The 72,089-nt window shown below is 40.6% G+C and overlaps 1 protein-coding gene across 1 annotated transcript; it reads left to right on the forward strand.

Moving 5' to 3' along the window:
• Positions 1 to 13,725: 13,725 nt before the first annotated feature.
• LOC142139802 (polyunsaturated fatty acid lipoxygenase ALOX15B-like) lies at positions 13,726 to 39,081 on the forward strand. The gene is made up of 13 exons (XM_075197672.1): positions 13,726 to 13,843; positions 14,203 to 14,284; positions 16,837 to 16,959; positions 24,120 to 24,223; positions 24,715 to 24,887; positions 25,048 to 25,194; positions 26,074 to 26,277; positions 27,024 to 27,110; positions 27,305 to 27,474; positions 27,759 to 27,880; positions 28,656 to 28,756; positions 38,484 to 38,654; positions 38,902 to 39,081. Exons 1-13 carry the CDS (start codon positions 13,726 to 13,728, stop codon positions 39,079 to 39,081), a joined length of 1,782 nt encoding a protein of 593 aa, XP_075053773.1.
• The last annotated feature ends 33,008 nt before the right edge of the window (positions 39,082 to 72,089 follow it).

The raw sequence follows: 72,089 nt of genomic DNA on the forward strand, positions 1-72,089 counted from the left end.
TTCCGGTAGACTTGCCACGTGGTTAAACAATCTTTTTGATAGTTATTGTACATGTATAGTATAATTACTTGTGAAAGCCTCTGAGATATTATTTCTGTTGTTGGGAATTCTTTTATTTTCTGCGCAGAAAAGGTGTATGTCGTGTGATTTGTTGACTTTAAATACACTAAGGTTTATCTATTGCAAAATAGAGTGTCAGTTGCTGTTTGACGAGACAGGTGCCCAACTGGTGTACGGTATACAAGGCAGGTATACCGGGGGGGCGGAAACTGAATAAGTTTTCACGACGTGCACCCAATGGGTAATCGCATCGCTTACAGACTAGCTTTAAGCGTTGCGATTGCACCGCACGGCAAGGAAAGCCGTGATTGCGACTTGGGGGTAACGGGGAGGAATTACGTTGGTAAGGCTGGTAATTGACTTTACCGGATGCTACCAGTTGTAATAAACTCAACAGATTTTGTTGGAGAGTCAGGGGTAATCGAGGAGCTGATAACCCTTCAGTCCGCATTGATATTTCTGTATTAGGGGTCCTTGTTTAATACAAGAGGAAGCGAGTGGACGCGACTTGTAGCAAATACGTCCACAGGCCAGTAAAATATCTCTAGCGGTAGTGTTGAAAATTAGTGGCTGAATATTGTGTTATTTCTGGAAGCCTTTGTGGCAGGATATTGTGATTTTTCTGGGACCCTATTGTTCAATATGGGTGCTAAGCAAACGCTAGAGAAGGCCAAGGTACTGCCTAAGGAAGGTCCTATTGGTTCAGCGAGATTTCTTATGTGTAAGAAATATGGTGCATACGCAACTGCGTATTGCGACACGTGGGTCAAGATGACCAAAGGTTGTGATAGGCCTTTCCCAACATTAGGGAGTTTTAATGCAGAGGTATTAAATACTGTAACAGATAAAGTATGGTTGATTACCTCAACGAAAGTGAGGAATAAACATAATGATTGTTTAAAATTATGGCAAATGGAAGGTAACACGTGGCACAGCAGCGAATGCAAAGCGGAAGTAGGCGTGGCTAAAAGCGCGCGCACAACGGAAGTAACCATCGAGAAACGTGGCGAACTCAGCGCAAGCGCGCCCCCGCCACTTTATGTGGCGGGAGGGGTAAGTACAGCCGTTGTTAAAACTGAAAATAGAAAAATTGCTAAGTTGTATCCTGTTTTAAGCCAGTTTAAATCAAGTGTATCTGAGAATGAAGATGAACCCACTGTGATTTCGGCCATTGCCCATGCCGTTAGTGTACTAGAGGCTCAGCGCAAGTATGAGAAAATGGCTGAGATAGGTGAGAGTAGCGTGATCACTAGGAGTGAAAGCGTTCTAAATCTAGAACCAGCAAATCCTGTAGTGTCCCCTGAAGTCAATGTACCAGAGGGTGCGTTCCCAGTCCGCACAATATCAGTTCCCAATGTGAAACCGGATAAGGATAGTGTAGTTCCTTTAAGAAATGTTACAATGCATTGTCCCTGGACTAGATCAGAATTACGTTCCATTATGACTGAATTCCCAGATCCTAGAAAGGAGTTAGCTAAATGTCAGAAATTTCTTAAAGACTTAGGAAATGCCCACAAACCAACCAATAAGGATTGGCGTGTAGTGTTGAGGGCGTGTCTTCCTCCCAATACTAACATACAAAAATTTATTGAAGATTGTTTGTTGGAGGAAGATGACACCTTGACTGATGAGATTAACCAAAAGAATATAGAAAGAATTGTCAAACACTTAGCTATATATTTTCCAGTAGTGGTAAATTGGAGTAAGATTTTCACCATAAAACAAAAAGACAGTGAAACTGCAGCGGATTATTTTGGTAGAGCTCTTGCATCAATGACACAGTTTACGGGGATATCAGATATAAGGGAGAACCCACATCATAGGGAAGTAGCGGTAACAGTACTGATGGATGGTTTAAAGGAAAATCTAAAAACTAGAGTACAAACCTCAACCCCTGGTTGGAGAGGCAGCACGGTAGATTCTCTTAGAGAAGTTGCTGTGGAACACGACAAAAATATCTTTAGGAAAAGGGAAGAGAAGAGTGACAAGTTGATGACGGTGAGTATACAGGCATTAGGGGGAATGCATACACGACCACCAGCATATAACCCACATAACGGGAAACGCAGAATGTTCAGATGTTACAATTGCAAAGAAGAAGGACATATGAGAAAAGATTGTACAAAGGGAAGGTATAATCCTAATGAAGGGTCACATAGATATCCTCCAAGGAGGGATTCACATAGACTAGAAGACTCACATTTACCCGCGCTTATTACAGCAGCAAATGCTGCGCGGGAAATCAATGGTCAGCGCTAGGGGTCAGGTCATACCTGTAGTCTACAGCCAGTGAGGTTAACTGAGAGTCAGAGTGAAGAACCAACAATGATAGTTGACATAGCTGGTAGGAAACAAACCTTTCTTGTAGATACAGGGGCGGCCCAATCTGTGATAACCTCTCCTTTCAATCTACAGGTGACCAGCAAAACTATTCCAGCTATGGGGGTAACGGGAAAAGTGTTACATTATCCTCTAGCTAAATCCGCCGAAGTTACTATCGGGCCTCTGCATACTAAGCATTCGTTTCTCTTAGCTGCAGCGGCTCCTACTAACTTGCTAGGGAGAGACTTGTTATGTAAAATGGGATGTGTCATATACTGTACGTCTGATGGTGTGTTCTTAGATATACCGGAGAAGGTCGCACATGAGATACAGGATATATTGGACACCCCTCAAAGGTTAATGTTACACTCTCCTGTTATAGAACAAAGTCCATCTCAAGTAGAGGGGATGTTGCTGGAAATACCAGGTTCCCTATTGACCAGAGATGGAATGGACACTGGACTGATGGCAAAAGTGGTAGGATAGCTCCAAAAATCCCACAGTATCGATTAAAACCGGAGGTGGAACTAGGGGTATATCCTGTTATTGAGAGGCTGTTACAACAAGGGATTTTAATTCGTACAGCTAGTACAGCAAATAGTCCCATTTTCCCTGTGAAGAAGAATTGGGGGATGGGCTATAGATTAGTCCAGGACTTAAGGGGAATTAACAAAGTTGTTGAGAGCCAATTCCCCGTAGTGCCGAATCCAGCTGTCATCCTCATGCAGATTCCACCGTCTGCCAGTCATTTTACTGTCATTGATCTATGTTCTGCTTTCTTCTCAGTCCCTCTTCACCCTGACTGCCAATACCTTTTTGCATTCTCCTACAGGGGAGTGCAATACACATGGACCAGACTACCCCAGGGGTTCATTGACAGCCCCAGTATTTTCTCCCAAGCCTTACATGACTGTTTGCAATCCTTTCATCCCCACAATGGGTCTGTTCTAATTCAATATGTGGACGATTTGTTGTTGTGCTCTGATTCTTTTATGTCATGTTTACATGATACTAAATTGTTGTTGCTTCATCTTTCACAAACAGGGCACAAGGTGGCAAAGGATAAATTACAGCCATGTCAGACTAAGGTCAAATACTTAGGACACTGCCTCACTAAGGGGCTAAGACACCTGACAACCGACAGAATTGAGGCCATACAACACATGACGCTGCCGCAGAGACAGAAGCAGATTCGTACTTTCTTAGGGATGTGTGGATACTGTAGATCCTGGATCCCAGGTTTTTCTATTCTGGCATTACCATTGCAGGAGCTAGTCTCTTCCTCAAAACCAGAACGTGTTGTACACACAGAAGAGTCAGAGCAAGCGTTCTTTAATCTTAAAGATAGTCTGACTAGAGCACCTGCATTGGGAATACCTGATTATGAAAAGCCTTTTGAGCTATTTTATACAGAAGCTGATGGTTGTGCAGCAGGTGTCCTCGCACAGAAACATGGTGACGCTAGCAGACCGGTAGCATACTACAGTGCACAATTAGACAATGTGGCAAGATCACTCCCAAAATGTCTCAGAAATGTAGCATCAACGGCTCTTCTGGTGAGTAAGGGCGAGGACGTAGTATTAGGACATAATTCAACTATCTATACACCCCATGCTGTATCAGCTCTGTTAAATTCAGCCCAAACCAGACATGTTTCTTCAGCTAGATTCACAAAGTGGGAACTAGCCCTGATGGCACCCTCAAACATCACCATCAAACGATGTAGCACCTTAAATCCAGCTACATACCTTCCATATGTGTCTCAAGAGACACAAAGGGTGGGAGGTGAGGAGACCCTGGTTGATGATGAGTTAGGCAAGAATACTGACACGCATGACTGTATGGAACACTTGAATCAGACCTTTACTGCAAGGCCCGACATACGTGACACCCCCTTAGAAAATGTAGATTTTACGTTTTATACAGACGGAAGTTGCCATAGACAAACAGAGACAGGAGAGCTATGTACTGGTTACGCTGTTGTAGACGATCAGGATGTGGTAGAAGCTGAACCCCTTGGTCCACCTCACTCAGCCCAGGTGGCGGAACTAGTAGCACTAAGGAGAGCGTGTGAATTGGCAGAGGGTAAATCAGCCAATATATATACTGACTCTAGGTACGCCTTCGGGATAGTGCACGATTTTGGGGCCCTTTGGCGTCTTAGAAACTGTACGACAGCAGCAGGTACACCAGTGGGACACTCACAACACATAAAAGGACTTCTGACAGCGATACAGTTACCCAGAACAGTAGCCGTCATAAAGTGCAAAGCCCATACCTTTGAAGAAGACCCAGTGTCATTGGGCAACAACAGGGCAGACGAAGCTGCTAAATGGGCAGCAGGGCAACCTATGACTGTATCGACCGAGACTATGATGGTTTTTCAGACATTAGACATGCAGAAATTAATTGAAATGCAAGATTTGTGTTCCCTGCAGGAAAAGGCGGTCTGGAAGGCGAAGGGATGTGGTCAAGAGTCCTCAGGACTCTGGAGGGATGGACAAGGTAAGCCTGTAGCTCCCCGAACATACTATCCAAGCCTGGCTGAAGCAGCACACGGCCTGACTCACCTGGGTAAAGAAGGTATGTGCAAACTGGTGAGAGCATACTGGTGTGCTCCCGGATTTTCCTCTCAGGCTGGTAAGAAAGCAATGTCATGTCTTACTTCTTTGAGGAAAAATGTTGGGAAAACTATTCCAACTGAGCCATCCCACATCCCTCCTACAGACGGACCTTTTCAGGTAATACAAATTGACTATATCCAATTACCACTGTGCAGGAATCTAAAGTATGTGTTAGTGTGTATTGATGTGTTTTCCGGTTGGGTAGAAGCATATCCGGCAGCCACTAATACTGCTGTGTTCACTGCAAAGAAAATTGTACAAGACTTTGTGTGTAGGTGCGGTATCCCTAGAATCATTAAAAGTGATAGGGGTACCCATTTTACTGGTGATATCTTCCAAAATATGTGTAAACTCATGGGAATCAGTAGCAGACTTCACACCCCATACCGACCACAAGCCAGTGGTAAGGTGGAGAGAGTAAACGGTACTATCAAGAACAAACTGGGTAAGATAATGGCTGAAACTGGGTTGGCATGGCCTGAGGCTTTGCCGTTGGTCCTCCATAGCATTCGAACCACTCCTAGACCTCCTCTTAATCTGTCCCCCTTTGAGATACTGTTCGGACGACAACCTCATTTGATCGTGAGTCCACAAGACGACTTAAAGTGTAATAATGAAGTGACTGTACAATATCTTATAAGAATGAGTAGACAGCTGAAACAACAACAACAAAAACTAAAAATGCTGTCACCTGGTATGCCAGAGACGAACTGTCATGATGTTGAACCTGGAGACTATGTTATGATCCGCAATTTCTTACGTTCAGGTTGTTTAACAGACCGTTGGGAAGGCCCGTACCAAGTGCTGCTGACCAGTACTACATCACTGAAGGTTGCAGAGAGAGACACTTGGGTCCATTCCACCCACTGCAGGAGAGTCCATAATCCGGAGAAAGTGCAAGACAAAACTCAGACCGACGACATAGAGCTGTCACTTGTGAGCCTGTTCCGGGAGACCTTAAGCCTGCAGTTGAGACACCTGAACCAGAGACGTTGCCTCAGAACTATCTTTCCAGCGATGGAGTGGCGGGTTTTGTTTTTCTTTTGTTCCAGGATTTTCCTTGTTTTTACTTTTTCTAGGACATTCTATTTTTCTGAAGGAGGATGGAGGACGGAGGACAGTTCTGGGAGTGATACGGATGAAATGGAGGCTGAAGAAAAGTTAATAGGATACTGTGAGCAGCCCATTATCAAACCTGGTCCAGGGGTTATGAAAAGGTCTGCTAGCTCAGGAACTCGGAGGCAGTGTGAGGGGCTATTGTCTGATGAGTATTGTATCTGCAAGTTCTGCGACTCCCTAGTTGAAGAGAGATGCATCCAACGATGCCAGTCCCCCAGTACTCTGAATATAGGCGGGCATCCTTTGGAGGATTATCACTCCCTGGTGGGTAAGGTGCTAAACCAAACTGAGTTTTGGGTGTGCTCTCACGAGCCTCAAGGGCAGCATAATATAGGACTAGTGCCATTCCCTCTAAACATATCTGAAGTACTCGAATTGAGGGGTGGGAGGCCCATAGAAGGGAGGTACAATAACACTAGGTCCCCTAGTCTGACGCTTTCACAATACTCCATAGGCAGATCTTTGCTGTGCCTAAACATATCTCATGCAAAGCGCCTGGAGAATTGGGAGGCTGACCTATCAGATCAGACAATGGCTCGCCACACTCATTTTAGAGGGAGACTCACAAGGTCACTACTAGGCAGTAATGTTGATGGAAGTCACAAATTAGGGCGTATAACCAAACATAAGAAGGTATCTATTGGAAAAGTCTCTACAGATAAATGTGAAAATGTCATTAATGCCGACACGTGTCTAGAGCAGATGGAGACACTAGGCATGGGTAGTTTTATCAAAACTCTGTGTGATATAATTCATGGGCATACTGTTCCTTATGTTCTCCCTGAGGATGTGTATTTTGTTTGTGGAAGAAAAGCTTATTCCTGGGTGACTCCGAGTTCCAAGGGTTTGTGTTTCTTAGCTAAACTGGTTCCTGAAATCATGACTGTTACTCATGAAGAAATGGTTGGTATTCACATGACTACATCACCACCATACATACACACACAGTATGAACACCGTGGCAAGAGAAATATGATTCCTGGTGAGGAACCCATAGCTACAAAACTGATTAGTGAAACTGCTGGTTTCCAAGTTATGGTTGCTCTAGAACTCACCAGGACCGCTCGGGGAACATTAAACTTTAAATATATCCAAGACCTAGCCAAATTAATAGATAATATCACCGAGATGTATGATGACACTTTCAGGTATACTGGAAGGGAACTACAAGCGTACAAGAAGGAGTTGGTGCAACATAGACTGGTACTAAATTATCTCACCTCTATTACTGGTGGATACTGTGTGACACTGGCCACCCAGTTCGGTGTCAAATGTTGCACATACATTACTAATAATACTGATGACCCTAAAGAGGTTATAGACCGGAAGATGGATGAAATTCTGCAGCTGAAATGGGAATTTCGAAAGAGTCACAATTCTACGTTATATGAGGTCGGGGAAAAGGTGGCGGGTTGGTTCTCGTGGTTGAACCCTGTGCAATGGTTCTCCGGTCTGGGGGAGTGGGTACAGGAAATGATTGCGAGTGTAGGTAAGCTCCTTCTCCTTATACTGGGTGTCATCTTAGCAATTGGTTTAGTTGTCAAATGTGTTCCTACTGTGTTGAAGTGTGGAAAATGGTCTCATAGGAGTAACACTGAGAGAGAGACTGAAAGGGTTGTACCAGATACCGAGATCATGGTTTGTGAAGAAGTATTGTATAATCCTGAACTTGAAACGATGATTGGGTGATAGTTTATTACACTATCAAAGGGTGGAACTGTTGAAGTCAGCAAATTGGATAAAGTCATTGCAATTAAAGTCTAGCAAAACTTGGTTGTCTTTGTCTGAAAAGATGCGTACGGTACGCTACGACGTACAAGGGCACGCTACGGCGTGAAAGGGCGTATGCATCCACTACACGTGGCAGCAACAGTAATTGGTCTTTTACCATACATTCGCACAAACACGCATACTTATAAAATAGTACACATTAATGGTAGTTGCAACACATAGTCAGATATGTCGAAATATAGTGGTATTTATATGTTATATCAGAGTTACATGCATATTAATGAAATACACAGAACGGGTTGAAGGAATAACATCATGAGTGGTATCATAATGAACCTCGTTACATATCCTACTGTTTGGTTCACTCTGCGAGGGAATCGCATACACAAGTTATGAATGATAGGGAATTATGAACTACTTAAGACTAAGGAATCTTGGCGGGATAAGAAGAGCATACCCCCTGCTGAGATGACCCCCTCCTTTGGATTCCTTTGTGTGAACTGGCCAATGATGACGACCCCTTGGACCTTCCTGAGACCTGGACCAATAGATGCAAGCTATTCCATCTTCATTGTATTACTGTATGTGATTGTGTATGTAAGCAGCAGCTTGTGATCCAGAGTGCAGACATCTTGTCCCCAGACTTCAGGATTGAATGACTGCACTGGATCCAGAGCGCCTGCGATTAGTAACGGCTGTATTTACTATTACTTCGCTTGAGCATATTATTCTACTTATTGCGAATAAATCTTTGTGCTTTGGAAACACAAATCGAGGTTCGACAATCGTTATTGGTTAGCGACAATACGCACATAACAATTTCTATTAGGTTGATCCTAAAATTGACCTTGAGAGGAAGCTTATGACATGTATGGCTTCTGGTCTTTAAATATTCTGTTATTGGGTCAAAATTTAGAGCAATAACTTTTAATGCATAGGCTGTAATCCAGATACCTAAATATTTAAACCTGTCGGTCCACAGAAGTGATTGACAGTACACAGCAACTGGCCACCCCATCGGAAAAACAACAGATTTGTCCCAGTTGATTTTGTCCTGCATATAAACCAAAGTCCTCAACCACCTCTAAAAGGTGAGATAAAGACCTATCAGGTTCCTCAAGGAAGACCAACATGTCATCCGTGTAAAGTGCTATGCTGTCAGTGATTCCTCCCATCTTTATTCCTCTAATGTGCTCATGGGAGCGGATTAAACAGGCCAGGGACTCAATCGCTAAAGCAAACAGGGCAGGGGATACAGTGCAGCCCTGTCGAGATCCCTGACCCAGACCAAACAGGGCTGTCGTGAATCCATTAACACTCATTGTTGCCGCTGTGCAGAATATAGTAGCCTAACAAGACTAATAAACCTGGGTCCTAAGCCAAACTGCTCCAGCACATGCCAGAGATAGTCCCGCTCAACCGAGTCAAAGGCCTTAGCCGCATCCAAGGCCTCGACCACTGCCCTCTCCCCAGTCGACCGGATCCTCTGAATATGTCTAACCTTAGTAAGCGTAGATTTGCCAGGCATAAACTTTGCCTGATCTGGATGGACAATCTCATGAATGAACCTATTAAGCTGTATGGATAGAATTTTGGCATCTGTGGTAATCAGGGAGATAGGGTGATATGAACCCGGATACAAAGTGCTACGTGCCGGTCTCCCGCGGCACCTAGCCTGGAGGCGGCGCACTCACCTGTCTCCTCAGTGCTCCGTCTCCCTCAATGGTGTCTCCATCAGCAGCTCACGCGCAGGCCTCCTGCACCCTCTCTTCAGGAACGGGTGCACTCACCGCCGCTGAGTCCCCGCCGGCTGCCGCTGTCCATCAGACATTTCTGAGCATGTGCAGAATCGTCTGCCTCTTCTTAGCTTCCTCCTCATCCTATTGCTGGAATATTCTGACAGTCTTATAATAGACTCCTTGTGTCTCTTCTCAGCGCTGGTTCTTTGAGTCTGCTCTATCCTCTGTGCTGGAAGCAGCTCCCTGGGCTACGGCATTACTGCTCTCTACTGATTCCTGTTTTCTCCTGGCTTCCTGTGTGTCAGTGCTCTGGTGATCCTGCGCACTCTGTGAGGCTGCCAGCATTTCCACTCCTTAGCGGTTACTCTGAAGTTCTTCGCTACCTTCCATTCATTAGTGGTGACACGGCAGATCATCGCTACATTCCCCTCATTAGTGATAACACAGCAGATCATCGCTACATTCCACTCATTAGTGGTAACACCGCAGATCATCGCTACATTCCACTCCTTAGTGGTTACTCTGAAGTTCATCGCTACATTTCACTCCTTAGTGGTTACTCTGAAGTTCATCATTACATTCCACTCCTTAGTGGTAACACCACAGATATCGCTACACTCCATTCATCAGTGGTAACGGCTACAAACATCCAGTTCTCCTACCTCTTCTACATCCCTCCGTAGGGCTACTACCTGTCAATCCTTCGCTCCCTCTCTCACGGTTCATTGGGAACTTCTCTAGGGGGCCGTGACCTGCAAGTGGAAGCTGCAAAGTCCAAATTCCCTTGCGGGAATCTCTGGTGAACACCAGGCAGCTGGTTTGGGTGACAGGAGAAAGAATGATGTTGTCAAATAAGAGGGAGATATTGGGAGGGATAATGACAACCAACCCCAGACAAATATTAATGCTCATAACTGTAGTCCCATGAACAGTATTGAATTTGAATTTTGCCACACTGAGCAGCCATCTGACAAACCAATCAATCAATGCTGCTACAAGGGTAAAGTCAAATTGGGTGCAAACAGGTTCAACATGATCTTATTCTTATCCATCATTTTGACAGGCTTTTAACTAGTATCAATATAACCACTAATGTGACTTAAGGAAAGTTTTGCACATTTTTTTGAGGTTGGGTGGGGGGACTTTTAATTTCTTCAACCAAGTCATCATTCTTTATAAAGTAACCAACAGTCATTACAATATGATAAGGGCTTTTAAAAGGGCTTTAATTTGAGGGGTTGAACAGACTTTTTTGAACCAGTTAGTATGTTGAAAAAAAATACCTAATTTTAGATGCCGATGTATTGCCTGGGTATTTGTACATTTAATTAACTAATTGCACTAATGAAAAATGGAGAATAACAATATTTTTTTGCTTCAGCCACTGCATTGTTAAAAATAAACCAGTTGGCATAACATAGCCTGCATATCTAAACACATATATTATATGGGTTATGGTGCTTATAGCCAGTTACATAACTTTACTAACTCAAATGCTTCCTAACAGGGGTTTTACTGGTTAACTGACTAAATGTGCACTGACAATGAATGATAACAGTTGCTCCTGTAATCTCACACCTAACAGATATGATTACAGTGTAAAATGTACTACAGTGCAATTAATATACGTTGTATTACTTTACACTCAATATAGGTTTCCTGTTGTATGATTTTTCATTATATGTATTTTAAGCCCTATGTATTCTCGTCTCTCTCTCTCTCTCTATATATATATATATATATATATATATACACATCTCAAATACCTGTATTAGGTTTTGTATGCCATATTGAGCACTAACATTGAATCGCAATGTTCTTCCATTGGGAACTGAGATGTAAAAAGGGAGTCGTCTTCACTGACACTTTGACATAAAAAGGACCCACAGATGCACCGATTCATACAGACACTCACACGTGCTGTATCTAGTATACATTATTTTGGTCAATCATTTCTTCTTTCATGGTATAACTTTAATGTATTTTGTACACAGGACTTTCTCCATTAACAGAAGACACATTTTAGAGCAACAGAAGACACCCTTATTACGTGAGTATGGGTTTAATTGATTTCTATGCTGAGAAAAATCATTGAGAGTTCAAGCTTTGGCTTTCTAGCTCATCAGATACAGATTATGGTGTAGAGAAGTGGTGGGCAAACTCAGTCCTCAAGGGCTACCACCAGTTCATGTTTTTAGGATTTCTTTAATCATGCACAGCTGAGTTAATCTATTTGGCTGGGTCAGTAATTATCCCAGCTGTTTCTACAGACAGGAATCCTAAAAACATGAACTGTTGGTAGCCCTTGAGGAATGAGTTTGCCCCCCACTGGTGTAGAGCAAATAAGAACATTGTTACAGTTGGTGAAGAAATTGAGAAGTTTTTCAATGGAAATTCTAATAATTTGTACATGGAGGAGTGAGATATTTTGTATGGTATAAGAGAGGGGTGTGTATCAGTGTTCCCTCTAAGCTGAGCAATCTGGACATGATAGAGTTAAACCTGTATCTTACTAGGAAACATCCTTTAGATTTTGAATACAAATCTTTAGGGTGGAGCCCTCATTAAAGTGACCTTTTACCTCTTTCCTTTCCAGATTGCTCAGTTTAGAGGGAACACTGGTGTGTATGCTAGTCTAAAACATTGCTGACTTTTCTAGTTTCCTACAGTGCTTCTCTCACAAGGTCACTGGCTCAGACATGGGGATCTACAAGCTGAAATTTGCAACAGGGAAGGACCTGTGTGCTGGGACCTCTGATCAAGTTTCCATTGTTCTTGTGGGGGTCCAAGGTGAAAGTGCTAAACATCAACTGCCCCATAAGTGGAATAACTTCAAACCTGGAGCAGTGAGTATCTTATAAGAGTCGCAATATGGGAATAATGTTACACTACAAATAAATAGAATTAAATAAGGATTTCACTCAAACTAAAACATATTTACAGATGATGCTCTATAAGCTTATTGCTTGGCCTCTTTTAAACAGGCGAATAGTAAATTCACAGTGGTCACTGACCCAAGCTTGGCCTGCTTGAAGCAGGCCTAGCGGTAAGAGGAGATAGCAGTAGACATGGAACCATTACAGCCAATGGGAACCCCAGTGGATCCAGAAAATCCAAAGTTTGTTCTTGTTTCATTTTCTATAGAGTCAGATCACCATGTTACATTTTCAAGGATCGGAAACCAGAGAGAGTTTATAATAAGGAAACATCTTATTTAAAGTAAAATAGCAATATGTGTGGGACCGACAGTAATAAATCTTCAGAACAGTGTCTGCAACAAAAGATAAAATATTACTCCAGAGGGGGCAAGTCATTGTTACATTTTCAAAACTAAAACTCATATATACCATGTTACAAATATGAATTTTTTTTGCATAATAGCCTTTAAAAAAAAAAACATCTTGTTAGTTACAATCCCATTTAAAAATGAATGTAAATATACTGAATATTTAGTTGCCCCCTACAGTGTATATCTGTCATAAGCATTTTTTGTATATAGGGAAGTAGAAGATTATATATGTTAATTATTGTGTACATTTTTAAAGGTCTCATAAACAAATATGCTGCTCAGTGGATAGACCCCAGAAGGGCTACTGTTCTTGTATATAACTGAAATAAGTCTAGCCTAACCCTTCAACCATTCTGTATACAATAAAATAAGAAACAATTCATAAAAACACAGGTTTGTATCTGAGGAAAAGTAAAAACTACATATATTCTATTGGCATTCTACCCATGTATACAACTTGTCATGAAGAAATGTTAGAATGTTTTATATTTGGTTCTTTAATTGATTCATATAATGGATTACCCTGATATTTACATGTTAAACATATAAATCAAGAAGTCTGCAAAATATGCAATTTTCTAGAAAAATGGCAGTACCATTGTTATATACTTGTCTATGTCCACAAAGTCCCTGAACTCTATTGAAAAAAAACGTCACATCTCCTTGTATAAATGGGACACTCATGGTCTATCCTAATGAGAATTCTAGACATATTCCATACCAAGTTTTTTAAGGCTCTACTCTGCTTTTCAAGGTAACTGACTTTGATGTTAACATTGAGGAAGATCTGGGAGAGCTCCTGCTGGTTCGGCTGTCAACAGAGCACTACAAGAAATTTAATATGGATGCCTGGTACTGCCTGTATGTTGAGGTGACCTGCCCCAATGGTCAACTCTACCAGTTCCCTTTCTATCGGTGGATCCCCGCCTTTACTACTGTGGAGATCCCAGAGGGGACGGGTGAGTTGGAATTTATTGCAGGACTTGGATACAAATAGGAACTCTTAACCAACTTATACTTGCATTTAATAAATGCATCATAAAATCACTAATATAAGTCTCTCCAGTTGAATGTTAGTGCACAGGACTAGATATTACAGAGCTGAGAAGACTGGCTCTATGTAGAATGGTACATGCCACACTATAATTGTGAAGGTTTACATGTGGGGACCATCTTATACTGAATGAGATGGTTTACTCATGTTAGACTTTAATATCAATCACTAGTTACCCATGTATCATGTCACATTTACTTAATTACAATAAAAACTGTACTGGTGGTTGTTGGAGGTGGTATCATGACAAACTCTCTCTTTCAGGAATTATATTATCTGGGAAAACTAATCCTATTCTTCAGCAACAACGGCAAGTAGAACTGGAGAAGGAGAGAGAAACACACAAGTGAGTGACCAATGTACATGAAGTAATGTCTTGTATACTTGCTGCCTATGGGAAAATGTCTTGTCTTCCAGGGGAGAGGAGATTCACTTACATTTTTAGATTTTTTTTGAAAATTGGTGAATAAGTAATATATGCTACAGTATATATAAGCGTCCTTTTTAATGTGTGTTCATGAGGTAAAATTACCTCAACTCGTAAATTTAGCCTTTACTACCCCTCCCACAGGGGGGAAGGGGGAATGATGGAAGTTAACTGACTTTACTATTCTAATTTATTTTGTCAAATGTCGGTATACCAAATTTCAGGTCAATTGGATGAGCCCTTTCTGAGAATAGTTTTTTCCACACACACACTAACACACGCCGCTGGGCTTATATATATTAGATATATATATAATCTCCATCCAAGCATGTAAACTGGTGCTTTATTCCAACTAATGTGTTTGCTTTCAATTTCTGCACTACACTGGATAAATGACACAATCTGATTAATCAGCATGAGCTGTAGCATATATTATTTGTTCACCAATTTTCAAAACATCTATAAAATTTCAGTGAATCTCATATATATATATATATATATATATATATATATATATATATATATATATATATATCTATATCAGAGATAAGCGGTCGGATTCTGAGATACCTGACGGGTCCAAATTTTATGTTTCTGAGTTGATTAAGCCATCACTCAGTCTTGAGTACCATACTTGGATTTGAAATCGAGGCAAAATACCACTTCTGGTAAAATTACAGTTCTCATGAGTTGGATCAATATCTTCTAAATATAGCCCCCATTTTAGAAGTGATAGCATGTGAGTTAAGGGTTTGCTGCAACTCTGTGCTCAAAAAAAAAAAAAAACGCTTGGACAGGGTGAAAGAGGCAATTGATATTGCAATAGCTGTGATTTTATTGCAAAAATGTAGAGTTTATTTAGAGATCAGTCTGCTGGAATTGTCTGCTGATCAATTGTGTGTGTTTATTTAGTGCAGTAAAAGCAGGGTGCTGTATGACTGTGAGCAGCACAAATATATATCTTGTTTTTAAAGAAAATGGAAATGGCTAGCACTCCATATACCACTCACAGTGGCAAAAAAGGCTCTGACTATGCCCAGATTTTGCTAGTAGGGGTCCTGTTACTTCTGACACACATACTAGAATGCCAATTGAAAAAGCGTGCCCAACACAGTCATGCATCTTCCATAACTTCCCCTGAACCACCTTCTCACTCAGAATGCAGGTCTGTCATCTCCAAAACAGCCATATCAATACATGAAATGAACACTCAGGCTGAAGAACAACTTGGGCACTCACAGAATCCTGAGGAGAGTCTAAAGGTATCCATGAGTGCTATATGTGAGTCTGATATCAGATTCTAAAACTGTAATTATAGAGCAGCCTTTTTCTCAAATGTCTCAACCATTTGAAAATGTGAGTATAAGTAATGATGATGATTTAGACAAATAAATTGAGAATGCTACTTTGGAACTAGCATACCAGTACCAGCAGTAGTAGTAATTTTTCAGCCTCTACTAGTAAAAAGGTCATGCAGGAGCAAAGTGTAACAAAGGGTGCTCAAAATCCAAACTGTTTGTCAATCTCAAAGAAAACATCAGCCCTTGGTGTAAGGATTAAGGGAAAAAAAATCTGATGACTCTGGTGATTTGTACAAAAAAATGAAGATAACCAACATTCCATACACCACCTGCAGTCTGTCTAATGAGTATTGATTACTGCCTCTACACTTTCCATGATGCATGCTGTCTAATGTTAAAAATATTTTTTTCTGTGGTCTGTCTCCCAGCAATTTTCTCCTGGGTGCAGCCCACCTTCATCTATCAGCAAGTGCTCTGGCATAATGTTTCATAGGGATGGTAGCATGCTTTGCACACAATTTGGTTGTTCAGAATTTCTTAAAAATTCTGAGGTCATTGCAGAAGATGGTGCCTATGGCCCATAAAGTTTCTGGACAGTTTTGGCATCAGTAACTGCATGTAGATCATTGCGGCAGCTGCTGAAAAAATTATTTACTATGCTACCAACTGAAGTAAGCGTTTATGTGGTCGACAGCTAGACTTTAATTTGGTCGACATTAGGAAAGTTGACAACATTAGTTCGACAATGCAAGTGTCAACATTATTAGGTCAACAATTCACATGGTCAACAGTATTATTAGGTCAACAGTTCAAATGTAGACAGTATTATATGGTTAGTGTTAGGGATATTATTGTCAACCAAAAAGTACTGTCTACATTTGAATTGTCAACCTAATAATAGTGTTGTCATTATTGTCGACTTTGCATTCCTATCTATATTATAGCATCGACCATATAAATGTAGGTCATGTAACTCTTGTACATATGTATCACACCAAGCAAGAAGTAGTAGCGTAGTGGAATTCCACACTTCATAGATATAGAATATATATATATATTTCTTATCTTTTGTTTCTAAATATAAACAGAAGGTCTGTGAATCAATAAATGCATTTTTGATTGGATTATATGAATGTATTCTATAGCATATACTTACTTTGTGTCCTGCAGGTGGAAATTTTATGCAGAAGGTGCCCCTCACTGCATCGATGCAGAAAAGGCTACGGATCTGCCACCTAATGACCAGTTCTCCTTCCTAAAACGGACCAGCTTTGGCTACACTATGATATCCACGTATGTATCTAGTCTGAGAAGACTACAGCACAGTCATACAACTGTAATGACCCCTGAATGCCAACCCTGACTCTTATTCATACTTGCCAACTTTTTCTTGTTGGTGTCCGGGAGCTGCCGGGGGGAGGTGGGCTTGAGAGGAGGCGGGACCCGAAAAACTGCATAGTTTTGGACCATGACGTAATGATGCAAACGCGTCATTTTACAGTGGGGGTGGGGCCAAATGCCGCGATTCCAGGAGAATCGCTGCATTTTGGACCTATTTCTGTCCACTTCACTAGGAAGTGGACAGATGAAGGAGACTGCCATACAATCACAGGAGTCCGGGAGACTCACCTGGAATCCAAGAGTCTCCCAGACATTCCGGGAGAGTTGGCAAGTATGCTCTTATTACTATTTATCAGTTAGCTTCTACCTCTGAGCAGCGGCGCACGCAGGATTTTTATAGGATTGTATACAGCACCGCCGCGGACACTTCATTGACAGCGCCGCGGCTGCTATATAGTACAGTGCCGCTATGTAGGGGCACTTTAGCGGAGGGGAGGGGTTTCTGGAGACCCAGAAACACCCCCTGCGTGTGCCCCTGGGGTGGTTACCTGGGGTGTATCAAGGTTCTAATCTATTTTTATATGTTGTGTGCAGACATATAACTGAGCTTTCAAAGTCTGCTGATCAGTTCACAAGTGCAGAAACCGTACGAGGTAGAATCTTAGGATTTAACGTTGCAAATACTCATGAAAAAAGTATATTTGTACATGGATATCATTAATTTTGAAGTGCTAACAGATAATGACCTCTTATTGATCCTTATGTAAAGTACTGGAAAAGAAGGTGAAATATTATTTTTGAGGGGGCACTCCTAACATAAGGAATACAGATCAATAGAAATTTAGGTCTGTAAAGTTCCAGATTATGATTTCACCCCCCCCCCCCCCAATCAGAGACGGTCATAGAATTCTATATGTCGCCATTAAGGACAAAAATATACATAAACCACTATAAAGAAAAAAAAAATGTAACTTCTTTTGTACCCATAAAATGTTGCAATGTTAAAAAGAGAAATATTCTAATTTTAAAATAAGTGAGTGTTCATAGGGTATAATTTCAGATATGAACCTAAAAAGTGAGTAATATAGGAATTATATGGAATTAAACCCAGCCATGAGAGGAATACAAGCTCCATTGTTGTGATTAAATGTAACTTTTTTGAGGCACTTAATATAAGTATTAGTTTTCGAACCCTGGAGAATAATGCACTTTGAACTGTAACATTGATAACAGTACATCTGTCTATCCACTAATAACTGTTATTTTGGGTTCAATCCCATATAATTTCCATGTTACTCACCTTTTAGGTCCATATTTGAATTTATGCCCTATGATCACTCGCAAATTACAAAATAAAAGTTAGATTTTGTCTCTGCTTAGTATATTTAATGTATCTTTTTGTCCTTGATAACAAAATATAGAGATCTGACAGGCCCATAATCTGGAATTATTTACAGACCTAAATGTCTATTGCTCTGTATCGCTTATGTTAGGATTGCCCCTTATAAATAGTATGGGGTAAATGTATCAACCTCCGGTATCTTGAACTCCCGCGAGTTCGGTGTCTTCGCAGCAGGTTGATACATTTACCCTTATATCTCCTACTTTTAGAATCTCAGTAGTGTGTGTATATATATATATATATATATTTCACATAAATTCCTGTCAAACAGGATTGGAAACCAGCACTCCATATAAAAATATGCTGTATTATTACTTTTAAAGTCCATTATATCATTCATGCCAGCATGTCAAAAAAAGACAGATAAACAGCATAATTGTTTCTCGAAATACTCATCTTGTGCTGGTGTTCATGGAACAGAGCTCATGATAGTGTATGTCATAAAATACCCAACAGCCATTTCGGTACTCCTATGGCACCCCAAATAAATCAGAATGTGCATAACTGACTTATTGCATGAATACATGATCTGATACTTTTTTGTGATTTCGGTGGGTATTTATCACTCTACCATGTTACCTAGGAATCCTTTATCTTTTAACAGTCTCTAGATCTACACTTTAAATTCTGTGAATGCATTGCAGCACATCTATATGTGTTTACCCTGAGCTATTGACCCTTTTGCTTGCAAAACATCAGGTGACTCTAGAATATTGCATAGTAGCTACGGAAATAGGTGAAGATGAAGTGTCATTTTTACCTGGTGTTACATTTCTTCTAACAGTCTGTTCAAAGGAAATTGCTTAGTATACTTCCCAAGATCTTCCTAGTTTCAATGTGCCCCCCTTTATTTTGAGACTCTCCTATACATATGTGACTTTTTATATCTGTTTGCTAAGCTCAATATAATTACAAATATAACATGTAAAAGTTCAGTGATAATAGCTGGGTATAGTGAGCTTTGCTTCATATAACTTTGTTCCTGAAGATGCACTGAAGCAAGAGTTTATAAATGCCAACATATATACTTTTCTTAATGGTAATTATTCACTACCATCTCTTCACCACTAATCTAGACTGTGATCAGATGTAATATGTTTTAGTTAATGTAATGCTTATTTTTATGCACCAATTTTTTAAATATTTTATTGCTGTCCTTTGTAGTGTGAGGTTCATGGGGGTTGATTGCAGTCCATCATCATCAATATTATATAGAGCCACCAATTCCACAGCGCTGTACAGAGAATACTTTTATCATTCACATCAGTCCCTGCCCCAATGGAGCTTACAGTCTAAACTTCATAACACACACATCTCCGCTATCCTTACATATGCAGTCTGTATTGCTGCACGTCTGTGTTGTCAGCTTGGCTAATATTTTAGTGTGTGTTTGTTACGTGTGTGTGTGTGTATGTATATATATATATATATATATATTATGGGGTAATGAGGCGAACAACCTTCTACCTGGAAATACTGCTCAAGGAGGACAGCATCTAACACTCTCCTGTTCTGTTATCCTCATGCATCTACCATATGCACTGCCTGGACACTCCCTACTGAACTGTTTGCAAACAATAAAAATGCATGCACTTTTATTTTTGTTTCTTGTGACCTCTTCTCCCCACTCCACCTCTATGCTGCTGTTATCTATCACCCTCAGGTTCTCATTCTGAATTCCTTGACAACATTTCCACCTGGCTTTCTTACATCCTTTGTTCTGACCTACCCATTCTTATTCTATTTCAACATCCATATGAACAACTTTACTGGCACTGCCACCTCTAAACTCCTCTCGCTTAGTTCATCCTGGTACCTCTCCCAATGGATATCATCTCCCATCCATCATGATGTACACTTACTAGACCTGTTGTTCTCCCATCTCCAGCTTCTCAAAATTTGCCTTCCTGCTTTCTGATCACCACCTCATTTCCTTTTACCTCACCTTGCCTCCTGCAATCCATGCGCACAGTGCAAAACCTAAATGGCCTTGACCTGATTCTCTTCTCAGCCTCACTTGAACTATTCCTCTATCCTATATCTAACCTGTTCTGCCCTAATGCTGCAGTGCCATTCTACAACACAACATTCACAGTTGCAAATAGAGATGGGCGGGTCCGGTTCCCCGAGAACCGAACCCACCCGAACTTTGGGTATCCGCGTACCGAGCTGAGCAGCTCGGTAGTCTCCCGCCCGTTCCGAATCCAAATCGAGGCCGAACATCATCGTGACGTCGTCGGATCTCGTGGCTCGGTTCTCGCGATACTTCAACATTATAAATACACGCCTCCACAGCAATCCATCGCCATTTGACAGAGGGAGAGAGCAGGGTGTAGTCACAGGCTGATTAGAGCAGGGACAGAGAATACAATATTCTTATTCCAATTGCTGTAACAAAAATCGCTAGAGAAGAGAGGAGGGTAGAGGTTTATTTTATTTTTGTAATATTTGGCACTCCCCAGTGCTTTTGGGGTGTCCCCCATAACTGTGCATAAATATTTCTGGCTGTCAAAAGTCATATCTGTCAGCAGTATCTACCAAATAATTTTTAGCACTCCCCAGTGCTTTGCGCTCAGAATGGATTCAAAGCAGTCCACATATGATCAGAATGAGCAACCAGGTTCTGTCACCAGTCCTGATGTAAGTGTTCCCAGTACGTCATCTGGCCAAGGCGATGTCAAACAGTGTTTCCAAATCAGTGCAAAAAACAAAACCCCCAAAAAAATTTACTGTGTTGAAGCGAAAAAAAAGTGTTACTGAGCAAAAGTTAAAAGGCGATTAAAAAAAAAAATTGCCAACATGCCATTCTACACACACAGTGGCAAAGAGAGAATGAGGCCTTCACCTTTGGCTATTAGTGGCAGATCCAAAAATGTTACCGACCCTACAAGTGGTGCATAACTACTGTTGCGCGTCAAAGCCGAGCTGCAAGATAACAGTAAGGCATTGGAGAATAATGTTTGCTCTGAATCAGAAATGACACCGATCCCTGTGGAGAGCCCATCCAACAGTGGTGTGTCTAATTGTGAGCATTCTGTTAGTGTACCCATAAAGAAGGGCCCTTTCAGCAGTTCTGCTGATGTGTACCTGAACAGCCCGAGTGTAGCCGCTGATACACAAATTGAGGATGCCACTTTGGAAATAGAAGAGGATGAGGGGGAGATTTATGGAGGTGACGAGGGCGCTAATGAGGATGTTGATGATTATGATGCAGACAGATATCAAATTGCCTTTCTCAATTTATATTTATATTCTAGATTATACAACGGCTGAATAGTTTTCTATTTTATTCCAAGTTGAGAGGGGATCTGATGCAGACAGATACCAAACTGCCTTTGTCCATTTCTTTGTATATTAAAAATGTATAGTTCTACTATCTATGCAGGCTGGTTTTTTTATATTCAACTACAAGTGGAGGGCGGGGGGGGGGGGGCTTAGATAGCCACCAAGTACCGTGGTCCATTTAATTCTACTTTCTAGCTCAACAGTCTGCGCAGGCTGCTTTTTTAATATTCAACTACAAGTGTAGGGTCTAATATACACTCAAAGATGATGGCTACATTGCCAATAATCAAAGATGGAGGAGGTAGACAACCAGGTTTGACTGTATAATTTGCAGACAAGTGTTCGCATTAAGGACGGCCTTCCAGGGATTCAACTGTTTTTTTCATAATTTATTAGCTTTAGAATTACCTCACTTATCTAAGAAACTGGTGGAGCACTAAATTAGGTTATTTTAGACCCAAACTTTTTTATTTTTTTCAAAAATGGCAAAACAAAACCAAAACACGCAAGGGCGGTTTTGCAAAACCAAAACACGAAGGTAATCCAGATCCAAAACCGAATACAAAACCAAAACACGGGGGTCAGTGACCATCTCTAGTTGCAAATCCAAACTCTAACTCTGGCACTCCAAACAGAAAGTGCTCTAGTACAACCAAGAGTGAATGGAGAAAAACTCACTCTAATGCAGACTTCTTCCATTACAAATGTTTCCTGTCTTCTTAGTATACCACCGTCTCTCTCTTACTTTACTTTAGATCCTTAATATCCACCAAGTTAATCCAACACGACCATCTGTTTGCTGCCATCAACTTGCTTCTCTGCCCACCTCACCATTCTTCCCTTACTGCTCATGATTTTGCTACTTACTACAAATCAACACCATCTGTAACAAAATCGTCTCATCAGATTTATCACCCTATACCCAACTTCTCTTCCATTCAGCTACTCACCTTCAGTTCTTTCTCGCTTATTACTGAAGAAAATCTCTTAATATTCCTTGATTCCTCTTCCCTCTCAACCTGTCCTTTCAATCCCATTTCCACCCAACTCCTCCACACCTTGCCCCAATACTTGACTGCATCTAGCTCACCTCCTCAACATGTCCCACTCCACTGGTGCTTTCCATTCCATCTTCAATTATGTGCATAGCTCTTCTCCTCAAGAGTCCATCCCTTGACCCTAATTCTCTCTTGCTACCACACCATTTCTCTACTCCCTTTGCTTCCAGCCCACTTAAGTGGCTTGTGTATAACCAGATGATACACTTTATCTGCTCACTCTCTTAATGACACTTTTCAATCAAGCTTCCTCTTTCTGCATGCCTCGAGACTGTCCTCACTAGAGTGCCATATTGTCACTTCTCACTACTCTTCTTCCTTGACCTCTGTCCTCATCTCCTTGAAACCCTTCACTACCTTGGCCTTCACAGCACTGTTATCTCCTGGTTCACTTCCTACCTTCTAAATATAGCCAGAATATTCCTCTCTCATTCAGGACGATCCCAAACCCATATCCAATATCTCATTATCTCCTTGACTACTACAACCACTTCTATTCGTCTTTTACCTCTACAAACCATCCTAAACACTGAGACGAGACTGATCTTTCTCTACATCTGCTGCAACACTCTGCTAAACCATATACTGGCTTCCCATTCCCCCAGAATTCAATTTAAACTACTCCCATTCATCCTGAAATGCCACCAACTCCTCCCCTCATATGCCACTGACGACATCATGAGATATACTACCTCTCTGCCTCTTTGACCTGCATCTGACCTATGCCTCTTCTCCTCTCTGGAAACCACCTCTCACTACCACCTCCAAGACTTCTGCCATGCTGCTCCTCACTTATGAAGATCCCTATCCTACCTGACAGAACTCCACCCCCAACTTTCAATATTTAACGTGATCTCTCAATTATAGCCTATCCTACCCCCAACTGATACTACTATATTTTTCAACCAGCTACAGTTCTGGGTCCCCTGTGAGTCCTTCTAGCTCCTAATTTGTCAGCATTACCCTTTACCTCTAGATATATGTGCAATTGTATTTTGAAAGATTTGTAACTGACAGTCCGGTGCTGCAGAGTTTTGTGGTGCTTTGCAAATAAATGATGATCATGATGATGAACCTGTAGAAGATGAAATACCTCTTGGTCAGTCAGCCAAGTTATCCTAATATTTTATCTTTTTATTCAGTAAAGGAAGACTTGAAATTAATTAACTTCTTGACCCCCACAAAATAAAACCACAGCAATGATCTCTATCTTCTTATCTGAACATACTAGTTTCCATCCTGAGCATTGATGTGGTTATTTCTCTTTCAGTTTAGCTATTAAATGTTAGAGTAATAGACTTAGTCCAGGCAATTGTCAGTACTGTGCATATGGTTGTTTGACACCTTTATCCTACTTACTCTCACAGAGGACTTGAAATGAAGTTGAAAGGATTCACAGACAATCAGGATTCATGGTCTGATCTAGAAGATATTAAATTGGTGTTTTGCCTCAGACAGTCAGATCATTCAGGTATGTTTATATTTTCTCTTTCCAGAACTACTTCTATAAAGCAGAATTTTACCACAAAAACATCTCATTCAAAATGAGCTTTATGTTACTCTTTGAACTATGCCATTTACCTGTTCTGGTAACACTCACCTAATTCTGCATGAAAAGAGATTTCCTTATGTCAGCCTACAAAGGTCTAAACTCCAAAATACTTTCCTGTAATGACTAATATAAAATTATCTGTAGAAAATATAATGTTGGCAAAATACATGTTTACTTTGATATGGTAATCATACACTACTGAGACTAGGAACAACTGACTTGTTGATGAAGGTTTGTGCGATTACTTTTGAGTCATTATTAGAAGTTTCTCATCTCATAACATTAGAATCTTATCCCCCATGTTGTTGTTCAATCTTGTGAAATGATCTGTATTGTGCACAGTAAAAATCCAGGTAGCTCCACCTTTCACACAGTATAATGCTTCTAGACATCGTGTCTTTTTTCCCTAGATGTGGTGGCTGAGATATGGAAAGAGGATTACTTCTTTGGTAGCCAGTATCTGAATGGAATAAACCCTATGCTAATCAAAATATGCTTCAAAATCCCTGATAACTTTCCAGTTGGTGATGATATGGTGGCCGCATCTCTGGGGACGTCCACCAACCTTCAGGAAGAACTAGAGGTGAGTTTTGTATGGCAAGTGATGACCAGTGGTGGTTATTGAATGCAAATAACTTTGAAACTTGTTGACTCTCCCATTTATTCCTTTAGTGCATAGTTAATTCAAACTTATGCTTTATGACCCATATATCTTTCAGTAAACTGCCTGATATGTCTTGCAGAATGGCAACATCTTTCTGGCAGATTACAAATTTCTTCATGGGATCCCAGCCAACAACTCCATTAATGGAAAACAACAATACATTGCTGCCCCTATGTGTTTACTATGGAAAAATCATCAAGATCAACTCGTCCCTATAGCCATCCAGGCAAGTTTCAATTTTGTAATGTCTATTTACTGTAACTGGTAAAAACAAATTGAATGAAAAATTATTCAGAATTCTGTTCTTTGAAATATCTAGTATGGTGTCCAATATAATAATCTAGATACAGGACAATAGACAACATAAACTTTTATGGCTCCAGTTTTCCCCAGTCCTGTAGATCAGTAATCCAGTAATTGGAACATGTTTGCTGGTATGGCCACAAACTTCAGGGTACCAGTTGCTTCAAATGAGTTCTGCACATTATATGTCGTCTTTAAAGCATAGTGATGTTTTAGTATATCATCATGCTGATAACTGTATACAATGTGGGACACTGCATACCTTTTGTTCCCAGTAACAGTCTTGGCACCTGTATGTCCTTGAACATGGGAAAATGATCTGTGAAAGGTATGAAGGAGCTAAAAATAAATTCTTTACAGCAGATAGATATCAAAAAACAGATTCAGACCCCAGTTGATAGACAAACAGATTGTGCGCCTTCTGGCTCATTCTTCCAACCCAAATCAGAAGACCCTGCTCTTAAATTAGAACAATGTTTACTTGAGCAAAAATTAATTTTTGGTTTCCCCTCCTGTTGACCAACTGGTAATGGACTCAATTTAGAAAATTCCTAAGAAACATCAGCTAAAGCATTACTTGGATACACGTTCTTTTTCACAACTAAGATTTCCTAACCTTTTAATATATTCAGCTGCTTTATGGTTAAACACATGCAAATGTCTCTGCAGTACAAAGGGCTTTTTCACAAATTTTAGCATAGCTGCACATGCAGTGAAGATGCACTGATCGCTTCTAAACCACATGGTATAGGATACGTAGATGATAAAGGATATGTGGATCTAGATGTGCTTTCTCTTACAGTTGATGCAAACCCCAGGAGAGAACAATCCAATTTTTCTACCCAATGACTCTGAATCTGACTGGTTACTGGCCAAGATCTGGGTGCGCAATTCTGACTTCCAAGTGCATGAAGTGGACACTCACCTTCTCCGCACTCATCTCTTTGCTGAGGTCTTTAACATTGCAACCACCAGGCAACTTCCAATGGGCCATCCAGTGCACAAGGTGAAACCTGTTTAAACCATTGTCCTGAAGAGAGTTTAGTTCACTGCAGAGTTTCAATAAATGAGCTATGGGGCCAACCACACGAAGACCTTCATTGTGGCTTAATGTTGGGAACATATGTGGATGCTAACTATTTAGTTACCAAGGCATATGTCATCCTTTAGCATTTCTAAATATTGCTAATCTTGTTTCCAAGGACATTAAATTTTCCATGTTGTCGTTGTGGCAAATTGGATTGTTTAATCTGGAAGAGCAAAATACAAATATAATCCACTGCCTGACAGCATAAAATCTGTATTTATATTTTAATATTGTAGACTTTGGTTTGATTTGTTAAAATGTTCAATAAGACAGATTTATGGCCTACAAAGCATCAGATGACATTTTCCTAATTTTAAATAATGGTGTAGTCACTGTGCTTTCTGATGGGACAAAATGAAATGGTGCTATGATCATGCCTCTCACAAACTACCATGACCATTTGTCTAAGACTTGATTAAATATTTTGACATCAGCCATTCCAATATATGCCAGAATTGTAAAAACCACTAATGCAGGACTTTTACTGACTTGTATTCACTTTCCTAATAGGCTATCATTTTTGAGCTGCTGATTCTAAGGCACAAATTACTAATTGAAGCAGATTTTAAGGGCTTTATATTTTCTGCATGTAAAATGAATCTCATCAGGCCCTCATTATGGCCTAGAATAGATGTGTCTATAAGCAGTATATCTTTCTCCCCCAGCTTATTACTCCACATCTCCGCTTCACCCTGGAAATCAATGTCCTTGCCAGAACTCAGCTCATTGGTCCCGGAGGCCTCTTTGATCAGGTCAGACCCTTACTATGCACAGGCTATACACAGTCTTCATCCCAATGTCAGCTATAATCTGTTATAGTTCTTTGTTTTGACTTGATCCTGTAATTTCAGCATTTACAGTGCAGCGGTGTATAAATTATTGTCAGAAAATTACGAAATGCAAAATTGCAGAAAACATATCTAACACATAGTCCACTTTTCTCCAGGCTGTGGTGACTGGAAATGGAGGTATTGCAATACTGTTGAAAAGAGCAATGGATGAGGTCACTTACAGCAGCCTCTGTCTCCCTGAAGACATCCAGACAAGAGGAATGGAGTCCATTCCCAATTACCTGTACAGGGATGATGGGATGAAGATCTGGCTGGCTGTGGAGAGGTAGAGGTGCAAGTAGATATGCAGAACATTGGCCTGTCCCAACTACCCAACCAGAGGGAGATGACCTCATTTCCATCTTTAAAAATCCTCAACTGGTTTATTTATAAGTTTTCATACAGCATAAAAATGCTATAAAGCAACCAACACATAGCAATTTCTGAAAGATGTCTTATAAGGGGTGTTCCAGACATCTATAATCCCAGACCCCTTTCTAGCCCATGTATACTCTCCATACTTGAAATTCAATTCTTTGTACCTCATTATTTCTTGATTTCTCCACTCAGCTTTGTGTCCAACATAATTCATTACTACTATGAGAGTGATGCAGTGGTCAGTGCAGACCCTGAACTTCAGGCTTGGGTAGCAGAGATCTTTGAAGAAGGTTTCTTGTCATATAAATCTTCAGGTAAGAATTAAGAACTTTCTACTGTATTTAGTTAAACTGAGTTGCAAAGCAAACTAGTCAGTCTGACTGTTTGATTTCCTTCCATCCTCATCCCCTTCTCCAAAACTTATGCTGGCCTCATACTCAATTTGTCTAGTATGGTAATGGAAAAAGGAAGATCACCTATTTGAATGGGGCAATCTTGGGATACTAACATGTCGGCATTTACATTATGGTTCTAGTCAACAGAGTAAAAGACCGACCTGCACAAATTATAAATTCAAATTTAGCTTTTATTATATAATCATAAAATATAAATTCAAATGCGATATTTAGTATATTTCTACTACTGAGGGAGCACACAGTTATTGAGAGAATATCGAACTCAATATGTTCTTTCACAAATACTATTAAAACTGGTTTGAAGGGGAGTATCAGCTTGTATATGATCATCTCTTGGCTGTACTAACAGGTCAAAGTTCTGCAATTACCTACATGTACAGTCACTTTGGACATTGATACTGGCATTCAGACCAAGGGGATCAGCTTGTGTGTGGCTGACTTTAGATATAGAGTTTTCCTGGCCTTTAAAAAGCTCGGAGACAAATTGAATAACATATAGCTTGACTCTAGCAGCACTAAGATTGCATGCTGATATTAAAATTCTCTGTATATGGTAATTATGTTACATACATTTGAATTTTCCAAGATTCCTTGTTGCATCAAATCACATTTTAGATCATCCAGTAGAGTGTTGGTGAGGTCTAGTTTATTAATGGACTATTCCCTCTGATAGGAATGCCATCGTCTTTGGAGACCAAGTCTTCTCTGATCAAGTTCCTGACCATGGTTATCTTTACTTGTTCTGCTCAACACGCAGCTGTCAACAGTGGTCAGGTGAGTGACATAAAGCATCACAACATACAAGGCTATAAACCTACTATGCAGAGTGAGTCTTTCCTATTTTCTTTGTCATCTACTGGGAGACACTGGACCATGGGGTATAGAGCCTCCTTCAGGACATGGGCACTCTAAATAATTCTAACAATTAAATTCTCCTCCCTTTTTATACCTCCCCATCCTGCAGGGAAATCAGCTTTTTAGAGTGCCCTCATTACAGGGTGTTCTTTTCTGGGCTGCCTGTTTCTTTTATTTTTATTTAAATTTTTGGACACCTAGAGCAGGCAGTCTTGCTGGGAACCAGACCACACCGGGAGAGCGACAATTAAGTTCTCCTTCCTGGAACCGGAAGGGGATGTTAAAAATGTGGTCAGCTTCTGGTGGAGCCTGCCAAGCAACCGCACTGTAGAGCCAGGGCTCCACTTGGGAAGCAGGATCCGGTGGGCCTTCACTAGGCACAGCCGTAGCACAAGGGGGTGTCCTCTAGGATGCTGGCTGCTGATGTGCTGGGTCCTGGGGGGAGGTGCGGACCCCTGTACTATATTATTCACATCCTCCTTGACTGATTTCCGCCATGTAGTGAAGATCATTGTGCCATTAGCTATACTCTGCTCTGTCTCTACAGCAGCAGGTAAATACTGCTAGCTAGAGTGGGATTGTATTGGAATTGTGATAAATTTGTGCTTAAATTCTGGTGAGTTTTATTGTTTACTGATACCTTGTTCATGTTTCAATATTGTGTACTTTGTATCTGCCTTTTTGCTGCGCTTTTTCTTTTCAGATTGGAAAAAGAGAGGACTATAACTAACTACCAAGTCCTGGGGGGAGGTGCAGGTACAAGCAGTATAATTTACAGCAAAGAAAAAGATTTAACTGGCGCACCATAGGTGTAATTGGATGATAAAATGAATATATAGAATATATATAATATGAGTATAGTGATAAAATATCAGTTATTACATTTGATCAGTAGCACAGCTGTAATATGGGGTGTTAGGCCCCACTTAATCAAGGCAAATTATAAACAAAGAAAAAAATTATTACAGCGCTGCAACAGGTCAAAATATAACCATGCCACACATGATGCTGAAAAAGTATATTAAATAGAATTTATTAATAATATAAACAGTATCGCATCTAAATAGATAATAAAAAGTATCTTAAAAATGCACATATAACACACATATAAAAAATATCTGAATGTGAGCTAAACATAATAAAAACAAACACACGTGTAAGTTGTAATAACAACGCTGTTCCAATAGCTTTGAAAAATGATGAAGCTTAAGAACTCGTTTGATTTTGTAATCTCCAAGATCACTTATGGGAGTTCAACTAAGAAAATTACATGTAGAGACTCTTAAGGAAAGTCGTACCGTGCTGATGTAAATGGATAAAATAGTCTTTCAATATTATCCAAAGGTACACCTTTTGTGATAAGTGGTTCAAAATTACTTAAATAAGATATAATCATCTAGTTCCAATCAGATATTGCACATTAATGAAAAACTTGAATTACCTGACATGCAGTTAATCTGTCTGTCCGGTTGCTGCGACAAGTCATAGAAACTGTTCAGTCGGCAAATAAGATGTTTTTGTTTCCTTCAGATATGTGCACAATACAAAGGATATTTGGGCCACTTCACCCGATTGATGTCTATGGTCCCATAATTGGAACTCCTTGCACGCTTTCTGCAAAATGATATTTTTTTTTTTTATTTTTTTTTTAAAGGTCCCAATCAGTCATTGAAATGACTGAAAATAGATTTAACTTCCAATTTAGTGGAACAGCATGGAGATTTATCCTGATGCATTTCATCACCTGCACATTAATTTCTTCAGAGGTGAAATACAGCTACACATTGCGTTAAGCCACTTTCGTTTTAAATTCCGAGCCACTTTCGCGCACTCTCGGAATAGAAAACGAGTCAAAATGTTGTCAGATCTCCGAAGTTTTGGATTCTATAAGTACCGCCCTCCATGGTGATCTAGCGCCATTTCACAGAGGGACACAGAAGGGGTAGCACAGTCTGTAGAGCAGTTGGGCAGCGTCATACGTAGAATAGAAAGAGGAGGGGGTAGCAGTGTTCTTAGTCTACAGTGACATTCAAGAGATCTCCATTGTTAATTGTCATTGCTGAAATACAAATACTAGGGCTGGCAGGCTTGGTCTTCTAAATCTACAGTCTTTGTTTGAAAGTGTATGAAAATAATATTGTGACCTGTGAGGTGGGTCAAAAGTGACTGCAAATTACTTGAAATTAGTGTTGAGATTAATAATAATAGGAACAAGAATAGAGCAAAATTATGTGATTTTAGCAATTTTTTTTTTAATAAATACAGATCCAAAAAAAAACCCAAAATACATGAGGGCGATTTTGCCAAAACCAAAACACGGGGGTCAGTGAACATCTCTAATTAAAACCTATTTGCATCATGTTGGCAAAAAAACAAGAAAAAACAATATACCATAATAACAATATGAGCATTTTTTACCTGAATTCTATAAACCCTTTCTTGTTTTATATTAAATCTGTATAACATTATAATTAAAAGTTTATTAAAATCTCCGAAAAGATATGACCATGGAAAACAGGTTTGAAGTTTATATAAACTTGTAAAGACAAATGTCAAACATCACTTGCATATCAAGCTATTAAATGTATCTTTACTAGTAACAATTGCTTTATAGTTATATAAAAAATTACCCAACATTTATCTTAATCACAAAAAAATAGAACCCCGCTAAAATCAACCTAGATGGAACTTGAACTCCCAAGATCACAATCAATGCTGTTCCCATAGTATTGTCTATTGTGTTGTGCCACCAGAAATCTGGTCCTCATCTTCTGAAAATCTTTGTATATTTCGTTGTGTATAAAAATTAGTCAACATTTATTCTACTAACTATCAAATAAAAATAGTCAGCTAGAAAATACCATTCAATGCACTGAGTAGCTTAATAGTTCCTGAACGACAAGTTCCTATTGTTGCAAGTAAACACGGTAGATAACATAGTTGATGAGGTTGAAAAAAGACACCAGTCCATCAAGTTCAACCTATTTTGGATCTCCTGCAATCCTGCACTTATATTTGAAATTAATCCAGAGTAGGCAACCGCCCATCTGTTTCAATTTTGAAAATCCCCCCCAGACTCAATATTGCAATCCAATTTTTACCCTATATCCACTACTATCCTTTATTTTAAATTAACGGTCGTATCCCTGGATACACCTTTCCGCTAAAAATTTGTCTAACCCTTTCTTAAACATATCTATTGAATCTGCCATCACAACCTTCCCTGGCAATGAATTCCATATCTTGACTGCCCTTACTGTAAAGAACCCCCTTCCTTTGCTGGTTGTGAAATTTCCTCTCCTCTAACCTTAGGGGATAACAAAAGTATGGTCTGTCGGATCTTCTATAAAGGATAGAGGTCTCTCTGACACATTTCATCTGATCACAACAGACTTTCTCAAAGCAATGCAGTCATCTCTATAGTATCCAACTATATAAAGCTTGAGCACATCTTGTGATTGGTGAATCAATGAATGTTAAATGAGACTTCTGAGGACACTTGACCAACATCCAGAGAATTAACGCTTTTGTAATATTTTACAAATACACATTCTTAGACATTTTAAAACAATAAAATCCATAACTTTTAATGATAAAATTAAATTTAACATGCCGACAAACTTTCAACATACAGAAAAAAGGGGGATTTAGCAAGATCTGACTTCGCACATATATGAGATAACTAATTGAGTAAATATATAGCTATATAGTTCAATTAAATACATACACATGTCCATACATATGTATAATGCATAAAAGCACAGACATACACTGATATATTCATATTTAACTACAAAAAAAGAAAAATATTCATGTTAATATATAACCAGAACCCCTCAAAGAAGAGCTCAATATTTTTTTTCAAATTACAACAAATAAACTAAAACTGACTAACCTACATCAATGGGTGAACTCTATTCATAGAGAAATAAATGTACTGAATAGATGTAAAACTAGGATTTATTTTCACAAAAAAACCTACAAAAGACGTCAAAAACAGTGTATCTATATATTCTACCTACAAATACCAATCATTAAATTTAAATTCAATTGTATCATTTAACCCATCTGGTGACAGTCTGCAATTTAAAAATCTATGTGGCTTCCCCCCGACACAGATTTGTAGAGTTCATTTTAGAGTTAATATAGAAGAGTCTTCTCTTCTATAGCTCTTCTATAGTTCATTGTAGATTTCTATTTTCGGATTAAAAGCTGCTGACAACCGATGAAAACATCAGTGGTGAGTATTCTGGGCATTTATTATTTTTAATAAAAATATGTGGTATAAATGAGGGTGTTTTAGTGTCTTTATTGGGGTTTTATTATTAATGTATGTGGTTTTAATGAGGGTTTAACATTTTCTTTTGTGGAACTACAGGTCCCAGCCAGCTCAGGTGTCAGGGCATGTTGGCACTTGTACTTCTCCAAGTGCCAACATACCCTGGCTGCCATGGCTATGTTGGTGCTTGTAGTTATACAAGTATCGGCATGCCCACACTGTTTAGGGCACCCTGACTTGCTGGGATTTGTAGTTCCACAAAACAAAATGGCGTTCATTTATTGTTTTACACTTTTATCGCCATTTAGTACCCTACGCCCACCGCCCAGGGGTGTAGGAAGAGCCCTAGTGCTTTCAACATTGTGCTGGTTGTCTCTAGAGGGAGGGCCAGCTCATTTTTTTTCGGCGTACCCCACTCCCTAGGGAACCCCTGCCGCGTGTCCCCCTGTTATAGTGCCACCAACCTGGCTGGTTTGCCTAGTGCTGGTTATGTGAAATCAGGGGGACCCCAAACAAAATTTTTCCACGTAACCAGTAGTAGGCTGGCAGCACTAGGGTTACTAGAGAGGGACTCCATGTGTTTTTGTTTTTTTTTTAACCTTTATTTTTATCAGTTTTGACAGCTGTTCGGACCTCCGGTTCTATAGACAGGGCAATGTAATAGTGATGGGTTTACTAATCTCGCAGCTAGATAGGGACAACACAGGAGAGTTTGCTTACCACAGGAGAGTTTGACATCGCAGCAAATCACCAGAGATGACCAGCGATTTTGAAAATCAGGGTAAAAATCGCAGCTTGATATATTTCAGAAACTTTTGCACTAAAATCGGGGGGAAGTTTATCATCAGCGATTTGCCGTGATTTTAACATGCTGAAAAAATCTGACCTTGATATATTTACCTCCAGATCTCTGAACTCCTAGGACTTTTACTCTTCCATCCGTAACAAAAACCTCCATTTTATTACTTTAGCTTATCTTAATGATGTACGTCCCAGGTGTATAATAAATATTAATATAATGTAGATCAGACACTGTGCCAGCAGTGCAACTCTCCTCTGTCTCACCAACCTCAGGTATTCACCTCTACCTGGGGTGGGATTGAATTGGGGATTGTGTTCTATATCTGATGAATTAAATTTGTGTCTCTTGATACCTGATTCACTTTTCCATATTGTGTACTCTGTACTTTTTTCCTGCTCTTTATCTTGTTAGGCTGGATAAAGAGGTCTATGCATACTGGGTACTGGGGGAGGTACAAATAGCATAATTTGCTCTCCCCCCTGACTGCTTTCAGGTATATACTGAATATCAGTCTAGATCAGACACTGCAGTTCAACTCTCCTCTGTTTCCCCAGCAGAAGATAGTTACTTCTAGCTGGAGTGGGATTGTGAAGTATATTTTTGCACAATTTACTAATGAGTTTATTGCTGTCTGTTGATACCTGGTTCTCCCTTTCTATATTGTGCACTCTGTATTTGCCGTGGATTATCTTCCTTGTTTGTCAGGCCAAATAAAGGGAGGTCTAGGATAGCGGGGCTTCATCTGTGACTTGTCATAGTTATGTAAAATATCAGGATATCACCAAGTGGACAGTCAGACATGGATGCCTTTGGCAGGAGGCCACATGTCGTAAGCGCTGGCTAGTATCACCTCCGGCTTGGGCTAAGGCACTAGCGCAGTCTAATTCAGCATTTACCTAGTAGCTCGCTTCACTTCCACTGGTTGTAGGAGAAGGGACATGTCCTTCCCTCGATTTCACAGAATCTTCAGCCAATTACCCAATGCTTCTCTTAGCAATTCCAAAAGGCGAGCCGGTTTGGGCGATATGCATGGTTAAAACAGTACTTTTTCTCCGCAATTAAAAAAAATTGCTGTGCAAGTTGCGGACCCAAACTGTACATAGGTTTAGGTTATATGCATATTTTAGACACTTTATCCCTTACCAGAGTAGTTTACAAGGGAAATTTCATCTAGGGGGTCGCCTATATAGCGTGACTGTCTAATGTCACGTCTATTCTTATCCATGAATACCACAGCCCTTAAGAACGTTTGAGACCATTCTTAAAACTAGTTAGCTAGTGGCTGGTGCTTTACTGAGACCCATTTTAGCATCAGATAGGGTCAACTAGACTAGAAAAAAGTAGAAAAAAGTATTTCTCATTCTTTCGGTAGCCGTGGAGTACGGGCCATAATGGGTTGTCGTCATGTGGTTTCTCAGCTTTTGTCGGTGTGGTGTGGTCTTTGTGACGTGGTTCTGTTCTGTGTATCCGAAGGATGTTTGAAACGTTGCGCTGCGGCGGTAGTTCTAGATGAAGAATCAAGATGTCTTGATGCAGGTAAGAGAAATTGAGAATGGGTTAGAGCAGGGGTAGGCAACCTGCGGCTCGCCAGTTGTTGTGAAACTACAAGCCCCAGCATGCTTTGCCAGTAGATAACCAGCAGATAGGTGACAAGGCATTCTGGGATTTGTAGTTTCACAACACCTGGAGAGCCGCAGGTTGCCTACCCCTGGGTTAGAGGGTGAAATAATTTTGGAAGTAGGAGTAAAATGAAATAGGGGTTAGAGATGGTGTACATGAAATAAAGTATGGAAAATTGCTTTAAATGGACATACCGGGTATGGTGGTCCAGGATCTGTTGGAGGTGGAAGTAAGAGGTAATAGAAATGAAGATTGAGATGAAAGGAGAATGTGGTGTAGTAATGGATAGAATTGGGAGTAGTATTGTCGGAAGAAAGGGATATAGTGCAGGAATGTGGTATAAGAAAGAGTAATGTAGGTAGGGAAAAGTGTGGTGCAGGGAAATATGAGGCTGGAGGCGAAGTTTAGGGGTTATAGAAGGAAGAAAAGGAGGAATCTGTGTAATACAGATAGAAATTGACATAGTAATGCAAGTAGAGATAGGGATGTGGATAGAAACAAAATTATAGTGTAAGTGGAGTAGAGATTAGAATGTACTGTAGGTATAAGTGGGTAAAATATATTATAGATTTCAGGAGCAGGAATGATTATACAATTAACAATAGAAGAGGAGAGTAAGAAGATAGTAGGGATAACAACCATAAACCAGATTGTAGGTGGTAGTACAGATTGGACAGGGTTATGAATGTAGGTAGAAGTGAAAGGTACTATGGAGAATTATTAACATAGATACAGAGTAATTGAAGGAGATGGGTGGGGATGAGTACAGGAAGAAAACAATATAGAAATGTAAATAAATAATCTATAAAAATAATAATAAATGCTAAAGTAATAAAAATAGAAGTGAGAATAAATAGATTATAAATGAAAGCTTTAAAAGAGAAACTAAATGGCAAACTGTTCTTGTAGCGTAGGTAGATATGTACCAAATGGGTTTCACCATATATAGTGGCTTCCTCAGTGGGTTCTGCATACAGAATAGTCAGCCATCTTTGGATGCCGCCTATTTGAATCCTCTGGCCCATTTTGGCACAAAAATCTTTATTTAGTTTTGCTAGGTGGAGTAACCCGTGCCAGTAGCGCATACACACCAACACCCACACAAGCCTAGCGTAATAATGCACCAAAAAACTGGGTCAACTGGACCACAGAAAAGTGGTCAGAGCAACTCTTTGCAGGATTGTTGTCTGGGTGGCATTGGTCTGTAATGGCGATCTTGGCGGTACACCTCTGGGAAGAATAAGTATATCTGGGGACACAGCTCTGGATGCTGGTAAAACCGGGGGCCAGAATTTCGTCTTGATGGTCTCAGCTTGCCAAGACAATTTTATCAATGCTTGGGAGCCAGATGCAGAGTCAAAAAGAGTCAGGATTCCTTGCATTTTACGGTGATGTCTATTTGGGGTTGACTTAGATAATATTATTAGCCAGATGAACAGTGAAAGGGTTACTACTGGTACAACTGCCAAGAGCGTAGGATGATTGGTTTCAGGCCTTTTTGTGTAGCGGTAAAGGCACAGGGTTCAGAAATCACTTTGTCAGTTCCCAGTGATTTTCTTCCAGTGTTAGTATAAGAGAGTGGGAGGTGTTATCTTTCCAAAAGCTGTTTCTGTTAAGGTATCAGACAGATTCATTCAGCAGGATAATCCTCTGGACACTCAGCACTTATGTTTAGGTGGAAATACTCAGATTAATAGGGTGTTTCTATTGGCTCTCAACATCAGGGATATACAAATTCTCTATTGCGATAGGCTTCTAGAATTATTACTGGTTCCCTCTAATGGCGATGCTTCCTGCAACCTTAAAGGGTATGATAGAAAGGAGTTGAGGGGCAGTTGTGGCACCAGACTGGTGAAGCCAGTCATGGCAGAGATTGGCACAGCTGGCTTTATTGGTGTAATAGGTGAGCGCCTTGTGGATGGCTCATCATGGGGCTTCGGCCGGGCAGTTTGGTTGGCTGCCACATGGGGCTCTATACATACCTTTACAATTCTAAGGTCGTTAGATTTAGGTATAGGGTGCTGCGCACTACTAGTTTGTGAGCGTACCCACCCAAAGGGAGTAGCTTTGATACATCACAATTGTCCAGTGTCCCCCAGTGGCTGATAGAGAGAACTAGATTTTAAACTTGCGCTAAATTCTTTTCTCTTAGTCCATGATAAATACTGAGTGCCCACCCAATTAAGCTCTAGATATCCTGGGAAGAAGTTTACCAAAGTTAAATGTTCCTTTTTCAGGGATGAAGTAACTTCTCTCTATCTCTCTTTATTGTTTCTTTTTGGTTCTGTCCTGTGGGACTTGGTTAGTGTAATTACTGATTTCCCTGTAAGATGAGGTAGTATAAGAGGGAGGAGCATTTAATTGATAGAATTATTTCAAGTGTCCATGTTCTGAAGGAGGTTCTATACCCCATGGTTCAATGTCCCCCATGGACTAAGAAAAGAATTTAATGTAAATATAAAATCTGATTTTATCCTTGATTTGGAGGATTTGAGGCTGTACATCAAGAATTATTACTAAGACCATCTATACGAGTCATTGAAAAACAGGATTTCTAACACAATAACTACAGTATGTGTTGCACAAACTCTTGTCACATTTTTACCACCCTATTTCCATTTGCTTTATGCATGATTGACAGATGAGACATTTACCTAACAACTGATACACACATGTTGTAAGCCTACATTTGATATTCTGCAAAGAAACCACATGTGTGTTTCATGTGACAATATTTACTGGTCCATGTGGAAAATATATTTCGTTTCAGAGATACAAAATATTACATTTACACTCAAGAGCTAGATCTTCCTTTATAATGTATTATGGCAATGTGTAAATATCCTATGTATAATTAGGAAAATATTGAAAAGATAATTATGCATTTGTGGATAAATTATTCATGCATATAAACATGTTTCAGATGATCAATGTTTCTATTGCAGTTTGACTTCTATGCCTGGATGCCCAATGGTCCCACATCCATGAAAATCCCCCCTCCCACAGCTAAAGGAGTCAGCACACCCCAGAGTATCCTGGATGCATTGCCAGAAGTAAACACTACCACTACTGGAATGACCACAGTGTGGCTGCTTAGTAATGAGCCAAGAGACCGGGTGAGTACTAGGACCCTGTATGGACATAAAAGCAATAAGCAGATCTGCTCCTTTTGTGTTTCTAGTCTGGGGAATATGTAAGAGAGAATTCTTGCGCAGATCATGATATATAAAGCTGTCCATTCATGTACATGCTGCTCTGCTCTGTAATGTATTGATGAATGGACTCAGTCAATACATAAAGAAATCATGGCTAAATTTTGGCTAAAAAAAGCTTTCATTAATCAGATTCCTTATTGCTCTCCAGAGACGTTTAGGGGATTACCCTGATGTGCGTTTTACAGAGGAGGTCCCACAGAAGTTCATAAAGGATTTCCAGAACAAGTTGGATGAAATTTCCAAGTCCATTACTGAACGGAACACGAACATGTTTTTGCCTTATACCTTCTTGAACCCCGGAGTGATTGAGAACAGTGTCTCTATCTAACATTGTGTCAGTGTCCTGATCGTCACTGAGTACCTTCTTTTGGGATATGACTAGGTATCCCAATTGTAAAGCGCTACAGAATCTGCTGGTGCAATTTAAATCAAGGTTGATGATGAAGATTTAGGGAGCAGATAGTTTTTGATTAGCTGGCAATTTTCTGCAGTATTGTGATTAAAAAGTTGTCAAGTGGAGCTTTTTTCAATCAAAGATGTAGTTCATGTCATATAAATTAAATGTTCATATTTTCCCCTATATAGATTCATTATTCTTTGAGCGCGCTGCATGTCACATTTTGTAATAAAATTCAAACAATCTCTAATTGCTCTTTGTGTTTTGATATTGATTTAGAACTATTGGCATTGACAAAAGGGAGGGGGTCATCTGGTGTGTGGATAAATGGGATTAACATTTTGTGAAATGTGTGCAGAATGCTTCTGAAAACAAAAGAGAATATGTTTGCTGTTTGTAATATTTCTGGACTTTGTAGTATACCTATTTTTCATGCTGTCTACTTTTCCTAAACATTATTTAAAAAAAAACCTGTCTGTAAATTTCTATAAAATATTAGGGATGTGCACCGGCGACTTTTGAGGTCTCATGTTTTGGATCCGGAATTTCATTATTTTTGGGGTTCGGATTTGTCTCGCAAAACACTTGACGAAAGGTCTCGGTTCGGATTTAAGGTTTTGGATTCGGATTTTTTTTGGAAAAAACATAAAAAGTTTAAAAATCAAGTTTTTGGGCTTATTTTCACTCCTATGCTATTAGTAACCTCAATAACATTCAATAACAAGCATTTCCACTAATTTACAGTGTATTCTGAACACCTCACAATATAGTTATTAGTCCAAAACGTTGCAACAAGGTATCTTTCTGGACTGCGTAGAGGAGTGGGTCACCACAATATATATTAAAAACCCTGAACTTGTATGATTCGCACCAATAAATGTACCTGGACTGCGTAGAGGAGTGGGTCACCACAATATATATTAAAAACCCTGAACTTGTATGATTCGCACCAATAAATGTACCTGGACTGCGTAGAGGAGTGGGTCACCACAATATATATTAAAAACCCTGAACTTTTATGATTCGCACCAATAAATGTATCTGGACTGAGTAGAGGAGTGGGTCATCACAATATATATAATAAGAAAACCACCAACTTGTATGATTCGCACCAATAAATGTACCTGGACTGCGTAGAGGAGTGGGTCACCACAATATATATTAAAAACTAGGGATGAGCGCACTCGGATTTATGAAATCCGAGCCCACCCGAACGTTGCGGATCCGAGTCGGATCCGAGACAGATCCGGGTATTGGCGCCAAATTCAAATCTGAAACTGAGGCTCTGACTCATAATCCCGTTGTCGGATCTCGCGATACTCGGATCCTATAAATTCCCCGCTAGTCGCCGCCATCTTCACTCGGGCATTGATCAGGGTAGAGGGAGGGTGTGTTAGGTGGTCCTCTGTCCTGGTAGATCTCGTGCTGTGCTGTGCTGTGCTGTGCTGTGCTGTGCTCTGCAGTATCAGTCCAGTGGTGCTGTGCTCTGTCCTTCTGAGGTCAGTGGTGCTGCTGGGTCCTGTGCTGTGTCCTGTTCAGTCCAGTGGTGCTGTGTCCTGTGCTCTGTGCTTCTAAGGGCATAGTTATTTCCCCAATATTCCCCTGTGTTTAAAAAAATAAAAAGTTTTTTAAAAAAATACCAAAAATTTTTTTTAATTACCACAAAATTTGCACAACCAATCCTGCAGTATAAGCCCATTGGTACTGCAATATTACAAAGTTCACACATTCTGCAGTATCAGTCCAGTGGTGCTGTGTCCTGTGCTCTGTCCTGCTGAGTTCCGTAGTGCTGCTGGGTCCTGTGCCGTGTCCTGTTCAGTCCAGTGGTGCTGTGTCCTGTGCTCTGTGCTTCTAAGGGCATAGTTATTTCCCCATTATTCCCAAGTTTTTAAAAAATAAAAAAAAAGTAAAAAAAAATAAAAAATTAAAAATTAAAAAAAATATATATAATTATAACCAAATTTGCAAAACCAATCCAGCAGTATAAGTCCATTGGTACTGCAATATTACCAAGTTCACACATTCTGCAGTATCTTGTGCTACATATAATGGAGACCAAAAATTTGGAGGATAAAGTAGGGAAAGATCAAGACCCACTTCCTCCTAATGCTGAAGCTGCTGCCACTAGTCATGACATAGACGATGAAATGCCATCAACGTCGTCTTCCAAGCCCGATGCCCAATCTCGTAGTACCGGGCATGTAAAATCCAAAAAGCCCAAGTTAAGAAAAAGTAGCAAAAAGAGAAACTTAAAATCATCTGAGGAGAAACGTAAAGTTGCCAATATGCCATTTACGACACGGAGTGGCAAGGAACGGCTTAGGCCCTGGCCCGTGTTCATGACTAGTGGTTCAGCTTCACCCACGGATCTTAGCCCTCCTCCTCCTCCCCCCCCCTACAAAAAATTGAAGAGAGTTATGCTGTCAGCAACAAAACGGCAAACAACTCTGCCTTCTAAAGAGAAATTATCACAAATCCCCAAGGCGAGTCCAAGGGTGTTGGTGGTTGTCAAGCCTGACCTTCCCATCACTGTACGGGAAGAGGTGGCTCGGGAGGAGGCTATTGATGATGTAGCTGGCGCTGTGGAGGAACTTGATGATGAGGATGGTGATGTGGTTATTGTAAATGAGGCACCAGGGGGGGAAACAGCTGATGTCCATGGGATGAAAAAGCCCATCGTCATGCCTGGTCAGAAGACCAAAAAATGCACCTCTTCGGTCTGGAGTTATTTTTATCCAAATCCAGACAACCAATGTATGGCAATATGTAGCTTATGTAAAGCTCAAATAAGCAGGGGTAAGGATCTTGCCCACCTAGGAACATCCTCCCTTATACGTCACCTGAATAACCTTCATAGTTCAGTGGTTAGTTCAGGAACTGGGGCTAGGACCCTCATCGGTACAGGGACACCTAAATCCCGTGGTCCAGTTGGATACACACCAGCAACACCCTCCTCGTCAACTTCCTCCACAATCTCCATCAGATTCAGTCCTGCAGCCCAAGTCAGCAGCCAGACTGAGTCCTCCTCAATACGGGATTCATCCGAGGAATCCTGCAGCGGTACGCCTACTACTGCCACTGCTGCTGTTGCTGCTGTTAGTCGGTCATCTTCCCAGAGGGGAAGTCGTAAGACCGCTAAGTCTTTCACCAAACAATTGACCGTCCAACAGTCGTTTGCCATGACCACCAAATACGATAGTAGTCACCCTATTGCAAAGCGTATAACTGCGGCTGTAACTGCAATGTTGGTGTTAGACGTGCGCCCGGTGTCCGCCATCAGTGGAGTGGGATTTAGAGGGTTGATGGAGGTATTGTGTCCCCGGTACCAAATCCCCTCGAGATTCCACTTCACTAGGCAGGCGATACCAAAAATGTACAGAGAAGTACGATCAAGTGTCCTCAGTGCTCTTAAAAATGCGGTTGTACCCACTGTCCACTTAACCACGGACATGTGGACAAGTGGTTCTGGGCAAACGAAGGACTATATGACTGTGACAGCCCACTGGGTAGATGCATCCCCTTCCGCAGCAACAGCAACAGCTGCATCAGTAGCAGCATCTACAAAATGGCTGCTCATGCAAAGGCAGGCAACATTGTGCATTACAGGCTTTAATAAGAGGCACAACGCTGACAACATATTAGAGAAAATGAGGGAAATTATCTCCCAGTGGCTTACCCCACTTAGACTCTCATGGGGATTTGTGGTGTCAGACAATGCCAGTAACATTGTGCGGGCATTAAATATGGGCAATTTCCAGCACGTCCCATGTTTTGCCCACACCATTAATTTGGTGGTGCAGCATTACCTCAAGAGTGACAGGGGTGTGCAGGAGATGCTTGCGGTGGCCCGCAAAATTGCTGGACACTTTCGGCATTCAGCCAGTGCCTACCGCAGACTAGAGGCACATCAAAAAAGCTTGAACCTGCCCTGCCATCACCTCAAACAAGAGGTTGTGACGCGCTGGAACTCCACCCTCTATATGCTGCAGAGGATGGAGTAGCAGCAAAAGGCCATTCAGGCCTACACAGCCACCTACGACATAGGCAAAGGAGTGGGGATGCGCCTGAGTCAAGCGCAGTGGAGACTGATTTCTGTGTTGTGCAAGGTTCTGCAGCCATTTGAACTTGCCACACGAGAAGTCAGTTCCGACACTGCCAGCTTGAGTCAGGTCATTCCCCTGATCAGGCTGTTGCAGAAGCAGCTGGAGAAAGTGAGGGAGGAGCTGGTAAGCCATTGCGATTACAGCAAGCATGTAGCTCTTGTGGATGTAGCCCTTCGTACGCTTTGCCAGGATCCGAGGGTGGTCACTCTTTTAAAGTCAGAGGAATACATTCTGGCCACCGTGCTCGATCCTCGGTTTAAAGCGTATGTTGTGTCTCTGTTTCCGGCGGACACAAATCTACAGCGGTGCAAAGACCTGCTGGTCAGGAGATTGTCCTCTGAAGAGGACCGTGACATGCCAACAGCTCCACCCTCATTTTCTTCCACATCTATGGCTGCGAGGAAAAAGCTCAGTTTTCCCAAAAGAGGCACTGGCGGGGATGCTGATAACATCTGGTCTGGACTGAAGGACCTGCCAACCATTGCAGACATGTCTACTCTCGCTGCATTGGATGCTGTGACAATAGAAAAAATTGTGGATGATTACTTTGCTGACACCATCCAAGTAGACATGTCAGACAGTCCATATTGTTACTGGCAGGAAAAAAAGGCAGTTTGGAAGCCCCTGTACAAACTGGCTCTATTTTAGCTGAGTTGTCCCCCCTCCAGTGTGTACTCGGAAAGAGTTTTTAGTGCAGCGGGGAACCTGGTCAGTGAGCGGCGAAGGAGGTTGCTTCCTCACAACGTTGAAAAAATGATGTTTATAAAAATGAATAATCAATTCCTCAATGAAGTACAGCACTGCCCTCCAGATACTACAGAGGGACCTGTGGTTGTGGAGTCCAGCGGGGACGAATTGATAATGTGTGATGAGGAGGAAGTACACACTGTAGGGGGAGAGGAATCAGAGGTTGAGGATGAGGACGACATCTTGCCTCAGTAGAGCCTGTTTAGTCTGTACAGGGAGAGATGAATAGCTTTTTTGGTGTGGGGGCCCAAACAAACCAATCATTTCAGTCAAAGTTATTTGGTAGGCCCTGTCGCTGAAATGATTGGTTTGTTAAAGTGTGCATGTCCTATTTCAACAACAGACCTCTCAACTGCAGCTCATCCCTCCTCTGCGGGGATAATGTCTCCTGTGCTCTGACACGTCACTCTGTGTACTCTCAGCCTCAGGATCTGACACTACAGCTACCATGCCTCTTGTAGCAGCCCTCACTCCAGGGCCTCTTCCATGTGCAGTGTCCCCCTCTCTCTTGGGTTCACTATAGTGGCATGGAGTTCTCCCCCTCATCCAGGGCACACATTCCTTGCCCTGGCTCAGTCACCACGCTCAGACTTCCAGGCAATGCTGGGGGAGCCTGGGAGCTTCCACCCCAGGTCCCCAGCTACAACTCTCCTCTCCTGTGTCTTCTCTCTCTTTCTGACACTTTAAAGATCGTGCCTTTAAATGAAAAAGTCAGTCTTCATTGCACGACTATGTGCAAGTGCAACAGGGACATTTTTTTTGGGTTTACAAAGTCAAACAATAACACTACGACCCTGTCTGTCTGGGGTCTGTCAATGACGAATTGTCTGTAGCATGTTTGGAGGAGGTATTGTGGCCCCGGTATCAAATTGGGTACCGGGGCCACCCCACTATGCAGTCCAGATACTTGTTTGGTGGAATTCCGACACGTGGAGGGTTTTTAAATTATATTGTGGCCTCGGTACCAAATTGTGTACCGGGGCCACCACACTACGCAGTCAAGATACTTGTTTGGTGGAATTCAGACCAGTTGAGGGTTTTATTATTATATTGTGTGGACCACTCTATCTATACCACACTACAACTCTATACCACTCTATTTCCTACTTTAATTCTATTTAATTCTATTTCCTACTTTAATTCTATTACTAATTAATTACCATAAAGAGGAACAAAAAAAACCAATTTTACCAAAAGTATAATATGACTTAGACTTACAAACACTACACTTGAAAGATCGTGCCTTTAAATGAAAAAGTCAGTCTTCATTGCACGACTATGTGCAACAGGGACAGTTTTTTTGTTTACAAAGTCAACTAATAACACTTGGACCCTGTCTGTCTTTAACATACTTGATGGGATCTCAATGACGAATTGTCTGTAGCATGTTTGGAGGAGGTATTGTGGCCCCGGTATCAAATTGGGTACCGGGGCCACCCCACTACGCAGTCCAGATACTTGTTTGGTGGAATTCTGACACGTGGAGGGTGTATTTATTTTATTGTGGCCCCGGTATCAAATTGGGTACCGGGGCCACCACACTACGCAGTCCAGATACTTGTTTGGTGGAATTCTGACACGTGGAGGGTTTTTTAATTATATTGTGGCCTCGGTACCAAATTGTGTACCGGGGCCACCACACTACGCAGTCAAGATAGATAGATGCGTATCATAGATAAAGTACATTCAGTGGTGTGGGGCAAATTGAAAAATATTCAAAATGCACTGACATTATCAAAAACAAGAGGTTGTCACACGCTAAAACTCCAACATGTATATGATGGAGAGGATGGAGGAGCAGCCGTATGTGTAGTGTAATGCAGACCTGTTGAAGGTTTTTTATATATTTTATTGTGGTGCCCAGTGCCCACTCCTCTAGGCAGTCCAGGTACATTTATTGGTGCGATTCATAAAAGTTCAGGGTTTTTAATATATTGTGGTGACCCACTCCTCTACGCAGTCCAGGTACAATTATTGGTGCGAATCATAAAAGTTCAGGGTTTTTAATATATTGTGGTGACCCACTCCTCTACGCAGTCCAGGTACATTTATTGGTGCGAATCATAAAAGATCAGGGTTTTTAATATATCTTGTGGTGACCCACTCCTCTACGCAGTCCAGGTACATTTATTGGTGCGATTCATAAAAGTTCAGGGTTTTTAATATATTGTGGTGACCCACTCCTCTACGCAGTCCAGGTACATTTATTGGTGCGAATCAAACAAGTTGATGGTTTTCTTATTATATATATTGTGGTGACCCACTCCTCTACGCAGTCCAGGTACATTTATTGGTGCGATTCATAAAAGTTCAGGGTTTTTAATATATTGTGGTGACCCACTCCTCTACGCAGTCCAGGTACAATTATTGGTGCGAATCATAAAAGTTCAGGGTTTTTAAGATATTGTGGTGACCCACTCCTCTACGCAGTCCAGGTACAATTATTGGTGCGAATCATAAAAGTTCAGGGTTTTTAAGATATTGTGGTGACCCACTCCTCTACGCAGTCCAGGTACAATTATTGGTGCGAATCATAAAAGTTCAGGGTTTTTAAGATATTGTGGTGACCCACTCCTCTACGCAGTCCAGGTACAATTATTGGTGCGAATCATAAAAGTTCAGGGTTTTTAAGATATTGTGGTGACCCACTCCTCTACGCAGTCCAGGTACAATTATTGGTGCGAATCATAAAAGTTCAGGGTTTTTAATATATATTGTGGTGACCCACTCCTCTACGCAGTCCAGAAAGATACCTTTTTGCAACGTTTTGGACTAATAACTATATTGTGAGGTGTTCAGAATACACTGTAAATTAGTGGAAATGCTTGTTATTGAATGTTATTGAGGTTAATAATAGCCTAGGAGTGAAAATAAGCCCAAAAACTTGATTTTTAAACTTTTTATGTTTTTTTCAAAAAAAATCCGAATCCAATACCTTAAATCCGAACCGAGACCTTTCGTCAAGTGTTTTGCGAGACAAATCCGAACCTCAAAAATAACGAAAATCCGGATCCAAAACACAAAACACGAGACCTCAAAAGTCGCCGGTGCACATCCCTACTAATAACACTTCGACGCTGTCTGTCTTTATAAACACTACACTTGGAAGTTGGAGGAGGTATTGTGGCCCCGGCACCAAATTTACTACCGGGGCCACTCCACTGTGCAGTCCATATTTAGGTGTATCAGATATTAAACAACGGTGACAGTTGATGCCCAATTTTTTAATTATATTGTGGCCTCGGTACCAAATTGTGTACCGGGGCCACCACACTACGCAGTCAAGATAGATAGATGCGTATCATAGATAAAGTACATTCAGTGGTGTGGGGCAAATTGAAAAATATTCAAAATGCACTGACATTATCAAAAACAAGAGGTTGTCACACGCTAAAACTCCAACATGTATATGATGGAGAGGATGGAGGAGCAGCCGTATGTGCTGTGTAATGCAGATCTGTTGAAGGTTTTTTTATATATTTTATTGTGGTGCCCAGTGCCCACTCCTCTACGCAGTCCAGATACATTTATTGGTGCGAATCATACAAGTTCAGGGTTTTTAATATATATTGTGGTGACCCACTCCTCTACGCAGTCCAGATACATTTATTGGTGCGAATCATACAAGTTCAGGGTTTTTAATATATATTGTGGTGACCCACTCCTCTACGCAGTCCAGATACATTTATTGGTGCGAATCATAAAAGTTCAGGGTTTTTAATATATATTGTGGTGACCCACTCCTCTACGCAGTCCAGGTATATTTATTGGTGCGAATCATACAAGTTGATGGTTTTCTTATTATATATATTGTGGTGACCCACTCCTCTACGCAGTCCAGAAAGATACCTCGTTACAACGTTTTGGACTAATAACTATATTGTGAGGTGTTAAGAATACACTGTAAATTAGTGGAAATGCTTGTTATTGAATGTTATTGAGGTTACTAATAGCATAGGAGTGAAAATAAGCCCAAAAACTTGATTTTTAAACTTTTTATGTTTTTTCCAAAAAAAATCCGAATCCAAAACCTTAAATCCGAACCGAGACCTTTCGTCAAGTGTTTTGCGAGACAAATCCGAACCCCAAAAATAATGAAAATCCGGATCCAAAACACAAAACACGAGACCTCAAAAGTCGCCGGTGCACATCCCTATGCAAGATACAGTTTAGCAAGAGATACTTCCAGTTAGTAGTGTGTCCTCTTACAGTTTCCAATCATCCTTAAATCACTGATATGTTCTGCACTAGCCGGTACACTGCATATGCACACAGTCCTGCAAGAATCTCTTAATGCCAATGTCCATGAACGGATCAAACTGAAAAGTCCTTATTTTTCAGTTTGGCAATGATGAAACACTGAGTATCCCTATTAATACTTGTGTGTTTTGGCACAAGTAACGACTTCTTCAGAAGGATTGAAACCATGTCTTTGTAGAACTTTTGATCAATAACATTGTGGTGTCCAGTCGGGTGGGGTACGGTTTTTCGGTTTCGAAAAAATCCGACACCCACTTGACCTACGAAAAAAGCAGGAAAGTTTTAAAAAACGATGGTAATATTTATAGACTTAGGGGCACATTTAACAAATGACGGTATTGCACTATCGTGCACTTACCGTGAAAATAGGTGAAGGAAGTCTGCAATTGATATTTATGACAGCTCCGTTCGACTGTTCAATCTTCAAAACCACCAAATTTCGCTGTAGTTCGTTTTTTAAAGAGAATGGTGACTGCTCCTGGCCGCAATCTAACAAGTCCCGAAAAAACATTTTTTTCGGGAACTTGTCATGTTAATGTACGCCAGCTGAAGCTGGCGTACATGAGGAAATCTAATGCTGTCAGCTCTGCTCCGGAGAGCAGAGCTGTACAGCGCATGTGTGGAGGGATCACATGATCCCTCCCTGTCACTCACAGCTCTCTCTCTGCAACGATAGTTGCAGAGAAAGAGAGGGGATCTGTGTACTGGACATGCGCACTTGAAGAGTGAGGAGAAGACCTGAAGACAGCGCTTCCGAAGAGGTAGGTAAGTATGTTGTTTTTTATCACTAAAACAGCAGTTTTTCGGAACTGCTGTTTCTCTGCACGGCTGTACATAAATGTGAGAAGTAGTTCAATCCTTATCATTGCGATAAGGATTGAAAACTACTTTTCACTTTATGTGAATAATGATAAATGTGCCCCATACTTTTAAAGCGACTGTGAACATCACCAATGGACCCGAATGCTGACCACATGTGATCTCGGTTGAAGAGGTGTCCGACACTACTGTTTATTGTCATCGCAATTTGTATTCATCTGAATATAAAGTGGCAATGTCGGGCCCCCGCAGGTTATGTGTTTAAACACTTAACACGACATTGCCACTTTAAATTCAGATGAATACAATTCTCGATTGAAGAGGTGTCCGGCGCTACTGTTAATCGCGATCACTTGCGATCGGCATTCGGGTCCATCGGTGGTGATCAGAGTCTCTTTAAAGGTAAGCCTATAAATATTACAATCGCTTTTTAAAACTTTCGTGTTTTTTTTGCAGGTGAAGTGGTTTTTGAAATAGTGGTAATCGTATTAACGATTACCACCGGTCCAGTCACTATGTTGGAGGTGATAATTAGGACCAGTGTTCCAAATATATTTTCAGCCTTTGCCAGGAGGTGCAGAGGTGGGTACAGTAACAGGGCTCTTTGGAGAAGTGGAAAGAGTACCCTAAAACCTCGCTCCTTAAAGGGACCGAGAAGAGAAAGTAAGAGGTTTCCCTACACAGCAGAGAAACACAAAGTGAATTCCGCTTCAAATTGCACCTATAAAAGTGGCTCTCAAGAACGTTCATCAAGGAAAAAATAGTTCCCCATTTCTTGTCTGATAAAGAGGAAGAGGTCATCTGGTTTTGGTGCATTGCGGGCAGTACAGGTGCAGCCACATCTGAGAGAAGAATATTGGTGAACACAGGGAAATTCTATTTTAAGGGTGAGAGTATTAATTTTTGCATAATATAATTGTTATATTGAGGCATAGGATAAATGGAGATCATAAGGAAACTGGCACAAACATTTAAAAATTCAGTTAATTTATGTGAGGATTAATGTGGAGTTAACTAATCTGGTTGTGATTGGTTTTCATCAAAATGTAAAAAGATTGACAGGTATGTTGTGGTAAAAAAAATATAATTATTTTTATATTAAAATTGCCCAGCTTGATCATAAGAAATAAGTACAGGGCAATACCAGAAAAAAAAGTAAAGATTAAAATACAAAGAAGAAAAAGAGAAAAATACTATAAACAAAACCTTGAGAATGAATGGAAAGTGTAAATCCGCAAGAAGTAATATTTAAAAGACATGAATTTATTTATTTGTGGTTATGATAATAATTGCTTTATGGCGGCTAAGCAGTATTCTAGTTTGACAAATTATATGGTATGTGTATATATTTCTTATATATTATATATATTTATGTATTTATACAGAGTGAAGGTTTCCTAGTTGTTACATCTGGAATTGATAGGAAAAGGACACTGTTAAAAATAAAGATTGGTATTTACATATTGTGAATGGCAAGGGTTAAAATGATTTACTAATACTACACACATGTCTTTGTTAACATCTAGCATATCATATGTTTGATTAGCAAGGAAATGGTTAATAGATGTAAGAAGTATTAAGTGTAATTTCATTGTAGCATGACATGAAAACAATGGTTTTGTTGTGGATACTTTTACCATTGCTTAAATTAGAAACTTAGGGCCTCATTCATTAAGGAACTTAAATAAAGAAGTTTCTTATTTAAGTCTCCTGGACAAAACCATGTTACAATGCAAGGGGTGAAAATTAGTTTTCTGTTCTGCACATAAGTTAAATACTGACTGTTTTTTCATGTAGCACACTTATATGGGTGGGTAAGGCTGGTGACTGCTTTGTTCACTTTTTTTGGTCTTGAGAAAAGCTCTGTGTTATGGACTGAATCATCCATTATAAGATAAAAAATATGAGTAAAGAGTTCTTAACTAATGAAAGTCTGGTAAGTGCCTTTTTCCTAAACCTTTTGTTAGAGCAGCCTGAGGGAGCTTGAGACACGGAGGAGCACCAAAGCAAGGGGACTTTGGACAAGTATTTACATAAGTGCAGAGATATACAGTATATATGTTCCTTAGCCATGGGATGCAAAGCAACTACTCGCTGTGGAGAAAGAAGAAGCTGAGGATGAATCACTTTAGATGCCAACCTTATCTTCCCCTGCTGGATCTGGCAAAGTCACTGACCTCATGAATGGTATCCATAAAACCCGTCGGGAGATGAAGGACCAGTACGCGTTGCATTATATGCACACACTAGCAATGTTTGACACTATACTGGTTGCCATCCTCAATAAGGTGGTCCATCCAGCCCAAGGCCTAGGGGTAAATGTATTAACCTCTGGTTTCTTCAACTCCCGCGAGTTCGGCGTCTTTGGCACTTAAAGTTAAAGCGGTGATGCCTTGTAAAGGGAAACTTCCCTTTGCAAGCCAGCGCCGCTTTACATTTAAGGGCCGAAGACGCCGAACTCGCAGGAGTTGAAGAAGCCGGAGGTTAATACATTTACCCCCTGGTCTTGCATCTGTCTCCAGTGTGCTTGAGCCAGAGGGAGCAAAGGTCTCACCACATAAATATCAGCTTTAGCAATGCTGACTGCTGTGACTTAGCAAGCAGTACTGTATGCTAGGAGTACAGTGGCACCTGACTGAAAGACACTGGCCATGGTTGCAATTTTTTTGCATGCCCCATCTCCCTAGGGAATCCAGCCCTGTGCTGACCAGCCTGTGGCTGGTTGTCATTATGGCAGAGGGACCCACACTGTGGGCTTCCCTGCTATAGTGCCACCAGCCGCAGCTGGCAAAGCCTAGTGTCCGTTCTAGTAAAATCAGGTGGACTCCAAAATTTCCCCCCTCCCCGATTTTGCTAGTGCTTGGTTGGCAGCACTAGGGTTAATCTGTGTGAGGAGTATGCTTTTTATACTTTTTTTTTTTTTTTTTTTCATATCATTGTGTATTATTGTATCATATTGTGTTGGCAGGCTGTATTGTATTTGGGGGTGGGGGTTAATGTTTGTGCTTTGTCTTTTTTAATATTAACTATTTTGTGCTGGATCCACCGGCTGCCGCTGACATTGCCCTTTGACTGTTTACATTGTGACTGTCACCATTAATACTGTCAACAGTCACAATGTCACCATTAAATCTGTCGACATTTACACTGTCACCATTTTGGTGTCAACAGATTCACCGTCACCAGAATGTATATCCCCTTTCAAGTCACTATAGGCAATCAGGACAATCCAGCATTTTCATACATCACCAAGACCATGCTGGGGTGTTCGTGGTTTAAATAACTCAACACCCACACCTTTTGGGTACCATTGCTTTCAACATGCTTGGTGTACTTACCCAGATGCTTTTTTTGTTCATTACCTGTATATTTACCTTTCAATATCCATAGAAGCGTAACTCTGTTTGTGTGTAATACATTAAAAACTTTCCTTTATTGTACCATCCCTCTCTGACCTTTTTCTCTTCTTGTATTTTCAAATGATGGGATGCAGAATCTTGCTTTTGCCTATAAAGTAATAGTCTCCATCGTTAAGTATTCTTTCAGGTATATAAATATTGTATGTTCCTGACAAATGCTGCACTCTCCATTTAAATATTTATAAAGCATCCAGAGTAAACGACTAGACCATCAAAATGAGTGGGAGAAGTTCCGTTCATAAAATCTATAAAAATGGTCAATCCCCAGAAATGCATCAACCAGCCCCAGTACTAGATAGCATAGGCTGGGTCCCACTAAACAGGGGGAAAGCGAACATGTAATCCCATTGCTATATGCAAGTCCCATGTTAAAAGCCAGCCCCAGACCAGACAGTTTTAGCAACTAACAAGAAAACCTACAGTGTAGGATCCACCTTTCTTACCACCAAAACCAAGTATAATTGTAGCATAATAGTGAAAAAGCCAAATAACACACACACAATTGTTAAGTAAATCCATTGCAATCCAATGGGGTCATCTTCATACAATCCACAGGAAAATTATTTAATGGCAATTCTTAGGAATTATTCTTCATTTGTAATCCAAGCAAGATTTATTTACAATTCCAGGGAAAATTTTCTTCTGGAAATAAAAATGAAAGACAAAGTGGTTTTGACACGTTAAATTATGTTAAAATTCTACCCCACTTCCACTCCTGAGTATTACTGTGGGATTCCCACATTTTGCTTAATTCAGCAGGATCCCACTTTTTACAATTTCTTTTTGGCCTTAGATGCTTAGAACCAAGGGAGTGATATAATGAAGGTGTCACAGGCTATATAGTGGATGGTGCCTACTTGCTGGGATTGACGCTACTGAACTTGAAGGCACAGAGTTTAACGTACCCCTGGTCTTTGCCAGGGACCCCCACAAGGAGGTTTGGATTTTGCCTCAAGGGACATCTTCCAGCAATGTCATAAGTGCGTGAAGATGGTCAAACAGTCCGAGTTAAAGCCAATCAGGATGCGCACTGCAAATGGGAAATCCAGAAGATTGGTCAAAGAATACCAAGAGGTCAAATGTCGGGAGTATGTTCAGAGCCAAAACAGAGTCCAATAGTGAAGTCAGGGAAAGCCTGGTCAGAAATCAGTAATAGAACAACCATATACCAGAACACTGGGAATAGTACAAAAATGCTGATTAGACGTAATACTCTGGGTGACAGAGCCTTCCTTATATAGGTAGCAGATATAATCTAAATGCTGGCGGTGGTGATGTCACCGGCCGCTGCCGGTGACGTCACCACTCAGAGCATGCATAGAGCGACCAGCACTCAGGCGGAAGAAATATGTCTAGTTGCTGGGTAATGTATGTGTGTGTTTCAGTGTGCGATGGGTGGTTTGGAGTTTGAAAATAAAATTTGAATGTGAAAATTTTTAGAGGGGATCACAGTGAGATAGGAAATGTTATGCGCTACAGTTTTGTTTTCAGTTTACATATTTCCAGAACTGCTTCCTTGTCAATTATGACCTACAAATCTCTATTTGTTTTTTAAATACTTTTTTTTGTAAATATCTCTATCTATAGGCCTAACAATTACCTCAATAAACATTCATAGTTAGCAGACATTCTAGATTAGGGCTGGTTAAATCTTATGAGTTAGGCAACAAAGCCACATGAAATGTTATTGTTGGCACCAGTGGTCGATGTGGAAATTTAGAAGTAGCGGTATGCAAATTTAGGTATGTAAAATATAAGTGAAAGGAATGTGATAGTTTTACAATGAAGGCAGTAGGAGAAGTGACGGTATGGCATTCCCCACTGGTTGGCACCGAAAATCTCAGTGGGTGCACTCCTACCCCTTGAGACAAGTTGTCTTCTAATCTTACATCATTCTATCTGTCCTTGTTGCAGGTAGTTTCCTATTATGGTAACAAGTGACAGAGAAAGATGGTGTTTCTTGTGTATTCTGAATTTGGTACATGAATATTACATGTTGAAGTGTGGTTTTTCTGTTTAGACAGATGACTCATGCTTATCCCTCCTCAGTCACCATTCTTTGTATAGCGAAGACATAATGTCCTTGTATGTTTCTTGCTTTGTCTCAACAATTACATCTCAGTTGAAGAAGAGTATGTAGACTGTTATTTGAGGAAAATGCAGGCAAGCAATGTGATTCTTGCGCCAGTAAATGAACTAGACAACTGTCCTTTTCTATGAGATGCTTACGCTTGTAGTGTTTCTTGAAGCAGCATTCTCCAGTTGCTGAGACAGGTGTTGGTGAAAATGACAAGAAGTCATGAAGGTGCTAATTATGTGACAATGTGTGATAATAGAATAGGTTCCCACAAGAGTTTTATCTTATTGCGGTAAGTAGTAAATTTTACTAAAATTTTATGGCTAGGGGCCTCCCTGTTTTTCATTTCAAAATGATGGGAATGCTAATCTGAAATATTTATTTATTTACTTAACCTATTTCAACTTTAAACGTCAGGCTTCATTATCAATTTGATAATGACTACGGTATCTTTACAGTGGCCACACCAAGATCCACTTAAGTTTATGAGAATGGAAGTCAGTTCCAGCCTGGTCTGTGCAGGGCTTAAACCTCAATAAAAGTAGTGCCACAATAAAAGGTGTGCCCCACCCCATCCATCCCAGAGGCTACCTGCCATGTGTTGAAAAACTATGAAGATAATCTTGCCCCCCCGGGCAAGCAGTTTCACATACTGGTCACAAAATTGATTCTTGGCGCATGAGAAACTGCAGGTGATTGGCTGAGTGATGAAGGCTTCTCTTGGTCAATTCAGTTGGCAGTCATTCTATGGTGATGCTCATATACTGGCATTTACGTCATTCATTAAGATTTATATACTTTATTTCCCACTAAATTACAACTTATTGTATTTTATCAATGGTTATAATTGTACTCCTTGTACTTTTGTAACAGTATACAATGTGCTTTCTACTAAACAACAATTTTTACCCTTTTTTTACTAATTAAAGGGATGTTACCTTATTCCAGATTAGGAAAGTTAGCTACAGACAATGGAAGATAAACAATATGGGGAAAGAGTTAGAAAAATAATTCTGACCATTTCTGAAAAACCCTACAGATGTGTGTTATGTACTGAGAAGTAATACTTATTAAATATCATTATTAAAAATACAACATACTCGTACAATTTAGTTTTGCATTATGTCTTTGGATATTATCAGGTTTTAAAGATTGTGAAATGGTTTTAAAGAGCCAGTGATGGGATGCACAACTGAGAGCTATAGAAATGCTAGGGGTGAGAGAATCACTTCATATTTTGATTTTGTTTCCAAAAGAATTGTCATATTTTTGTTTTGGTTTTGGTTCTTGGTAAAACCAGGTTGGTTTCTTTTTTTTTTTTTTTAAATGAAAAATAAGTATTTATATCATCATATGCAGCAGGATGGTGGTTTAGTAAAATATACAGATGGGTGATTTATTTATTGTTGACTTTTTTTGGGGGGGTGTATCTAATATTCTCTCTCTCTCTCTCTCTTTATCTCTTTTACATCATCTCATTTTCACACATTTTCTTCCTTTAGCTCCCTGTCGGATTTTCATCTACTTTGCAATCAGCTTTTTACTCAGACCTTTGCAGTACAGGCGTGTCTCCCTCTGAATGCTAATTGTAAGGCTGCACTTTATAAGCTCTCACTTGTCCTGCATGCATTGCCAGTGATAACATTACATTCTAGATTCTGGTTCCTGCATCCGTGCCCTGTGTGCTTCTGACCTTGCATCAAACAGTTCCTGTGTCTGCATTCAGCAGTCTCTTGCTACCTTGTTTTGTAACTTATTTTCTCCTGGTTCGTGATCTGGCGTTGCATCTACATGCTATGCATATAGCTCTGCACAGTGTCCCCAGGCACGTACTGCAGTAATTTTCTTTGCTCACTCTGTGGGATATTTGACTGAGTTATATTCTTGCACTGCCACAAAGACTGTGTTATATTCCTGCATTTCCACAAGAGACTGATATATTGCTGCATTGCCACACATATTGTTATATTCCTGCATTGACACAAAGACTGCTCCCTCATAGCCTGTGTTTTCACCTATCTTCTTTTGATTACTACAATACCCAGTGTGCTTGTGCTCAGACAATCATTATTTGCAATAAAGTCCACATTGTTTGTACTACATCATCACCTCGTATTCCTGTGAATTCCTAACCTTATCACTGGACAAAAAGTACAGAGAAGTGTTAGTAATGGAAACTCAGCCTGTTGCTTTTAGCCATGTCCAAGTGCTAGCAAATTTAATTTTGGAATTGCAACAAGCAGGACAGGATGTAGCCACCAGACAGTCAGCTCAGGGGAAACATGTTCAGAGTACTGCTACTGTACAGATTGCACCAGATTGGGCAAGATTGTTTCAATGGTAACAGAGATTGCTTCAGCAACTTCATGAACAGTTGTTAATTGTATTTCTGCTTGTAGTACTAAATCACAACAAGTGGGCCTCCTTGTCTCAATTCTTCAGAAAGAACCACAATCCTGGGCTTTTTCATTAAGCCTTGTGATCCTGCATTACAGACAGTGGAGACATTATATTAAGCATTATCACTTCTGTATGATGATCCACTTGAGATTCTCTGCAGACTCTTCATTATATGTCCTAAAACCAGACATTAGACCAATTTCAATTACACTGAAATATATTGTTCAGAATTTCATAGGTGAGCAGCAGACACCACTTGGAACAATCCTTCCCTGTATATTTAGTTCTGTGCTAGATAATCTGATGCAATAGATAATGCCCTTCTGCAATACCCTCCAAATGAGGTGTTAGACGCACTCATGAATCTTACCATCAAGATTGACTGCAGACACATGAAGAGTCCTCAAGAGAGAAGGCAACAGGTACATCCTACATCTGTTCCTCATTTCACAGTGATGGATTCTTCTGAATTTATGCAATTATTGGTATCTTGTCTCACTCTAGATGAGAAACACTGCTGCAGGACACTAAGTTTGCGCTTGTACTGTGGTCTTGCATTACAGCACTTCTTGTCCAAACAGAAATAACACATTGAGAAACAACATAATCTAGGGAAAGAGGCAGAATCTCATGATGCTGGCAATTCACAGGAAAGAAACACTTGGCCCGGGTAACTAACAGAAGCACACCACGTCCTTCTAAGTCGCTTTGTCCTGAGATGACTGGTATTGATGTACAAGCTGAAGTCAAAGGATAAAAGGTAGAATAGTGATGGACAAAGGCAAGGTCAAAGCATTGGAGAAGGTAGAATAGTGGTGTACAGTCCAACAAAGCAAATCATCTTCAGTGCACAAGCAGAGAGATCCAATACAAAACTTTCCTCCTGAAAAGCTTTGGTAGAACTAATGAACTTAAAAAGGCTACAAACAAGTGAAGGTGAATTGTTCTGATTGACTTGACCTTTTAACTGAATGGCTGATTGCACAGTAGGAAAACCTGTGCAGTAGCCCAGGTAAGGTGACTAGCTAGATTGCGGTTCTTAGCAGAATGCTGATTACAGGAACTGATAGAAGGTGTTTGTATCTGTTATTGTGAATAGTTATCTGGCAGCTGTCATCTGGAGCTAGTGTTATAAATCTATACACAGTGGATCTGGAGCTAGTGTTATAAATCTTCATACAGTGGATCACACAGCCTGAAACTATACACATTTCTTTAAAAAGTCCTACAAGACAACTATCTGTTACAACTAGGATCAAAACGTTAGCATGTATTGATAGTGAATCTGCAGGTAATAACTTGGATTCAAATTTGGCTAAAATCCTGAAATTACCACTCATGCCTCCACAGAACAGAAATTCTCTGAGTAAGGTGGAAGGATCACCTCTCCCACCAGTGATTATAAATATTGGGATGTTTCACTCAGAACAGATCACTTTTCTACTTATCAACTCTCCAAGTTTTCCTGTCATCCTGAGATACCATTGGTAAGTACAAGACACAATCCAGAAATCAAGTGGAAAACCAAAGAGAAAATACAATAGAGTGATTTGTGCAATAAGAGTTGCTTGAGTATTTCACTTTGTCCAAACACCTTGGACTTTGTTGGCTTACATGTTTCATGCCAAAAATGTGATGATGTTTTCAGTAAAAGTTCTGCCTCCTCACAGCTCATATGATTCTGCCATTGACCTGGTTCCCGGAGCTACGCTGTCTAAAGATAGACTATTATTGACTACTGAAGCCAAGTCTATAGATGAATACATTAAAAAAAAATCTTGAGAAAGAATTATTTGCCCTTCTAAATCATCAGTTGAAGACAGATTTTTTTTTTGTTTCCAAAAAACACTGAAAGCTATACCTCTGCATCAACTTCTGCAAACTTAATAAAATAACTATAAAACATCAATACCGATTTCCATTAAGTTCTGATCTTTTTGACCAGCTTATGGTAGCTACTATTTTTTACTATTAAAATAAAAGCTGCCAATGAATGGAAAATTACCTAATATCAACTCAGGACATTATGAGTATATGGCAATGCCATTTGATCTTTTTAATGCTCCTGTAGCGTTCCAAGACATCATTAAGGAAACTCTCTGGGATTTCTTGAGACATTTCATTGTGGTTTCTCTTAGGATATCATAATTTATTCCCCTAGAATCAAAGATCATCAAGCTCACGTACGCCAAGTCCTTGAACAGCAAAGACTTAACAATTTGTTTGCCAAAAAGGGGAAATGTGCATTTGAAGTGTCTCTTGTCTCCTTTTTGGGCTACTTCATATCTGCTGAAGGTTTCTCTATGGATCCAATCAAGGTCCAAGCCATATTGGATTGGGCAGCGTCTGTTAATCTTAAGGCCGTCCAAAAAGATTCCTGAGGTTTGCTAATTTTTATAGATGATTCATACCAGCCTTTTCTTATGTAGAAGCACCAATCACAGCACTCACAAACAATGACACAGATATGTTCTCTGTTTCCTCAGACTTTGCAAGAAATCAAATCCTTAAAGAAAGATTTTACTGATCAACGCTTGCCATTCCTTGCTGTGGAAGACGCCTCAGATGTGGGAGCCAGATCAATTCTCTTGCAGACAGACCTAAAGAGTCAGAAATTCAATCCCTGTGCATTATTTTTATTAGTGCCAAATAACTGTTGGGTAATGCTTGTTGTCATGTTATGTTATAATAGAGCTAGCTACGGTAACAAAATACTACAATATGGAAAAGAGGAACACTGATATTACAAATAGCTAATTTTTTTATAAAGTTGTTTTTATATTACAACCCACCCCCAAGCAATGTATTGTTATGATTATTATTCTTTATTGCTATGGCGCTACAAGGTATCCGCAGCGCCGTACAAAATACAAAAATACAATACAGACAGTATACAAGGGTACAACAGTACAGAGTAAAACGAGTATAGCCAGGATTTCAATATCTCCAAGCACAGCAAGTACAGTGGTGTAGGAGTAGAAGAAATGGTATTGAGACAGAAGGGAAGAGGGCCCTGCTCATACGAGCTTACATACTAAGGGGAGGAGAAACAGACAGTAAGCACAAGTGGAGTCAGTAGAGGGGATCAAGCACAAGAGGAGACATGAAAGTGGGAGGTGATGATAAGAACAAGGAAGGAGAAAGTTATGTGGATGTCTGGTAGTCCTTAATGAACAGATGGGTTTTGAGAGCCTATTTGAAGGAGCCAAGATTAAGGGACTGGCAGATGGAGGGAGGGAGGCAGCACTTAAGAAGTCTTGAATTCTGGCATGGGATGAGGTGATCAGTGCAGAGGAAAGGTGATGGTCATTGTCCAAACACAGGGAACGGGTGCGAGTGTGGATGGAGAGAAGGTTAGAGATATAGGGGGCAGTGGATTGGGAGAGGGCCTTGTAGGTGACAGTGAAGAGTTTAAAGAGGATTCTGTAGGGGAAAGTGAACCAGTGTAGGGTAAGATAGAGGAAGAGCGCGTGAGAGAAAGATAAGTCTTGCAGCCACATTAAGAAGAGGGGCGAGATGGGAGTGGGTTAGGCAGAAGAGTAGAAGGTTAGTAATTGAGACGGGAAATAATAAGGGCATGGATGATGGTTTTAGCAGCATCCTGAGAGAGGAAGGGCCGGATGCGGGCAATATTCCATAGTTGGAAGCGACAGGATTGGGCAAGAGATTGAATGTGGCAGGCAAAAGAGAGGGAGGAGTCGAGGGTGACACCCAGGCAGCGGAGTTGGGGAACAACAGAGATGGTGGTGTTGTTAACAGTGATGGAAAGTTCACGGTGGGTAGAAGATTTAGAAGGAAGGAAAACAATGAGTTCAGTTTTCACAATGTTGATTTTGAGAAAACGTGAAGACATCCAGGAGGAGATGGCGAAGAGGCAGTCAGAAACACGAGAGAGGAGGGGGGGAGGTCCGGAGAAGAGATGTAGAATTGAATGTCATCGGTATAGACATGGTACTGGAGACCAAAAAGGAAGAGATGAAATAACCCAGGGAGGTGGTGTACAGTGAGAAAGGAAAAGAGCCGAGAACAGAGCCCTGAGTGACTCCAACGAGGAGGGCGGAAGGGGGTGAGCATGAGTCAGGAGTGGAAACAGAGAAGGAGAGGTTGGCAAGGTAAGAGGTGAACCAAGTGAGGATAGTGCCAGAGATGCCAAGAGAATGAAGGGTCTGGAGAAGGAGGGGGTGGTCCATGGTGTCAAAGGCCGCAGAGAGGTCTAAGAGAATGAGCAGGATTGGATGAGTGGAGGGCATTTGTAACTTTGGCAAGGGTGGTTTCAGTCGAGTGGAGGGGGGCAGAAATCTGATTGAAGGGGGTCTAGGATGGAGTTAGCAAAGAAGTGACTGGAGAGGCAGTTGCAGACAATCTCGCTTGAGTAGTTTGGAGGAAAAGGGCAGAAGTGATACGGGCCGGTAGTTAGCTAGAGAGGTGGGGTCAAGGTTAGGATTTTTAAGAATGGGGGAATAAGGGCATGTTTGATGGAGGAGGAGACAATGCCAGTAGAAAGTAACAGATTGAAGAGGTTTGCAAGGTGGGAGCAGGCAGTGGTGGAGAGGGTACAAAGGAGGTGAGAGGTGATGGGTTCCAAAGTTACTTACAGGGGATGTAGAAGTTACTTACAAGAATATTATTTATTATTTAATACATACTTTTCTACAGTCTTCGCCAATGAACATAAGATGATGCCATAGTAATCTTTATAGAAATGCATCACTCTGTTTAATTAGATCAACTTAGCTTTCTCATTCGAGTATATAGGTGTAGCTTTGACATCTTGTATTACATGGGGTATTACAGTCATTAGCAACTGTGACGAAACGGGGCTCCACTGAGCTGAGGACTTTTTGTTCATCACCCGTTTCTCACAGTTTATTGTACCATTCAATCCTAAGTACATATACCAGAGCATCGGTGTATAATGTGTATTGTTATTTCTTGTTATTAGGTACATTTGACCTTGCTAGTATTGATAAGGAGCGCTACACTCCATCTCCTCCTTTCCAGGATATACCTCGGTGGTCTAGTGAGAACAAGAAGTGGGGCATATTCCGTCCGTCTGTATGGCGCTACTGCGCATTCACGGACCGGAAGTTTGGGTTTGCGCCATTAGTCTCTGAGGAGAAAGGTGCAATAACAGCTGCTGTGTTTAGTATCTGTGCCCACATAATTATAAAGTGATCGGAGGTAGAAACACATTTGAGAGACCTGTTTCTCTGTTCCTAACACTGTTTACCACCAATATCAGTATCCTGGATGGACTGCAGTATATAGTAAAAATTGTTTAACACTTCTAATTATAAAACTGTATAAGACCATCTGCATATATAAGTCTGTTATACTGCCTGACTGCTCTTATAACTGTGAGTGCCTGTATGTATAATCTGCTGCAAGTTCTATAATAAAACAAACATCAAGGTTAAGTTCACAGCATGTGTGGCTTAACATCCATACCTAACAGTGCTGCTAACACCTTTTACAGACACCCACAAAAGTTCTGTCAATAGCTATTACTTGCAATATTATATGTATTAGAAATATAAAGACTATTGCCATATTGTGTGAAAATAGCAGGACAGCAAAAGCCTTAAAGCATTACAGGATGGAAAGTTGTGTTAGCTAAGGTATTTGAGTTAGCAAAGGTAATTATCATTTGTCTCAAATGTCCATTGTTAGGAGGTGTGGCATAGATCTGGGCGGTTAGTAAACAGAACAATGTCTATTTATATTCACTTACTGGAACTCCCTCATCTTGTCACCAGAAAATAAAAGGTCACACATTTGGGTGTAGTAGCTATTTACAGTACTGACTACCCCGACAGAAGACATGACGACACAAGGACTCCGACTGAAGAGGAGGGCGACCTGCCAAAAGAAGTACTTACCGGAATGCAGATGTCTTCAGATGACGACTCGCTGTCTTGTCGGCTCCCGAAAATGACATCATCCTCAAGCTCGACTGCACTTTAAGGCGGCGCTGGCCGGAGCCGCTTGTCATTTATGACAGGTAAGTACATTTTAGGGGTTAGGGTTGTTAGGGATATTAGGGTTAAGATTAGGTTAACCCTAATATCCATAACACCCCTAACCCCTAAAACCCCTAGATCTTCAAGACATTGTCCTATCCTAGTTGTCATCCTACCTTTCTAATAATTCTTTCAGTGCTAATTTCTCTGTATACACCATTGCTTAACTTCCTTTATCATTTTGATTATCACAAGACTCAGTAATAGGTCCTCTGCTGTTCTCTATCTATACCATTTCTCTTGGAAAACTAATAGGCTCCTTTGGATTTCAGTTTCATCTCTCCTTATTTCTCGTCTTCTTTTTTCTCCTGCGTTACTGACTGTCTTTCTGATATTTTATCCATCTTGGATGTCCTCTCGCAAACTCAGACTCAATCTTTCAAAAACAGAGTTAATAATATTCCCACCCACCAACAGAAGTTACCTACCTGACCTTACTTTTTCTGATTACAAGATGACCTTAAATCCCACCCTGCAAGCTCTCTGCCTAGGTGTGATCCTTTACCCAGAACTATCCTTTATCCCCCCATTAACTCTATATCTAAATCATGTTACATACATCTAAAAAAACTTTTCATAATATGCAGATATTTTACACAAGACACTGCAAAAGCTCTAATTCATTCACTCATCATCTCCCGCGTTGACTATTGAAATTACCCCCTTAGTGGTCTTCCACTAAACAGAGTTTCACCCCTACAACCTAATTTGCAGGCAGCTGTTGAACTGATTTTACATGCAAATCGTTCTTCCTCTACTGAGCGACTCTGTCAATCTCTACATTGGTTGCCTGTTTCTTACCAAATCTAATATAAAATACTTGTACTAACATAAAAGGCTAGCAAGAAAACTACACCTACATATATCTCCTCGCTTGTCTCAAAATATTTCCAAATCTGACACCTCCATTCTGCACAAGATCTGCGTCTCTCATCCACTTTCATTACATTCTCCCATTGCAGTTTACAGGACTTTTTTCGAGCTGCACCCAATCTATGAAATTCCCTCTCTCGCACAATAAGACTTTCCTCTGGTCTACAAACCTTCAAGCCTTCCCTGAAATCCCATCTTTTCAGACAAGCTTATAATATTCGTTATATAACAAAGGAAAAATGGGGGAAGGGAATGAGCTCTGCACCTCACTATTATTGTTATTAACAGTGTTGGGGTGCTTCATTCAACATATATTAGTTACAAAAAAATCAAAGAGACAAGAATTGAAATAAGAAGCATTCCAGGTCTCAGTAAAGTTTCGTTTTTATAATTTATGGCCAATTTTTCTAAGTATTGGATAAAATGCAATAATTTGAACCAGAGGCAATAAAGCTGCCATGCATAATTCCATTAGTGCCATTAGACTTGGGGGTAAATGTATCAAGCTGAGAGTTTTCTGGCGGGTTGGTAAAGTGTAGATGTTGCCTATAGCAACCAATCACATTCTAGCTGTCATTTTGTAGAATGTATTAAATAAATGATAGCTAGAATCTGATTGGTTTTTCAAACCCGCCGGAAAACTCTCAGCTTGATACATTTACCCCTTGGAGTGCTTCTTATTTCTATTCTTGTCTCTTTGGTTTTTTTGAAGCTTCTAATATTGATCAACCGCCCTCTTAACTTCACTAGGTTACCCTATTACCACCCTTTACACAATTCACAAGACAACAACCCTCTGACCGCGTGGCCAACCCTGTTGTGTGACTAGATCATTTAGCATACTAATAACTTTTTACATTGAAATCTGGCTGGACTGAAACGCAATATGTAAATTTAACCTTATGTATCGACTCCCATTAACCCATAGATTGTAAGCTTGCGAGCAGGTCCTTCTCAACTCTTTGTTTGTTTTCCCAATTGTTTCCAAAAGTGCTATGGAATTTACTTCTATATAAATAAATGTTGATGATAATGATGATTGCGAAAATACCAGGTTTTCTGGCCCAATTCTATCCACTTCACTCTGGCAGGCAACCCACGGGTGCCTTCCTAAGCCAGGGAAGCCTACCCAGTACCTTCTAAGATTCTTATTAGTACTCAGTTAGAAAAGTACAACAATACATTTATTGTAATAAAAACAACACTAGAAAATTATGTACACTGTCACGAGCCGCAGCGGTACTCAAAGCCGCTGCGGCTCGCTTCCTGTCCTCTCCGGCGTCCCGGCCGTCACCATGACGACCAGGACGTCACTTCCTCCCAACTCCCGACCGTTGCCAAGGCAACGCCAGACGCCTCTTCTGCGCCGCGTCCTGGCAGCCGGGCGCGCACGTGCATAGGGGGCAAGTAATCAGATTCAGCCTGTGGCTGAATTAGCAGGCATTAGCCTGCAAGTGTGGATTCCAGGGCTAAGCCCTGATTGGTGTTTAGGGTAGCAGGCAATTAGCCTGCAAGTGTGCTCTATCTGGAGGCAGGCTCTGATTGGCTGCTGGCTGTATTTACTGCAATGAGGTCTGCTGCCTCATTGCCGGTTATAGCTTCTGTTCCCAGTCTGCTGACCTGCTCTGTGCCCTGTTCCTGCCTATTGAACTTTCTGCTGATTACCCGTGTATGACCCTTTGCCTGGATTTGGACTTTGCTTGTGTATCTCGTGACCCTGACCTCTGGCCTGTTTACCGATCTTCCTGTCAGCTCATGACCCTTGACCTCGGCTTGTTAATTGGAATTGCTATCTGCTGCCGGCCCTTGACCTCTGCTTGGACTTCACTCCATTTGCCTGGGTTCTCCCCAGCCAGTACACACTTCACGACCCTCTGTCAGTCTGCAGCCCAGTCTGTCCCCACCATCAGGGGCTCCAGTGAACACCTGATTGGCAGAGTAGACTCCGGGTTGTGTTGTGCCGTCTGGAGGGATTCCTAACATACACACAGTAAATAAATGCCATGCAGGTTTACCACATCATCTGTCCCTTACCCCACTAGCTTAAGGAGCTACAGTCACTTGGATGTCCTGACTTAAAGACCCATGGAGTTCTTCTCTTAGCTGCAGCTGTAGTCCATTGGTAGAGAATGAAAACTCAAAACCAGCAACAATGCACCTTCCATGAATCAATCCTCAGAATGAATATCCCCTCCCTCCGTGGAGTAGCTTCTTATATCTAGGGTCAAATTTCCACGGTGCTTTCCCCTCCCTGAGCAAACCCCTTGGCCTCTGCTTGTTAAACATTGGTGAGTGCTGGACTAGGGAAGTTGTAGAGTTGATCAGAGATGAGCTGTACTTACACAGAAACTCCCTTGATAGATGGCATGTCTAGACTAGTCTTGTGAGAACAATGGACACTAATTAGCCTTCCCCCTCACCTGTATCTTGCAACCTGATCCCTACCCATAACCCTCCTTGCTTCACTTTAAGGACAATGAATAACAACCTCATTACCACATCATCAGTATACAATTCACAATATACATATTTACATTGAGCTACAATGTACCCTTATCCACATGGAATTAGACACTGCATGTATACTCTGCTGGGCTGGGGAACAAAAGCAAGGGATATAAAAAGTACATGCTATAATCCACATTTTGTGAGAAACGAGGCACAGGCTAGTTAGGGTGAGTCTACACCTTGTTTCACCATAATGATGTCTGAGTGACTGCTAATATAGCTAGCTGGCAGCCCAAATCAGATAAGTCAACAGGTAATCTAGGAGGTAATTTGGTTAGATTATGTGCAATGTCTCCACAGTATTATACTTACTGAAATAGCATTGGAAAATATATTAATAGGTTTTAATATAAATGTTATTGAATCAGAATGTAGCACAGACTTAGATCATGTAAAGCTGCAGATACTATGTGTCAAATGACTTACTGTTTCAGGCAAGCATGAAGTGTCATTCCTTGATGTAATATTATAACCCTTTGTTAAGTGTATCCAGCCAAATAGTTAATTCAACCAAGCCATTCCATTCCAAGGTAACAGAGACAGTATGTCTAACAGCTAAATAACTTAAGTGTTGTCTGATAGACCCTTACTGAAAGGGGAGGATTGGGACATCTTGACCCTACTCCCTGTGTAAACAGCCAGGACTAAAAGGAGTGCAGTATGTTAATAGATTCATTCTATCTTGGAGGATCCTGGTGTATGTAACACCAGCACCAGCACTAAGGACTCTGGGCCAGGCAACATGGTGCCACCGGAGGAAACCCTACCAGGACAGGGTCTGTGTGAGCCAGTAACACAGGCTGGATGACATAGAAACAGTACTGTTAATATTGCAGGAGGATAAGACTCCGAAGGATACTGAGATTTTAACTTTGTTTTCCTATTATCATGCTGTCTTTCCCCAACTGATGACTTTTATGTAATGTATTTATATGACTTTCTACTGATGTGTTTTTAATTTATGTATGCAATTTCTTATGGCCTTTGGCCATTTTATAAATAAGTAGCATTTTACTCCTTATTAGGTTAGTTTCTCATTCACAGAGGCATTCTTATATTGTAGTACAATCCATGACAAGTTTTTAGCGCTGGATCAACCCTATTCTATTGAGCTTATTTCTATGACAGGTCTGGACAACCTGTAAGATCTTTAGCAGCTTTAATCCGTGCAATTCTATATATATAATATTTACTGTGCTCACATACTTTGATACTGTGTTCCATTTGTGCTGTCCATTGCTGCTGCACGTAAATATTTCTCCTGCACTATACATCTCTTTATAAAGTAGACAATGGGTCTGCTGGATATACGTAACACTAGAATAGACAGAGCCACAGCAACATTTAGACAGACAATAGACCTAGCAGCCTCAGGAGAAAATAGGGGTACATTTTGCAAGAACTTTCTCAAATTAGAGAAACTATTAACTAGAGAGACCAAGCTTTGGTGGGACAATTTTTCACTTTCAGCAGTATATGAGGCAGATACATAATAGGGTCAATAATGACAACAGTACAACAACTGACTGTTCTGAATCCTCATTCTCTATTCATGATATGGAAGAGATAAGCTATCATAAATTAGCACAAGAATCCTTTGGCCAAGGATGGATAGATGCAGATATCTCCCTTTTGAACACCCATGACACACCTGACATAGGAGACACCAGTGTTTTTCTTAGGACTAACAGTTTAACCATTAAGGCAAGCCAGGACATACAGACTATTTTAGTACATAGTCCTGAACTACCTGTAGAAACACATGTGATACAACTCAGGAATCATACTGGGGTTTTTTTAGATCCCATTTCCCAGGAGAACCTGGACACCACACTCATGGAATTAGCACAAACAACACTAAACTAAACCAAACGCAAGCTGGAGTCAAAAGGAGGAGGATGCCGTGGGGGCCAAAAGAATCAAAAAGACAAGCCACCTGAAGGTCCGATATAGGCATACCAACAATTCTGGCATCTTCAACCTAAGTACATACCAGTTAACATCCGCCCACATTTCCCTCTTGAATAAAGTCCTCAAATTTGCACCCACGAATCAATTGACCAAATTTGACACTTTTGTTGACATACATAGATTTACAAGAAAACTTGCGCAAGAAATATTTTCTTAAAACACCAATGGCAGCCAGCGAGTCTTGTAGTCAGCCAGCTACCAACTTGTACCTACATACAAACCTTACACCAAAGTCCACTTTTAATCCAACTCATGTGAAGGGTCCCTTTATTAAGGCCTTCGAAAAATTGGTAATGCATGATATAGAAAAAATTGCTACTGTACAAAAACCAATGAAATACAGTCTTACACGTAAAGAAAGTGGTGCTCTTCAGGATCTGCAAACTAACAATGACCTTGTGATCAAGCCCGCAGATAAACGGGGATGGATAGTGATTGTTGACAAATGTCAATACAATGTTGAAGCTCTAAATTTATTAGGAGACTCGGACACATACAAAGCATTAAAATCAGACCCTGCTAACACATACCAGGAATTGCTAGTTAGAATGATCAAAAGTTGTTTTCAGAAGGGAATTCTCACTAAGAAAGAATTTGAATTCCTCCATGTCAAATATCCGGTGATTCCGAGTTTTCCGGTTTCTTACTATTTGCCTAAAATACACAATCTACAGAACCCTCCTGTACGCACCACAATTTCCGAGATTAATTTATTGACAGAAAATTTATCCCAGTATCTGGATAATTATTTTCAAAAATACGTGAAACAGCAGGCATCCCATCTTCAAGATACAACGGAAGTATTAGAAATATTACAGAACGTCACTTGGCATTCTGACTACCGGCTGGTCACAGTGACGTTACACAGTGATCGACCACTCACAAGGACTAGCCAGTACCAGATATCATCTTACACATGATCGCAATATTAATCCAGAATAAATTAAATTCTTTATCGAAAGGCATTAGTTTCATACTCAAACATAATTATTTCTGGTTCCAGGATCAATTTTATTTGCAGATTAGGGTGTCGAAGTCGTATAATTGGATGAACGAAAGTATATTGGTTAATATTGTTTTATCGTGCAATTGCACTCAGTACGCCATGCTACACGTGGCATAACGCGATCGCACTGTAAAATACGCACGCACACACTCGCACTACAACATTTTGTTATATATATATATTTCATATTTATATGGATTCCATTCCACAGTGATTTATGAGCAGATAGTATTTAGTTTATTATTAGTTTATATATTATGATTATATGTACACTTCAGTGTTATTTAAGGTTCAGGTTATAAGAAATGTGTCATGTCTGATATCATTTTAATCCCCTATTCATCAGCAGCTGTCCGGTTCATTCGCCGAAGAGATCACATATTGCATACTCTAGTTATTGATGTTAGGGAATAAATAGTCAGAGTGATACCAAACTGTAAAATGCTAATGGACTAGTTGTAACTGGTTTCTGGGCGGGAGAATCATCTGGAATGTTGACCCTCAGCCTTTGAGGCGGTTGTTTGAACTAGCTTATGACCTGTTTACACTGGACCCATCTGAAGTCTGGACCTATTGAAACAAGCCACGTCATCTGCATTGTTGTCTCTGTAACACTGAGTGTATATAATATAGCTGTGCTCCCACTGGCTTCAGCCATTCTTTGACCACAGTATTCTAGAGTGAAATACTGTTCACTGGTACCCGTGGGAGCGCAGCTAGCGCATGCGAGCGTGGTATGTATATCTCTTTTTGGTATTGGCTGTACTGTATTATAATCATGTAGTGAATTGTTAAACTTTGCATCTGCTAAAATAAATTACTTTGTGCCTTGGAAACACAATACAATCACCTATGCAATGCTTATTTGAAAACAATAGAATTACTTTAATAAGGGGTACTGCCATGTGGACTAGGTTCGCTCCAAGCTACGCCAATCCTTTCATGAGCAAGTGAAAAGATGAGGCAATATGGTCGGACCATGGCTTTGGAGCGAACCTGGTCCTCTGGCGCAGATATATAGAAGATATCTTCCTCATTTGGAAAGGAGATGAATCATCTCTCTTTGACTTCATAACGCACATAAACAACAATCCATATCAATTAAAATTTACAACAAAGTACAGTATATCCGAAGTCAATTTCTTAGATATATATATATATATATATATATATATATATATACATATATATACAAGTTAACCCGTGCATGATACTAATGCATTCTAGTCAAATCAAGCTACTTAAGGTGTTAAAAAGGTTCTTGTCATGCATTTGGGCCTAGCCCAGGCCTCCTCAGGGGAAGAGCGTTACTTCCCGACGCAAGCGCCCTTTTTTAACGTGGTTTTGTCCACATGTCACCACCTCATCATTTTTCTCCATCACTTCATCCTTCATCTTCATCGCCACATCCTTCATCAAGCTACTTAAGGTGTTAAAAACTCCCCACTGTCACCCCCGGCAACCACCAACCACTCCCAACTGTCACTTCTTCAAGAAATATATAGGTCAGTGTATAACTCTGCCCTGCAGATGGCGCTGTAGCTTGGTTTTTTTTTTCCACACACACCACTAGGCAGTTATATAGTAGATACATGACAGTAAACTGGAAACTAAGACATTTTGCAAACAGGTAGATGTCAACAGTTACAAGCAATCACTACCCACTATTCCCCGTGTTTGCTTTTCCTGCACAAAACCAATGAAACTATTGACATCACTGCTGTTAATAGACTTCTGGAACATTATCGAACTGTACAAGTCCAGTATTTGTTTGGGTGCAGCTCCTATAAGAGAAGTGGAAAAGTAGTTTATCCAGTGTGTCACGGGCACTAGGAGTCTTTGCCCAGGATATCACCAGATGATGGACTTACCAGAGTAATATAGCTGGTACTATGGTTCTCTGGTAGCAGGGTGACAACGGAACAGGAGAAACAGCAGATGGTGAGAGAATGCTCAAGGAAAGTCTATGACTAGCAGCAACTGGTAATGAGTAGATGAATGTACACGAGGAACCAGATGGACAAGGAAACGTGAGGAGAGTCAGTGGTCTGTGTATAGCAAGTTGTACCACTGCTATAGTGAGGAGGAATGTCCAGGAGTAGCGAGGAGGTAGTGAGAGTCAGCGGTCTGCGTATAGCAAGTTGTACCGCTGTCTATAGTGAAGGAATGGAATCCAGGTGAAGGTAGGTAACGGGGAAGTCAGTGGTCTGCGTGTAGCAAGTTGTACCACTGCTATGTGAGAGGATACTTGAAACTGGTGTCACAGGGAACAGGAGTCAGTGGTCTGCGTCAGCAAGTTGTACCACTGCTATATATATGTGAGGAGGGGCACGAGGAGATGAATGTAAAGCAGAGTATACACGGGGCACACAGAACTGATCCCACAATGATATCCACAATACTACAATAACTGACAAGCGCTGCTTGAAGTATACAAAGTCACAATAGCAATCCAGGCAATAGAAAACAAAGTCAATGGTAACAAAAGCTTCAGTGGATAGGAGGCTCCGGAGAAGAACACAACTCAGTCCAGATGGATATGCAATACAAAAGCAAAGTCAATGGAAAGTATGCATACCGCGGTTCAGGAGAGCAGACTGTCAGAGCGACGTGCAGGGATACCTGAACGGCTGAAGGCCGGCAGGAGGAGAGACCACTGGAGGGTGGAAGCGGTAATCAGGTTGGTGCAGCGCTCGGCAGGTAATCCAGAATCAACGAAGCAATACTCAGGAAGCA

The sequence above is a fragment of the Mixophyes fleayi genome, chromosome 2 (assembly GCF_038048845.1).
Source record: "Mixophyes fleayi isolate aMixFle1 chromosome 2, aMixFle1.hap1, whole genome shotgun sequence".
In the NCBI taxonomy this organism is placed as follows: Eukaryota; Metazoa; Chordata; class Amphibia; order Anura; family Limnodynastidae; genus Mixophyes; species Mixophyes fleayi.

What these genes read in the sequence shown, in the direction of transcription:
- LOC142139802 (XM_075197672.1), top strand. Translation starts at nt 13,726, where the DNA reads ATGGATGCCTGGTACTGCCTGTATGTTGAGGTGACCTGCCCCAATGGT. An exon ending in TCGTCCCTATAGCCATCCAG is followed by an intron (nt 25,195 to 26,073) that starts GCAAGTTTCAAT and finishes TTTCTCTTACAG; the next exon opens with TTGATGCAAACCCCAGGAGA. An exon ending in TGGGCCATCCAGTGCACAAG is followed by an intron (nt 26,278 to 27,023) that starts GTGAAACCTGTT and finishes TTTCTCCCCCAG; the next exon opens with CTTATTACTCCACATCTCCG.